The sequence below is a fragment of the Lycium barbarum genome, chromosome 4 (genome assembly GCF_019175385.1).
Source record: "Lycium barbarum isolate Lr01 chromosome 4, ASM1917538v2, whole genome shotgun sequence".
NCBI lineage: Eukaryota > Viridiplantae > Streptophyta > Magnoliopsida > Solanales > Solanaceae > Lycium > Lycium barbarum.
Window position 1 is genome coordinate 94,137,341 of NC_083340.1, and position 72,089 is coordinate 94,209,429.

Genomic DNA, 72,089 nt, shown 5'->3' on the forward strand with positions numbered 1-72,089 from the left:
AGTTGAATTCTCGGGGTTGTTGAATTTACAGGGGAAATGCTGCCGAAATTTCTGTAAATAAAGTCTTGGTTTGGAATTGGACTCCTAAGTGTTTATGGCTAATGTTTGGTATGTACGAACATTGTTGTAGATCTTGCGAGCCAAAGACTCAAATTTGGATTAGCGTAGAAAGCGGGCAAGGTATGTAAGGCTTCCCCTTTCTTTCTTCTGGCATGATCTTTATGAAACAAGTAAATGACGTATATGTATGGTTCCAAAAAGATTCCTATTCTTGAAGCCACTAGGATGGCTAATATTTTTTATCTCCATAAGTCACTTCATATGGTTTCGATACGTATCCATGATTCCGAAGCTCTATTTGATAAGCTTCCGAGTTTGTCTACGATTCTTATTGACCTATTGATATGAGTATACTTAGTATGGTTGAGACTATTGCATAATTAGATAGTGAGCCAAGTATAAGAGTTCATGTTCTTAAAACGATTCTGTAAGTATTAATGTTTCTAATTTTTGCATATAGACTTGGATCGGGCCGAACGTTCCTCGACAGTAAAATATTATATTCATGGATCGGGCTGTACGTTCCGCAGCAACACACATGATGATGTTCTATGAGTATGCATGCTTGAATCTGCTATATGTATATATGATATATGATGTCGGCACTTTGATGTGATCCATAGCGATATTTGAAAGGTACCTAACATGATTGTTGCTTTGATTTTCCAAGAAATGGCTTCTGAAACGTTCGTAGAAGGTTCTGTACTTCGAACGCTCATAACTTTCTTATACTAAATCCGATTGACCCGAAACTTGTCTCTGAGCCTTCAAGTGTCGATAAGTATACTTGTCTATCGGGTCTTGATTTGTGTGCATATGGTTTCGCACTACTCTGTTCGTGCAAGCCTCGGTATGTCCTTCACTGAGCCCGGGCCAGGATATGTTCTCGTGCGTACTTCTCTGCATTGTCCACCGCGTCCCTCTCACTTGCGGGCCGGGGCACGTTATATATATATGAGATGATGATATGATGACGGGGCGGTGGCCAGGATGGCATATGATGATTCTATTCACCGCGTCCCGCAAAAGAGGGCCGGGGCACGTTACATGCATATATGATACATGGCATTGGCATACATGATATATGATTTACCGCGTCCCTCACTAGAGGGCCGGGACACGTTATATGCATACATGATATATGATTTACCGCGTCCCTCACTGGAGGGCCGGGGCACGTTAGATGTATATATGATATATGATTTACCGCGTCCCTCACTGGAGGGTCGGGGCACGTTATATGCATATGTGATATATGATTCTGACATGCATGATCCGTGTTTGAAAAGTAAGCTCTTTTGGCACTCTGGATGATTCACTTATTTTTTGTACTTCTTCTGACATCCGACATCGGTATACATGATCTGTGTCTGGAAGGTAAACATTTTGGTATTCTGGATAGTGTACTCACTCTGGTACTGGTTATTTCGGTTATGGTTCTGCCTTCTGTATTTCATGCTTTACATACTCGGTACATATTCCGTACTGACCCCCTTCCTTCGGGGGCTGCGTTTCATGCCCGCAGGTACAGATGCTCACGCTTGTGATCCGACAACTTAGGTCTTCTATCATGCTGCTTTGGAGCGCTCCTTTGGTCCGGAGCCCACAGTTTTGGTACAGATTTTTCCGTTGTATATATTTATGTGTACATGACTTTTCAGGGGTACGGCGGGGCCCTGTCCCGTCATATGATTCTGTTGTCTTTGTTAGAGGCCTGTAGACATATATGTGGGTCATGGGTCGCTGTTGTTCGGTTATGTCTGTGATTTGCGTCTAAGCGGTCCTATTTTCTATGACAGCCTTAACGGCTTGTACGTATATATATACTTATGTATATGCTTTGGACGATATGTTCTACGACAGCCTTGGCGGCTCCTGTATGATGTGTTTGACATGTGCGACCGCTTAAGATAACATCTACCCTTAATATCTGTCATAATTAATATATTTTGGATGTGGATAAGTCGTGGATAGGATGATTTGGTAAGTAAGTGTGTATGGGTGTCCAGCTCGGGCACTAGTCACGGCCCACGGGGTTGGGTCGTGACAGGGCCAAAGATCCATAGGAACCCTGCAAGGCATCCGCAGCGTCCCTCATCTTGGTCTGGGCATCTATATAACTCTTCATCTGATCAGGAATGAAATAGCCCGCTCCAGCGGCACTACTAGATAACCCGCCCTCCATGGAAGGCCATGCAAACCCCATCATGGACGCCTTCACCGCAGCCATATCTGCCTCCATGCGCTCTAAGGTACCTAGGGCCTGTGACTGACCATCCCGTCGCCGCCCTGTTAGCCATCGCTATCCGCATAATCTTCCGAGTCAACCCTCCTTCTCTTGCCCCTGCCCTATGCTCCCTTGACCTTAAATGGATCAAAAAGGACATCACACTCAACATAGCGATCTCCAGGCTCTAAGGGCACCCTGACATTACGACATAGGTGGGTAATCAGGAAGGGAAGTATCAAGCTCGGGCCAGCCTTGGCCATAAAACTCCGCCACTCCTCGATCACCTGCATCCCCACATTTACGGGCAAGTCATCCAAAATGTAAGCAACCACAAAGTCCCGGGGGTAAGTGATATCAATAGTATTGCTCGAAGGGCGAACCCATCGGGCAATGAGGTTCAGCCACCTCTGAGCCTCTGGATTAAAGTGACGGCTCTTAATGGCAGAACGGGTAACACCCCATGTAGTCTTCTTCCTATTAGACTCCTTCACTAGCATCCTCACTGACCACGGCCCATTTCTCTCGTGGTCCTTGGCCTTGTGCTCAACCTGTGAAAGGTTGGGCAACCCATGAACAGGTTTGATGGCCTCAGTACCAACCTTTATGTTGACCCCTCTAATAACGATCTCCAGCTCTGGGCAGTCCAATCAATAGTAGGGAGCATGGCATAGAATTTCCTTACCCAGTTGCAGTTAATATCCCCTGGCTCCTCTACCAGTGGACCCCAACCCATGTGATGTAGGAGTTGATAGAACTCCGGGGCCAGCTCCTCTACCCGGTCCATAAGGAAGGCCCGCTCATGGAGCAGGCCCTTAGTCTGCTGTTCCATGTAACACCTCCTATAAGCATAGGAGGCGAACCTAAGATATGTGGGAGAAACTAGTGGTTGTTGTTGTTGTTGTTGTTGTTGCTATAGATTCGCCATAGCAAAATAAGAGAGTTAGCCTGAAAAGGGAAGACCGAGTTAGAATAATGTGGCACAAAGATTTAACGGTGATAGGGCATGCATGAATTAGTTGAAAAACCCGGCCTATGAGTTCTGCCTCAGGCAGCTTCGCTGTGGCGAAGCCACCATAGCGACCAAAGGACCGCTACAGTGGACAAGGCTCCGCCATGGCGTCGCCCCATTGCTGTAGCGGGCTCACTATAGCGAGCAGGTGCCCGCTATAGAGGGTAGCTCCCAAATATAAGGTCTGCTCCCAGTGACACACCATCGTCGCAGCGATACTACTGTAGCGATGGGAGGTCCGCCGCAACGGACCCGTCTTCCCCAGTACGAAACTCTCAAAAACCCAACTTTTAGAAAATCCAAATTTTCACCATAGTTTCCACATGTTTGGCAAGGATCAAGTACTATGATAGCATGCATGACTCTTACAACCTATAACACCCTATTCCAACTACAATGAGCACCAAAATTTTAAGCAAGAACATTAAAAATTTGCAACTCTACCAAACACCCCCACCCCAATATAAACTACCTCATTTTAAGCAGATCTTTAGTATAAAGTGATGCTAGATCAGTATGAACCACGAAATAACCTTCCATGATCCAAGAACTTCCCACCCCAAGAAATCAAAACCCCTTGTTCAAAGAACCCAAATTTTTCTCTAATCTAGCAACTTAGGCATGGAAATTTCGAAATAGAAGGCCATAACCAAGTTGTAGGACAATGAGAAAGAGTGCATACGTTGAAATAGTGAGAGATCTGCAAGCTTTGCCATAAAAATAAAGCTTGGGCTACCGGGAGATTCTTCTCTTTTCCTTAGAATGTAAGTAGTGTATTAAGAAATGAAGGGGAGGGGGGGGAGGGTAGAGTGGTTAAAAGGGAGTGGAGAGGGAGATGAGGGGTCTAAGTAGTTGAATAGGGGGAGAAAATTCACGGGAAAGGAGTAGTTTTTCAGTTATGGGGAATGAACATGAAGTGGGGGGTGAACTGAATTCACCCCACTTTTTAAAATTGCCTGAGTACCGCTGCGGTGGTAGATTGCAGCGGTACCACTATAGCGGTCGGCTGACCGCTGTAGTGGGCTATATTTTTTCCAGCTTTGTTGTAATTTTCCTTTTCGTGATGATAGCTTGAAATCCTGCCTCCTATTTTGTAAGGTCTAGGAGCGTGACCATTACCCCACCCCACGCAGTTCGGGGACGAACGGTGGTTTAATTGGTATCTGGTGTAATGACCCGCCCGGTCGTTATTTAATACTTTGCGAACACATGCCCAATCTAGGTCTACGATCTTAAATAGTAAGCCCCATGGGGTGTTTAAATGATTAATAGTGGAAAAAAATCAATTTTGGAAAGAGTTAAAAATCGTGGGCTCGGGGCAGAAGATGGTGCGCTATAGCGGCCAACGTAGTGCTGCAGCGGTCCCGCTATAGCGAAGCGATGTCCGCCGCAGCGGACGTCACAGATCAGTAGACTCGTTTTTCTTGTGCTCAGTTTATATTTCACCCTCCTTTTTAATAAAAGACCCTCCAAGGCTGCTATTAGGTTTCACAAGAATAAAAACCCTTGATACCAAGAAGAAGAGGCTCCTTCAACATTCTCCACATCCTTCCCTACAACTATTATCTCTCACAGATTCGGATAAGGGCTAGGAGGGCGAGTATTTCACAGATATTCAAATGGCTATTCGTCATCGAGGTAGGTTACGGTTTACTTGAGTTAGACTTTGATTAGTGAATCGTATATACATATAAAGTTGATGGGAGATTGCATGATTAGGTCTTCGGACACGAAGTTTGGATGGATATATTCACTATGAAATGGAAGTTTTGTGTAAATAGTAACTAGGGTAACCGTCAGTATATAATTGGGTACTGAATGCTTCTATTGTGATGTTTATGCGTTACGGAATAGGAAGTGGTTATTTGTCGTGGTTAAAAAAGGGTATTCCGTTGTTTAGAGAAATTATTCCTAGGTATATTTGATTTTCGTATTTATTGTCAAGTATATTGAAATAGTCATATGATTGTCCTTCTTGTTAATAAAGAGGATTGCATTGGGTGGATTGAAGGAAGGCATAATAGTGCTACGCCCATTAAGGGCATAACTCATGACATTATTTTCATTCATTGGCATCATTGCATATATTGCATGCGGTTACGAGGTAATACATGGAGCAGAAAGTCTGAGTAAGCATCAGTTGTGCTTTCCGGCCTATGGCCGAGTTGGAACGAATATGTAGTACCGCGTGATAATCGAGCGTTGGAGGTGATGTAAGGTTAAATATATTTACACATATAAAAAGATACATTTGACCGGGGGTCAGGATGTGGCCTTGATTATGACTCAGGTCCGAGGAGTGAGTCCGGAACGAGTGTTACATGGATGCCATGGGTCCCTTGCAGGTCATGATTACTGAGCAATGACATCAGTTAGCATGTATGTACAACCTGATTTATAGCCTTTGCATTGAATTACATTTCATACTTCGATGTCCTCATGATTGTGTGTTATCAGTCTGTCATATTGCATTGTGCATCTCTTATGATTGTGTTTTGTTGTGTGAAGTGGTGATCAATATGAAGGTAAGTGTAAGAACAAATCACTAAGTGATTGACTTCTGCATTAAGTCTAGTGGACTTAGGGAATCCCATGTTTGGTAGATGTGTGGTAAGTATGTTCTGTTGATGCATCATGTCTTAGTAAGTGAACTGGATGGAAAGCTCTAAGGCTAAAAATCAGGAATTAGACGTTAGTGTAAATGAAGAGCTAAGACTTAATTAATTGGCCTAAAGGGCTACAAAATAGGGCTACATTTGACTAGTCGGATAACCGGTAATACTGTGGAAATAAGAGAACCGAATTAACATGAAGTATAGAGGTGAGTTCGTATCGGTGTAATAATCTATATTGGGAGTCTTGCGGGCCCGTTGGCTTATCTTCTTATCCTATTGACTTTATATTGTGTTGCGTGAACTAATCATAGTCGATCTATGATGCTTACCAGTACGTGTGGTGTACTGATACTACTCTTGCTACACCCTTTTGGGTGTTGGTATGTTATAGGTTTAAGTTGAAGTTTCTTCGTGTGGATTACCAGACATTTTCCTACAGTCTCGCTCATCTCATTCCAGGCTGAGGCTGTGTCATTTATTTTGTTTATCCTTGTGTAATAGGAGCTGTTGTACCTGTCTAGACTAGATCTCGGGAAGTTTTCAGTTTTCTTGTATCAATAATAGAGTCTGTATGAGCATTTGCTTTTAAATTTATGATCATTAAGAATTCGTTATAAATAAAACTGGCTGAATATTGGGTTGGTTGGTAAGGGTTCGCCTACTAGTTAGTAATATGGTAGGTGCCCACACGGCCCGTAAGTTGGAGTCATGACATTCAAACACATATTTCAATTGCTCAACATGCTCATCCATGGTTCTACTATACACCAATATATCATCAAAGTAAACAACCACAAATTTGTCAATAAAAGGTTTCATCACATTGTTGACACCCAATTTTTGCCCTCTGAAATCTTTAATTAATTAGTCAAGCTTCTTAAATTTTGAAACAAAATAGAATAATCGTTTGCAAAATCAAAAATAGTTCCTTAGTTATTTTCTATATTTTTTGTCATTTCATTTGGCAAAATACCCTAATATAAATTATTTTATATTGTCTTCTTAATAACAGAATGTATTTGTCAATGTGAAAATCAAGTTAGCCTAAAATAAAAGAAAAAAGAAAAGAAATAACGTATGCATTTTTTAATTTGCCAGTTTAAAGTCATTCACAGTGTAATTAGTATATTTAGTCCATATTTGAAAGTGAATATTTTACTTTGGTAAAGTCAAGAAGCTTAGATGATTGATTAAGATAATTAATTCATCTCAAATTTTATGTCAATTCGGGTCAATTGCTAAACAGTGATTTTTAATTAAAAAAATTATTGATAATAATTTGATAAAAATGAAAACAATTGTAAGAAAAGGTCATGTTTAAATCTAACTTTGGCCATACCTTGAATTGGAGTTCAACTCCTCTTTTAATCCCAAAGTCTGGGCTAATCAAAGACCAAATGCATACAGCCAACCCATTTTATTATTGAGTCCACAAAAACGTATGACCCAGTCCATTCTATTGTAAAAGAGGGTGCTGGTTTTCTCATCTTCATCAACGATACACACCCCCAACCACCAAAAAACCCTAACCCCTTCCCCATTTTCGTCAATTTTTTCAACACAGAACTACACCGAAATCTTCTCCCCTAGCTTAGCCATGTCAGAGGTTCTGTTCATCTCTCTCATCCACGCCCCTTCATCTTCTCTAACACGAAATCAGCCTCAAAAGTCTTCAAGTCAGTAGAAAATGTGACGAATCCCAGAGGATCCGGGGATTTGATGGGCAATATCAAATTTTTCAACCAAAATCATCAATTCTTGTACCCGTTGGTTGTTCCATTTCTTTTTTTTTTTCAATCGAACCCTCACCCCCTCCTTGGATGATTTTCAAATTTCAAATACCCTCTTGTTTTTAGTATAAATACATGGTCTTGGTGACCATCTAAACCAGAGATTGATCTCCCCAACAAATCTGAATACAATTGCTTCTTTTGTTCTCTGATTTCTCAGTTCGGTTTTCTCATCTTTATTCACTCGTGTGCTTTGTTTCTATTTGAATACTAAAACTCGGGTGTTTCGGTGAAAGTAGGATTCGTCATCGACTTAGCCTCAGTCGCTGCACACAAACAAGGTAACCTTCGTTAAATATTTGGTTCTCTTGATTCGATCAAGTTCACATCTGTTTGATTAGTTTGTGTGTGAAAGTGTGATTTGAGATTACTTTCCAGTGTTTTTCTTTCAGTCTTAGAATTCCATGTTTGTGTCTTCAAGTTGTATCATATAATTTGATTTCATTTAAGTCATTAGTTAGTGATGTTTCACGCTCATTTTAGTATTTGCTTGAATATTTTTTAGTTCTGTGCATTACCATTTCATGTAGATTGGTTCAAATCTAATTTCGTTTGAGTTGGACCGTAAAAAAAAAGATCTTTTCTTTTATGCGAAAGTATGAAGTTGCTGTTAGTTCTTCTCCTTAAAAGTCTATTGCTAATGGTTATGCTAAGAACAACTATAGCAGTATAGCTTGAATGATCGATGCTTATCTTAAGGCTTAATCACTAGTCCTCTCCAATCAGAAACAAGACTGAGCATGGTCGACATGTTACTTTCCAGTTCAAAATTAGATTAAATATGAGTCGATACTTTCAAATTTTGTTCATAGTGGTGGCTGTTTGTTTAATAGTCGAGGTTCGACAAGGCGGGGGATTTTTAAGGGTTGAAAGAGCTGCTGCAAATAGGTGTTTACCTTTTTTACAAAATTCATCCCTCTTTGTTTAAAAAAAAAAAAAAGATCTCGCTTAAATCACAAGTCTAGATTAAGTTTTGGTTCTGAACTTATCTTAGAATGATTTTGATGTGCTTCTGAACTTCTGATTCGTTTCATTGAACCAAGGGTTTTTTTAGGAATTAATCTTTAGCAACGTGGATATGGAGTAGTTAGTTTACTGTTTCTTTCTTGTTCGATAGGCTGGTGTGTAAACTCTTTCAAAGGAATCTCTGTCGTAAAAGATTAGTAAATCTGTTATAGCTTAAGATCTATTAGACTACCTTTTTCTTGAAATCTTTTTTTTTTTTTTTTTCCTTTTTCAGAACTATTAGAGATTAGATGGAAAATTTGGGAATCCTTGATATCGAACTAGTTCAATAATGCCTAAGGTTAAACTCTTTCATGAAAAGATAGTTAGCTATCATCATGTAATATCCAAATTCCCATCTTACATGGATTCTGTTTTAAATTTGATTAGGTAGTTATGAGATAATTACCTTAATTGTTTTGGTAAGGACCTGAATGAGTTCTTGACTTTTCTTTAGTAGTTAAGACCATATTTTCAAAATTAGGCCTGTAGTAGCACCGACATAGTTATCTGGTTCGGTTATTTTTCTTAACACACGTAAAAAACTTGTGCGAGCATAGATGACACCATTCTGTCCTGTTTTGTTTGAAAGATGAAAATGGTTGAAAAACCCTGTTGTTATCTTTAAATTTTAGTTTCGTCTTCGTTTATGTTCGTAAAGAGTTCCCAACCTACTAAAGAATCTCCCTCTCCTTCTATATTTAATTTGGTAAGAACTAGAGTATGCCAAAGTGTTAGTTTCACTCAGGCACTTTAATACTCGTTTGGTAATGAAAAGCTCAAATTTTGGATTACGGATAAGAATAAACACTTGAGTTTGTTTTTCGGGTCTCTTTTGTGTTGTTTCCTGCGACGACTAAGTTTCTTCTTTAAAAAGATGTTTCAACAATTTGAGCACGAAACAGTTCAGCTTAGTTCTCAGTCCTTTTTTGTTGTATTTAATAAACTGGTTTGAAAATTCATTTTAAAAATCTTTTCTACTTGAAATGTTGTTTAATGGCAGTTTATTTTCTCTCACCAGTTTCAATTTGACGTTTTCTCTAACTTACCACTTTGTCTTTTCGAATAAGTTGTGTTCAAATATAGAAGATTGTTACCAAGTGTTTAGATGCTCAAGTTTTTCTGTAAAAGTGAACATCAGTGAATTACATATCCTCCTAATGTGTTTCAAGCATGGCCGTTTGTGTTTTATGTCGTATGAGACTCATAAGCTGACCTTTTAACCTTAGGATAATTTATGTAAAGCATGCTATGAGGTTGAAGTTTACAAGAGCCATTACTTGCTTAAAATCTCTGCACATGTTGAGTTATCACCTTAGTTAAAAAAAAAACTCTCTTTTTACTCTTTTAAATAGAATTCAAGGTGTGATGATTTGAACTTTGGCATGCCTAAAACTGACTTAACTTCAGTTTTATTTATTTGTTCCCGAGTGTTTAAATAATTACTAGTTCAAGCTCATACTCTTTTTTGCTTTGACAATAAGTTGAGGATAACAGGTCTTAAAGAGCTAAGTTTTTCACTCAACTCCTTTTTGTTTATCAAGTATTTTTAATAGCCAAGACGCATGTTTTAATTAGCTAAAGAGTCCCAACATATTCAGTTTGTGTGATTTTCAGTTTACTAGTTAATTGCAGTAGTTTATTTGATCAATTTTTGTTTTATGCCTTAGCTTCAAAGTAGTTTGTTGCGTGCTCGTTTAAGTTCTGATTATGGGAGGAGGGTTAGTAATCAGTTTGGCCTTAGCCTAGGTCTAGCTGGGTTGTATTTGCTACTCTCTGCCTTTTTCTTTAGTTTCAAAACAGAAATTTCAATTGGAAATTATTTCTACTCATGAGTATAGAGGTTCTTTTAAGTTTGAATCGTTTAGCTTAAGACTGAATTCCGGATCTTGTTTAGGTTCTATTCGAAAGCTAAGTGTTTGATGCCGATAGATCTTGTCTAAGTAGAAGGGATTAGTAGTATAATTTCTTTTTGTCTTCTCTCTTTGTTTTAAGATTCAAGGTCAGTAATCCCTCTCCTCTCTTTGTTCTCGATTTTGAAAAAATTCTGAATAACAAGCTTATGCGATTATCCCTGTTTAAATCTGAACTTTGGGTTGTTTGATCTTGTTTTACTATAGAAGCATTATTTCAGTCATTGTTAGTATATTTAGCATCAGATTCTTACTAAAATATAGGAAAACCATAAGTACATGGCTATTGTTCTTGTTTCAATATGATTGTCATTCTGAAATCTCTCCATTGCTTACTCCAGTTTTTTTTTTAGGATTAAAATACTACTGCGTTACTAGTAGACATTTAGTCCAGAAAATGGGTTCAGTACTTTCTATGTGTACCTTCACTTTTTTAATTAGACTAGCTCCCATGAAGTTTATTTTCCTTCATGTATTTTTCCTTACAAAGAGCTAGAAACCGTATGCTGCTTTGTTTAAGTCCAGCCATAATGTGACTTTTTCCATCTTTCTTTGAATGAGTATTATGTGCGGAGCCATAATGTGACTTTTTCCATCTTTCTTTGAATGAGTATTATGTGCGGACTCTTTCGTTTCAAGTTTCGGTTCTCTTTAAGTTGAGATCGCTTTGTCCTTGTTTTGCCTTGGTCTATATAATCTCAGAATTTATATTACATTTTGAACATGTCGTCTGTTTTACTCTGAATTAAAAAAAAAAAAAAACATTTACTTCCTTTAGTTTATGAAAAAATATACAAGCATGAAATGCTATTCAAGACATAGCCAAAATATGGCTGTATTTTGGTTCAAAAAGAGGAAAACAATTCTTTTTTTTTAAAATTTTTTATCTCTTCCACTATGTTTTGAGAGGGAAATCTTGAACAAATTGATTTCTATTAAGTTTCTGACTATATTGTTTTTTTCATGTTATTACAGATATCTTTGTTTGTCTTTTAATAAAACCAGATTTTTTTTAAGCTAAGCTTTGATCAAATTCTGAATAGCTTCAAAGTTGTTTCCAGTTAAAATAATTAACTCTCCCATAAGTTATCTTTTTCTAAGTTTTCCATCTAATATCTGTTGTCCGGGTAACAAGGATCTTGCTAAATGTAATGGTACATGTAGTATATTCCAAAACAGTCCGTGGCTTCTTCTTTGTTCAGAATTATTTGATCTAATTGTGTTTGTATGTTCAACATAAGATTAATGCCAATCCATTCTTATGTACACTTGCTAATCCTTTTTCTTCATATTTTTATATGCATATGGCGTATCCTCGGAGTCTAGTGGATTCTATTCACCATCACATAATATGTCGGGCTTTTGACCTAACATAAAATTCATCAAGTCAGCCTCTTTGTTCTGTCCCCTTCGTGCTAAAGCAAGGAAAGAAAATGCGAGCCCAAGTATAAAGGAGCAGCAGCAGTAATAGATCAAGAAAAAAAAAAAGGATTTTTTACTGGTTGTAGCTTCTCTTAAGACATATTTATTAATAATAACTACCCTTTAATTTAATTATAAATAGTAACTAAAATACTTTTCATATTTACCACACATAGCTATATCAGTAACTTTTAGTTACTGAGGCCAAATACACACGTAAAACCCTCCCCCATATCCCCAAATCCCACGTTTAACGGTTAGTCAATTAAATTCGCTAGATTCTCTCTCCAGCAACATTAATCCTTGCCTTTTGTTTCTCCACTACCTTCCTTAACGTTTCATCATCTTCTAACCATTGTTGCGAAAATTGGGGAAGTTGTATTTGGATAGATTTTTACATTCTATTAGTGTATTTTTTTTCGTAATAACTTCCTATTTTCAAAGATTTTAAAGCGTATTCAACTTCCAATCATTTCCTTTTTCTTCTCCAATATCTTCCTTCATGATTCTTCATCTTCAAATCATTGTTGCGGAAATTGGGGAAAGTTGTGTTTGGGTAAGTTTTTTACATTCTATTAGTGTAGTTTGTTCATAATTACTTCATATTTTCCAGATTTTGAAGCGTATTCAACTTCCATTTATTAGGTTTTTGAAGAACATCCATTAATGGCAGATGGAACGACACCTAATAGGGTTACTCGAGGTATACCATTTACGGTTCAAAATATAGATTTTCCTTCTTTTGATTTGGGGATTTCTCAACAATAACATGATGTTGCTGCAGCAAAATATGTATAAAATGGCTGCTGAAAGGCGTTTCAAGAATATTCATAATCCTCGAAGAGTTCAAAATCCCCTAATTGCAAAATCTTCAAAGAAAATAGATTCGGCTACAGTCATGAAGAGGAGAAAAACTACTGATATTGTTCCGGACAGCAAGGAAAAACAAGTTGTAGAGGCTGAACCGGAAGAAAAGCAATTACCTGCGAAGAAACAGGCATTTCTTTGAATATATGTGGTTTTTTATGTTAATAAATGTATGTGTAGCTAAAATGTATTTCAATCTCTACTATTACTGATGTTTAATTCCTGGGACTTTGATCTTTTAACGAATCATGTGTTTTGACACATGTATAGATGTGTTCTTGAACAAGCGAGAACTGCTAATCATGTATTTGAACACATGTGTTATATATATTTTGATTTTTTTGTATGTTCTGTTACACCTAACTGTGTATTTGAACAAATGATTAACTAATTATCATGTATTTGAACATATGAATTATATGTATTTGCACACACTTGTATGTTTCTGTTACAACTAACTGTGTATTTGAACAAATGAAGAATTGATTATCATGTATTTGAACACTTTTTTGTATGTTTTGTTACACCTAACTGTGTATTTTAACAAATGGTTAACTGATTATCATGTATTTGAATATACGAATTATATGTATTTATTTGCACACGCTTGTATTTGCACACGCTTGTATGCTTATGTCCTACATCTGGCTGGATTCTATGTAAATAAAAAAAGCATAGATTTGGTGAAAGACCCAGCATATGCGGATAAGGGACAGATCGATATCCTTGAAGTTGTCTATGTTGAAAATCTGCCGCATCAAACTGCTGGTAGCACGTAAGTAGTAAACATATATTTTTAAAAATATCATAGTGTATCAAATACATGATATATCCTATCAATTTATTATTCTTCTAAAATACATGAGTTGTTTGAACTTGAAATACTTTATTTAGAACTTGAAACATATATTTTCTAATATAAGTTATTATCTTTTTTTTTTTTTTTAGGGACTATGGTGTCTTCGTGGCAGTGTATGCTGAGTATTTGACATCGGGTGAAAGGATTCCAGATGTCATTGAGGCACACATGTAGCGTATGAGATACGGTGCACTCTTATGGGACTACGCTGAACGCAAGGTTGCTGACAAAGCTGAGAGTGATAATGAAGTTCCACCAAGACCGATTAGGCCAGCAATTGATTACGACAATGTAGATGCAATTGATGTTTGATAAATACTATTCGTGCATTCGATATTTTTTGTCCTTTTTTTCATTAGAGCAAACAATCTGATGTTTTTAGATGTATTTTGACTGATGTTAGATAATTATCATTTAACCAAAGAAATCTCAGGGGGTTTATGTTCCATATGTTTGATGTACTTAGTTCCATATATTGTCAAATATATCTGAAGTTTGGAAACAATACAGTAAAATATGACATCATGAATCTACAAATACATTTATTCACCAGGTTCACAAAATATGTATGTTTAATTCACCAGGTTCACAAAATACGTATGTTTTAGTAAAGTTTATTCATTTTTGTTTTAGTTTAATAAACACATCTTGCGTATTTGACATGACCAGCACAACTATATGATTTCAATAAAAAAAATTACAAAAAATAAACCAACTTCATCAGTTTCGGAAACAATACGTACGTTTTTATACCACATATGCAGTGTTATGAGGTTGAATAGACAACACCATTTTCTAACCGGAACATGGGTTGCCTTTTTTTTTTTGTGTGTTAAAAATACATGAACACCAGGCGGTCTCTTGTATGGGTAGGCCTCTTCTTTGGCCTACCAGGCAGTCTTTTGTATCTTGGTGGCAAAACCACATCCTCCAAGATGTTTTTGGGAATGTTCCATTCACACTCGTCAGGTAGAGGATCCACAGGTATATCATATGTCTTCAACACGGTCTCCGGTTTGAACAAATCAGAGCAATAATCATGAGCAACCAAATTTTTCTTTTTATTGACAGCCCATGCATGCGGGCAGGGGATTTCATCTGGTTGAAACATATTACAACTGCAAGTTTTGCTATTCAAATTAAGAATGAATCGCCTTCCTCTATCATGTACTGTGTACACGAATTCGGTTGACGGTTCTACCTGAAAAAATAAATATTACATGTATTTGTTATTGAACCAATCAGAATTTTAAAATAAATGAACAAACCATTAAACAAATACATATCAATTTTCAAAGAATCATATAATTTACATTAATACTAACTGTTCATGGATACCAAATACACATCTATATAATGTGTAGAAACACCAGATTAGTACAAGTACAAGTTTGTCAAATAAATTATAATAAGCATTAAACTAAAACATACCGTCATTCGTAGACATAGATACTCGTTGATTGATAGCATGTCCTGAAACTTTTTACCGAGTGTAGTGAACGTGTAAGTTCCATTTCTCCGGTTATTTTAATTCCATCTCCCTAACATCCTTCTAACTTCTTCGAGAAAGTCATGTATCTGAGATAGCTTATGAAAACACTATCTCAGATACATAAATACACACAGACGTATATCTGAAACATATTTCAAGCAGAAATTGTGTTTATCAAATACGCACATACTTTCAAATATACCAGTACACATGATAATGAACACACGAAACAGTCTACCAAATACATAAATACCTATAGAATTATATATAGAGCAATCCATTCTATACAGTATGCCAAATACATTAACATTTATGTATCTGAGATAGCTTATGAAAACACTATCTCAGATACATAAATACACACAAACATATATGTATATATCTGAAACATATTTCAAGCAGAAAATGTGTTCATCAAATACGCACATACTTTCAAATACACTAGTACATATGATAATGAACACATGAAACAGTCTACCAAATACATAAATATCTACAGAATTATATATACAGCAATCCATTCTATATAGTATGCCAAATACATTAACATTTATGTATCTGAGATAGCTTATGAAAACACTATCTCAGATACATAAATACACACAGACATATATGTATATATCTGAAACATATTTCAAGCAGAAAATGTGTCCTCAAATACGCACATACTTTCAAATACACTAGTACATATGATAATGAACACATGAAACAGTCTACCAAATACATAAATACCTACAGAATTATATATACAACAATCCATTCTATATAGTGTGCCAAATACATTAACACTCGTGACAAACATAAGAGATATGCAATACATTGTCTCAAATACAAAAATACATACAGAGATATCGTATGTATTTATGTATTTGGGATGGGAAAACAACAACACAACAAATAGCATGAGTGATGAGGAAGAAGATGATGAGGAACCAGAGGGTGATGGCGATGCAGAAAAATCCGAAAGTGATGACAGTGATGCTTGATTTACGAGTCAAGTAGAAAGATTTGCTACCGATACAAGCTTGTTAATTGTTCTGATTTGCATGTTGTCCTCTGTATAGACATGTAAGTGAGAAGGTATACTGTTAACTGAAGGTATGCTGATAGTGGCCTCAATAGGATAGTTGTAAGATAGGCATTTCTGTATTAGCTAATATGTAGATGTAACCTTAGGATTTCCTTACTCCCGTTGCTTGCTGATAATTATGGGTTTTGAGCTTCTTGTACTTTTTATTTTTAGAACAATTGCAGATTGCCAGATATTAGATATTGATTCTTACGTTGCATTTGAAAAAGAAGGGTGGAGAGAAGGAGAATCGTGAAGAATATGGAAATGGAAGCTAAATTTGTGGAGCAGATTATGAAAGATATTATTATGAATTATATTTTCCCATTTTTAAGACCAAATTAAATGCCTATTCTTAAGGGATCTGTTTTTAAAGATACAGCTTCTGAGTCTATTTACTACACCGTAAATACACACAATACATATGGTAATTAACTAAAAAGGTAGCTACGAAATGTAATAAATAAAATGATAGTTACTAATGGTAAGACCCTATAATAAGGTAGTCATTCCTGTAAGTTTGCAAAAAAAAAATCTTGGGTAAAGTCCGAGAGAAATTTAGGACAGGGGCATTTTTAGACTCTTTTGGACTCAGCCCAAGTAGCATAGCAGCGGTTGGGCCTAAGGCTCAATCCATTCTCTCTGACTCTTTTATTTCATGCTTTGTATATGTTTTGCACTAACAATTTTAAAGCTTAGATGATCATCCCCACATAGATTATGAACGTGGAGTTGTTTGTTGTGCCTTCTTTTCTTTTTCAAAACTAGCTTTCAAGTTCAAATAAGTTGCGTTTTATTAGATCTGAAATATGTTACTGACTTTTTTTTTTGTGTTTTGTTCCAAAATACCAAATGCTCTAAACAGGTTTCACTTGCAAGTTTTAAAAAGATTTCTTCTTCTTTATTGAGTAAGACTCAGATATTAATAACAATTTTTCAGAAAAAAGAGTAGTAATTTTCAGATTTTAGTTTAGCCTAAAGATTCTTCTAATGATTCAAAGATCTTTTTATATCTTTTTCGTGTTAGAAAACTAAAGTCTATAATAACGGTATTCATCTAGTTTCAAAGTCGAATTTAATTCAAAATTATAATTTGGATTTAAATGATTAAACGTTGGAACCTTATTTGAAATATTTGAATAGTTGAATTATTTCACAAAGTGAAAATAGTACAAATAGTTAAGTATTAAGTTGAGTTTATGATTCGATTTTACTCGTTCTAAAATATACTTTTTTTTAAGTGAATATGAATAACTAGTTAAATTTTTCCTTAATTCTCCTACTTTTAAAATAAGTTACACTCTTTTAGCCAAAAATGTTCAAATCCGTCGGTAACAGCGTTTGCGGATTTCCCGGGATGCTTAATACCTTCCTCAGGAAATCATCAGAACCCTTACCCTTTCTTTGGTACTAAAATAAAGGTTTTCTTAAAATACCTTTTCAAAATGGTTTCCTAATTCCGTAAAATTTAGGTGGCGACTCTGTGTTCATACAAAGAGCCAAGTTATTGGTACGCTTTTATACGCGAGTGTAAAAACGAAGCGTAACAGATGGCGATTCCGCTGGGGACATCATTTAGGTTCTAACCAAAAGGATTTTATTAACATTTTGTGGCTAACCCTTACTTGCTTTATTTGTTAAATTATGCTTTATATGTTTATTTCATACGTATGCGGTCATTGCATTCATGGCATACTTCCGCCAAATGGCACTTCTCATTACTTCTCAAAAGCAGTTATGCGGGGTTGCAGCCGTCTTCCACTATAAAACCCTATTTCTGGGACACCCTGGCGGGTAGTTGGTTGCGGGCCGGCCAACAGTCGTCATTGTTCCGCCTCGAGTTGTCCGCTCGGGTACCAGTCTCTTCAAAGCCCACTCTAGTCAACCTAAGATTAGAACGAAGCCAAAACCTATTTTTTTAGGAGCATTTGCCTAAGTTGGTTTAATACCCTTGGTGTATTAAATCCATTAGAAAACCACATTGTGTCGGAATGGTCTACGACCTAAAGACATTCATCCAACTATGTGTTATTTTGAAAGATGGACATGCCAAGTTATCCGAACCATTGTTCCTAGGGGCGAGTTTACTAACCGTTTTTTTTTTAATTTGGACCATTTCTCGATTTGTGCGTGTCATCTTTGCGCAGGAGCCATGCTAATTTTCTCTGTATCGTTCCAATTTTATCGGATGTCCCCGAAGGGACGGTTTACTAACCGTTTCCTTGTTTTGTAGATGGCTCTAGTACAAAAGACTTTGAAATTTGGTATGGTTACCGAGACGCCCAAGTTTTTGAAACAATGGTGGGCCAACTTAAGCGAAGGTCAACATAGAGAGGTCGTCAGTCATATAGGTCACCTACCATCACTAATGAACATGGTAGCATGGCCCGAGTTGGTAGAAGCCGTTACTAGGCATTGGGATTGTGAAAGGATGGTTTTCCGTTTTGGAGATATAGAATTGACCCCGACAATAGAAGAGCTTAAAGACTGTCTCGAGAGTGTTGGTATGAGTTTGAAACGTAGAAGGAAACCCGATCATAATATTTTAGTTCCACGCAGACCAAGTGTTCGGGAAATGGAAGACAAACTTTCACTTGTCAAAGCAGACTGGCTACAGGGTTCAAATATATCCTTTGACGACTTTTATATCCGTTTTGGTCGTTCCAATGGATTTCTAATGTTTGAAGAAGAGGTCTCTACACTCGAAGTTTGGGAGAAAACACGAGCCTTGGCTTTTCCTATATGTCTGTTGGGAACCATGGTATTTCCTCAAGGCCCGAGCCTCGGAATTGACCCGCACATCGTCATGGTTACTCATGCCATATTTTACAGCATTCGCAATGACCAAACAATCACTTACTTCTCCTTAGCACCTATTATCATTGTTGATATCTACCGATCTTTAGGTAGGTGCAAAAATGGACATAGGTTCTTCCAAGGATGCAATTTGCTTTTGCAATGGTGGATGATTAAACACCTTATTAAAGACGAGGGGGAACAGACTCTCCACACCCAAGTTAAGGGCGATGATATTGGATTCCAGAAATGCGTTTGCATTTGAAGAATTTTCGAAAGAGACGGTCCAAGAAAGAATGGGCCCAAATCTTCACCGATTTGAGAGAAGGAGATGTTCAGTGGATGTTCAACAGTTTTGTTTCCAAAGACGTCGTCATTCGTGAAAAGAGGTTTCTTTTCTTAGCACTCATGGGGATTAGGGGGATCAGACCTTACGTACCTGTGAGAGTGTTAAGACAGTTTGGAAGAATGCAAGAAATACCCCGAGTAGGGGACATGAGCCAGTATATAGTCGACTATGAGGAAGATATAGTTCCTCATGTCAAGAACGTCATCCGCGAGTGGAAGGGTTGTCAACTTTATGGGCCTGGAACTATGGCCCGAAACAAATTCCAAGCGGGATGTGATGAGATATATAAAGCTTGGTTAAAAGCATATTTACAAGGAACCGTCATTCCTGGGCCCAATGTATATATGACCGAGTTCGAGACATCGAGTCTAAAGCCCAAATCCAGTTACTTTTTATTCAGAGAGAGATTTTATAAAAAGAGACGATGTATCGACAAAAGCAGTTAGAAGATAGGCAAGCCATAGCCGACTTATCCCATAAGTTGGAAACTGTTAGAAACGGTTTAATCAGCCTCGACAATGAGATAAAAGAGCAAATGAAGACTCTTCTTCCATTGGGACTTGAGAATAAGGGACGTTTAGCTGATGCTTTCCTACTCGCAAACCAGTATCGCATTCTAGACGTCGTCATAAACGCCAAAAGGGCAAGGACTAGCGAGGGACCATCCACAACGTCATAAGTACTTATTGTCCCTGCGTGGGTTTATGTTTTATGTATTTCTCCCTTTCCCTCACTTATGTATCTCCATTCGGCTCACTTTATTAAATTTCGTTATGTATCTTATTAAATAAAGTGTATTTTGGGGCAATGGAATGGCTTAACAAATGGCATATATATCCTTCAAATCGCTAGGCCTACCTTGACATAAAAGGTCACCTACATAGGGCGCGTTGTATAAATTGTTTTTGTGCTACTTGATATACTTATCTTAACTGCTTATGTGTTTATGCGTTTATGTTTTGCTTGAAAATGATTAATCCAGTATTCAACTCCAACAGTCCGTTAAAGCACCTTAGGCATATAAAATTTCTAAATATATATTATCGAGTTCACCCAAAATCGTTCAAGCCAAAGAGTCTATTGTAAAGTCATGACTTATTCGCGATGATTTTGTCTCTAAAAAATCCCATCGAAAGTTTCTCAGAAAAATTTCCAAGTCATGGCTCATTCATGATGACTTTGTCTCTCAAAAAATCCTCTTAGAGTCTTAAGTTTCTCAGAAAGTTGTCAGATCATGGCTCATTCACGATGACTTTGTCTCTCAAAAATCGCACCCTAGTCTTAAGTTTCTCGTAAAAATTATCAAGTCATTCACGATGACCTTGTCTCTCAAACATTGTCAAGTTATGGCTCATTTAAATATTACGAATAATACACTAACTTGTTTACCTTTTGAGTTTTTCTTTCTCAACAGGGAGAGAGGCTGATTTGTGTTGGAACTCAAACTGGCCGACCATTCATACTTTACGAGATCTAGGGCAACTGCATCATCCCTTCCTAACCAATCTTTAGAAAAGGGAAAAGGAAAAATGACTGGTACTTCAAGCGAAGAGGCGAGGGTCACTGACGTCTCTTTAAGAGACCCCGAAGCTTCAGATCAAGGAAATAACGCCAACAACAATGAACTTCTTGCCCATCTGCTCCAGCAAATGACGGATATGCGAGAGAAGATGAGGCAAACCAATGACTTGGCAAAGTTGGTTGCCGTAGCTAACATACCACTGCTTGACATAAGGAAGCCTCAACCACCTTTCCCGTCACTAAGTTCGCCCATACCAAACCATTTCCCTACCTACACTACAAGGCCAATTACATCCATCCCAAACCCACCCACCATCTATCTCACTGTGTCAAACGCACCTTACGCAGGTGCTTCATACCATACTCCGCCATCATTCAACCAAAGCCAAATACCAAACACTAGTCACTCTCATAATACTGCACCTGCTTACCAAACTCTGCCACATACTCACCAAAATAACCCTGCCTTCCCAAACCAGACTATATACCCATCCATATCTTTCCAAACTCCACCAGCACATATTACCCACACTTCAAACACTCTACCCCAAGGTTTGCCTGAATAGACCCCTACGAAGAAATAGAACGGGAATGGAACGCGAAGGAGGAAAAACGTGATCAGGAGATGAGTGCGATGAAGGATGCCTTTTCTTAGACTATGAAAAACGTCCTATGTTCACAAAAGGTCGTAGGTCTTGAGTACGAGGACTTATGCATGCATTCGTACCTTGACCTTCCAGAAGGATATAAGACGCCTAAATTTGACACCTTCAACGGCACCGAAAATCGCATGGCCCACCTTCGAGCCTACTGTGACAAACTTGTAGGAGTGAAGAATAACGAAGCATTGATAAAGAGGCTATTCAGTCGAAGTTTGAGCAGGGAAGCATTAGAATGGTTTACTTTATAGGATTTGCGCCAATGGTCAACATGGGGAGCTATGGCCAAAGCGTTTATGGACAGGTTCCGATTTAATATGGAAACGGTCTCTGACTGAAACTATCTGGAGAAAATCAAGCAAAAAGTTACGAAAAATTATCGTGAATATGCCTTTCGATGGAGAGCAGAAGCTGCAAGGGTACAACCCCCTATGAGTGAGATTGAGTTGACCTCCGTCTTCATTCGGGCTCAAGAGCCCGAGTACTACGACAGGATGTTGTCTATGATGGGACAAAATTTTTCTGAATTGGTCAAAATGGGAGAAGCCATAGAAGATGGACTTAAGTCTAGGAAGGTCACAAACCTTACCGCCCTACAGGCTGCTAACAAAGTTGTACACGCCAGCACTATGGGATTTAATATAAAGAAGAAGGATGATGTGTTCGTCGTCTCCTACACCCCTGGTCCGAAACCACAAGAGCATGTCATGTCTAGTTCTGCCACCAGTAATCCCTACCCATTCTCTCCAATAGCTACCTACCCGTCAGCTCCATATAGTCCACATCCCATTTTCTACGCCTAACCAAACTACCAAACACCTCCACCAGTGTACTAAAATCCTCAACCCAATTACCAAGCCACTACACCTACCTATCATAACCCTCAGTCAAGCTTCCACGTTGCCGCACCCGTTTATCAAAATCCCCCACAAAACAACCGAGCTCCACAACCCCATAACCAAGCACCTTACCAATATAACAAACTACCTCAACCCAATTTTGAAAGAAAACCTCCCTGAGTATTCACGCCTTTGATGGAGACTCGGACTCAACTCTTTGAACGATTGAAAGCGGTAGGTTCAACCAGTCGATCCCAAGAATATCAATACAACAACAAGATTCTTCCGGGCTGATCAACGTTGTGCTTACCACTCAGGCGGAGCTAGACACACTACTGAGGGATGTATTAACCCGAAACATAAAATTCAGGACTTAATTGATCAAAAAGTAATCATGGTCCAGGTGCTGGCCCCTAATGTGAATAACAATCCATTGCCTAATTATGGAAATACAAATATTCACATGATCGAAAGAGACGAGGATTGGTCCATATGTGATACCATGATCAAGACAAACTCCAAATTGATTGTGTAGGCAGTGGCTTCACTGAGCATAGACACCCATCCGAAATTCATCGTCATGGCCGCACCACCAGTCATCGCTCAAGTCTCCTCCATAGTTCCCCGAAAAGAGTTTGTTGTGGAAGTAGCTGCAACGCATGGTATGACACGCTCTGGGAGATGTTATGTCCCACATAATCTGGACCAAGAGGTGCCGAGAAAAGAAAACAACCAAAAAAGGGCGATCACAGAAGGTGAGGCTGAAGAGTTTTGGCGAAGGATGCAGCCTAAAGAATATTCTATTATCAAGCACTTAGAGAAGACCCCGCTCAGATTTTTGTGCTATCTCTTTTGATGAGCTCTCAACACCACCGACAAACGCTAATGAAAGTGCTTGATGAAGTGCATGTACCGGCATGGACGAGTAGTGAGAACTTGGCCACTATGGTGGGCCATGTTATTGGGAACTATCAAATCTCTGCAAAGATGAGTTGCCGATTGAAGGAGCAATGCATAACAAAGCCATGTATATCACAGTCAAGTGTAGGGATAAATTTGTGGCGAGAGTATTGGTTGATGATGGGTCTGGGCTCAATATTTGCCCAAAATCAACTCTTACTCAACTGGGCTACGATGTTGGAAAGATCCATCAGAGTCGCAAGAACGTAAAAGCGTTCGATGGCGACCAAAAAAGTACCCTCGGAAAGGTTGATCTATGCATCAAATGGGGCCTGCTGAATTCATCACAGAGTTCCAGGTAATGGATATATCTGCAAGTTATAATTTGCTATTGAGAAGACTGTGGATCCACATGGACGGGGTAGTATCATCCACTATGCACCAACTTCTGAAGTTCATCTGGGAGGATCATGAAGTCGTCTTTCGCGGTGAAGGAAGTGGTTTTAGCTATCTCGAATACTCTATCCCGTTTGTTGAGGAAATTCTCGAAGAGACTGATTATCATACTATGGAGGTAGTTAACGTTGCATATGAAGACTTCACACCAAAAGCACCAATGCCTTCGGTATACAAAATGCTTACTACCGCCATGCCGAGGAACGGTTTCGAGCCTGGTCGCGGATTGGGAAAGAATTTGGATGGATTAGTCGAACCTGTCCCAATCCCTCAGAAGAACTTTCGATTTGGCCTGGGTTATGTCCCAACTGGGGAAGAGATCTTTGAAGCCAATTCCAAGAAAACAGACATATCCGATTTACTTCAGCCTATTCCGAGCTTGTACCAGTCATTTCCTATCCGAATCCAAAAGTTTGAAGAAGATGGTCTGATGGAAGGGATAAAAGGGCTATTCAAGGAAGAAAACTGTGTTGTCGTCCGGAAGGAATGTACTGAAGCACCAACCATTCGGGATGTTGGAGCTAAAGAGTCAGTGGGAAATTAGACTTCTACACCATTACTGGTCCACCGAATGTCTCGGTAGATAAATGGAAAAATGCACTTTTGAAAATCGGTGTGGTTTGGATGAGGCCCGAAACCCACAATTTTATGTCTTTTCTTTTATCGTAATATTTCAAAAGGGGACCTGACTCGTATTGATCCGAGTCATGACCCAATTTGTATGCCTTAATTTTCAATAAAAGCCTCAGTTATTTTGAAAACCATTTATGTTTGTCTTTAAACTCTTATTGCCTGATTTCTAATCTGTTTTATTTTTTCAGTAAAAATGAACATAAACCTGCCAATGTCATGACATGTCACGAATCAAATGACATAACGAAATCAACGAGGAAGGGTATGAGCAATATGACGAAAATACTATGCTACCTGAGCAGTTAACGGAAGAGTTGGAACAATTCGAGGATGTGAAAAAACCAAACTTGGATGAAATCGAGACAGTGAATCTTGGGGACGATAATTTAATTAGGGAGACTAGAGTTAGTGTGCACCTGACAATGTCACAAAAAGAAGAATTGGTCAGTCTAATCAAGCAGTATATCGATGTGTTCGCATGGTCCTATGACGACATGCCAGGGTTGAGCACGGACATTGTTTCCCACAAATTGCCGATCAATCCAGAATTCAGCCCAGTGAAGCAGAAAACCAGGAAATTCAAACCAGATTTGAGCTTACAGATCAAGGAAGAAGTCTCAAAGCAGATTGAATCGAATGTCATTGAGGTGACAAAATATCCTACTTGGTTGGCCAACATCGTTCCAGTACCGAAGAAAGATGGCAAGATCAGGATCTGTGTAGATTACCGGGATCTCAACAAAGGGAGTCCCAAGGACAATTTTCCTCTGCCCAACATCCACATACTCATCGATAATTGTGCCAAGCATGAGTTTTAGCCGTTTGTGGATTGTTTTGAGGGATATCATCAGATCCTAATGGACAAGGAAGATGCAGAAAAGACAGCTTTCATCATACCCTGGGGAGTCTACCATTACCGTGTAATGCTCTTTGGTCTCAAAAACGCCGATGCCACGTACATGAGAGCCATGACCACCATCTTTCATGACATGATTCACAAGGAGATTGAGGTCTACGTAGATGATGTCATTATAAAATCCCGTGAGAGTTCGGATCATTTGACACACTTGCAGAGGTTCTTTGACAAGTTATGGAGGTATAACTTGAAATTAAACCCAGCCAAGTTAGCATTCGGAGTGCCGGCAGGAAAGTTATTGGGTTTCATAGTTAGCAGGAGAAGCATAGAACTGGATCCTTCCAAAATTAAGACAATCCAAGACTTACCGCCTCCAAAGACCAAGAAAGAAGTGATGAGTTTCCTAGGAAGACTGAACTACATCAGCCGATTCATAGCATAGTCTACTGTAATCTGTGAGCCCATACTCAAGTTGCTACGAAAGGATGCTCCAGCAGAATGGACGGAAGAGTGTCAAAATGCTTTTGATAGAATCAAGGACTATATTTCTAATACACCGATGCTGGTACCACCCCGACCTGGTAGTCCTTTATTGTTATATTTGTCTGTGTCAAACAATGTATTTGGATGTGTACTAGGACAACATGATGAGATTGGCAAGAAAGAACGAGCAATCTATTACTTGAGTAAGAAGTTTACACCCTATGAGGCTCGTTATACCCTTTTGGAAAGGACATGTTGTGCTTTGACATGGGTGACCCAAAAGTTGAGACATTACCTGTTACACCTTGGGAAAAAGTCCCCATATATGTACAATGAATAGACCAACGAAGGGTATGAGCGTGCGATGTTATACCAAGTAGGGAATGACGATTCATGAATTTTTGGAAATGAGGAAGTCGTAGAATTCCAACTCAGCCAGTGGTCGTAAAGCAGAATACGGCCCGTAAAGTGATTTACGGACCGTATACTGCCATCGTCCTCCAGCTTTACAAAACTTCAATTTTCTGTCCAATATTGAAATGGCTAAAAACGATTTGGAAGATGGCCCGTAAACTGGTTTACGGACAATAAACCTCGATCGTAAACTGCCATGATCCTCAGCCAACCTTTCTGTTTTTGACATGCTTAAATAGGACCTCACTATACGGCCCGTAAAGTGTGGTTTACGACCACTGGTCACCCCGACGATTGTTCATTAAAAATCAGATTTTGGGATTATTAAAAGGGACCCAAGCCTCATATTATTTCATTTCTCACCCACACAATTCAAGAACACCCTAGAATATTTTCCAAAACACTTCATCCAAGAGAATCAAAGGAACATCAAGATCAACAACATTAAATCCATGAAACAAAGTGTATGAAATGCAAGTAAAGGTCATCTACCTCAAGAAAACCCAAGAAAGGTGAAGTAGGGTTTTGGTGCAAAGAAGGTATTACTACTCAAGACTTATTCAACCATCATATAAGGTACGTTTCGTGACTTTATCATGTGGTTTAAGGTATTGGGAAGCTAAGATGCTTGAATTGTAGAAAGACATGGAAAGTGGGTCTTGAATGAGTGAATAGTGTCACAATTGAATGGTAGTTAAATGGAATCATGAATGTTGATGTACTATGATTATGAATACGTTGTAAATGATGTTAGGTCATGAAATAAGTATTATATATAAGGAAATGTGATAACGAGCTATAACCATAAATGTGGAGAAATTGGAGGAAAATGGTGGAACGTGGTGAATATATATAAATAATGGTTGTTGATTGTAACAATGTGGATGTTGTTGAGAACGTTGGAAGTTGATAGGGACTATGAGAAGAGTAGTATAAATAAAGGAAGTTCTTCCCAATTTTCTCTAGAAATAATGACGTATTCCTTAAGTCAATTAACTAATGTTAATACGATTCTCTCGTGAAGGTAACAACGTGACCTCGAAGGAAGACTAGTGATCGATAGTGTAGCTAAGCGACAAGGTATGTGAGGATAGCCCTTTCTTTCTAATGGCATGAATCCTATAGCATAAGTTCCTTTCCTCTTCATGAGTTCCTATATCCATGACTATCCATGCAAGATAAGAGATACGATACGATGGTGCCATATTGATAATGATGTTAATCATTGCTTACACTCACCTTATGTACTAATTCCTTCAAGGTGAGGCTGAATGTCAATAATTGCTCCATAATGACATCGGGGGATCACGACCTTACGTCACCCCGATAGAGTATAGATGATCCTAAGCCTTATGCATGTATTATGATAAGATAAGCAGAATATGATAAGCATATGATTATGAGTATTTTATGATGAGCATGTCATGATTGCATCACACCGCGCCTAGTTGGCCGGGCAGTCACCGCTAAGGCGGGCAGCTAAACGGATACACCATGACCTTTTTGGCATAGGCAGACACCACTAATGGGCAGCATGAGATGGTACCCCGGACGCGGGAGACCTGGACGCGGGCTAATATTATTAATTATCACACCGTTCCGATATGGACGGGCAGCTTGCATGTTATGCATATATGATATGATGATGAGTATGAGTAAGACCGTATGCATCACCTCTCTTATGGTTGTCATTCAGATTCAGATGTTCCTATTGATGTTTTCATTATATTATTGTTGTCCTTATTCATTGTTTATGCCTCTCATACTCAGTACAATATTCGTACTGACGTCCTTTTTCTTTGAACGGTGTGTTCATGCCCACAGGTAGACAGGGAGGCGAGCTTGACCCAGATTCCTAGTAGCTGCCAGCGGATTGGGAGCACTCCATCGTCCGGAGGTGCTTATCATTATTCTTTTGACACATATATATATTCTGGGCATGACGGAGTCTTGTTTCGTCTATATATTTAGTATGTCAGTAGAGACTCGTAGATACGAAGTGTGGGTTAGATGGCATCACAAGATGTTATTATATGTATATATTATTTTGATAGCTGAAAGGCAAATGTATATAAAGCATTTACGTTTCTACTTAAAATATGATTTCCTTGCATTTGTGGACAAAATCGATAAAAGAGCATTAAATGAGTAAGATGAGTATTAGAGCGAGTGGTGCTCGGCAGCTAGGCCCGGGTACCCGTCGCGGCCCCTAGCTGGGTCGTGACAAAAGTGGTATTAGAGCAGTTCGTCCTAGGAAGTGTCTACGAGCCGTGTCTAGTAGAGTCTTGTTTATGGTGTGTGGCGCGCCACATCAATAAACACGAGGCTACAGGGCATTTAGGAAAAATGACCATCTTTCTTCGTAGGAGATCGTGCGATAGAGCCGTGTATAATATTTTTATCCTCCCCTAAAAGTGCGTTGTGATTTCAGAATGCCGCCGAAAGGAAAAGCTACAGCTGCCCAGAAGGGAAAAGCTACAACAAAAAGATGAGCAGAAAGAGAGCTTCCGGCGAATGTAGAGGAAGGTGAATCACAAAATGAGGCCTCGCCCAATGTAGAAGAGCAAGCAGGAGCCTCAGTCCCAATTCCCCCACCAGTTGCTTCGGGTCAACAAGTGACCGAAGCTATCCACTTATTGACGCAATTAGTCGCCGCCCAAACACAGCGGCAGAATGCGGGCCCGAGTGATCGCTCCGCCAGTACGAGAGCCCGTGATTTCCTGACTTTAAATCCTTCGGAATTTTTCGGGTCGAAGCCGGATGAGGACCCACAAGGCTTTATTGATGAGATGTTGAGGACGCTGAAACTTATGCTTGCTTCTGAGACCGAATCGGTAGAGTTGGCTTCTTATAGACTCCGCGATGTGGCGGTACTTTGGTATAACAACTGGATAGCGTCGAGATCAGAAAAATGCGCCCCCTTCTGTTTGGCAAGAGTTTGTTGACGCCTTTATTCGTCATTATTTGCCACCCGAGGTCCGCCGAGCTAGAGCGGACAGGTTCCTGAATTTGAAGCAAGGAGGCATGAGTGCCCGGGAGTATAGCATGCAGTTTAATTCCCTGGCCAAGTATGCCCCGACTATGGTGGCTGACATGGGCGATCGTGTACACAGGTTCGTGAGTGGTTTGGGGCCACACTTGTTTAGAGATTGCCTGACGGCCTCTTTGCAAGACGGGATGGATATCTCCCGAATACAGGCACATGCTCAGAATCTTGAGGAGCGACAACAACAGCAAAGAAGTGAACGTGACAATGACAGAAGGCACAGTAAGAGAGCTAGATCTATGGGAGCGAGCAGTGAATATGGAGGGGGATCGAGACATATGCATTCCAGGCACTCAGGTCAGTCAGCGACTAGTGCGCCTCCCAGATTCTTAGATAGGAGGGTAGATCGTTCTTTTCAGACAGGACAGGGCCAGAGTTCGAGGGCCTCAGATTCTCAGTTCAGAGAAGATTCCAGTCAGAGGAGACCCTCAGTACCGCGGTGCAGCCAGTGCGGTAGATTGCATTCTAGACAGTGTCGTCAAGGTTCAGATGCCTGTTATGCCTGCGGGCAGGTTGGTCATATGATGAGAGATTGCCCTTCAGCAAGAGGTAGAGTGGGGACTCAGCCTACAGGGTCAGCAGCTGGGTCTTCCTCAGTACGCCCGACAGCACAGACTCCCCAGATTCCAGCCGGTAGAGGCAGAGGTAGAGGGGGAGCATCTACTTCAGGTGTTGTTCAGCCCCGCGTGTATGCTTTGGCAGGGTGACAGGATATTGAGTCCTCCCCAGACGTTGTCACAGGTACCTTGACTATATTTTCCCGTGATGTATATGCTTTGATCGATCCGGGTTCTACTTTCTCTTATGTTACCCCATATGTTGCTGATTGTATTGGGGCGAAACCCGAGTCGATTAAACCTTTCGAGGTGTTCACTCTGGTTGGTGATTCGGTAATAGCGAGGAAAGTGTACAAAAATTGTGTCATTGTGATATGTGATCGTCAGCCCAAGGCCGATTTAATTGAGCTGGAAATGGTAGACTTTGGTGTAATAATGGGCATGGATTGGTTGGCTTCATGCAATGCTAATGTCGATTGTCGGACGAAATTGGTTCGATTCGAATTTTCGGGAGAGCCCATACTTGAATGGAAGGGTAATACTACATCCCCAAAGGGTAGGTTTATTTCCTACCTTAAGGCGAGGAAGATGATAGCTAAAGGTTACATTTACCATCTAGTTCGGGTTTATGATATCGAGGCAAAGCCGCCAACTTTTCAATCCGTTCCGGTGGTAAATGAATTTCCAGATGTATTCCCAGATGAACTTCCAGGCCTTCCTCCAGAAAGGGAGATTGATTTTGCTATCGATGTATTACCAGACACCGAGCCTATTTCTATTCCTCCATATCGAATGGCTCCGGCGGAATTGAAAGAGCTAAAAGCACAGTTAAAAGATTTATTGGAGAAGGGGTTTATAAGGCCTAGTTCTTCGCCGTGGGGAGCACCAGTCTTGTTCGTGAGGAAGAAAGACAGATCTCTACGAATGTGTATCGACTACAGGCAGTTGAATAAGGTGACGATAAAGAATAAATATCCCCTTCCGAGGATTGACGATTTGTTTGATCAGCTGCAGGGTGCCAAATGGTTTTCAAAAATAGATTTGCGATCGGGCTATCATCAGGTGAGAATTAGAGAAGCGGATATACCCAAGACTGCCTTCAGGATAAGATATGGTCACTACGAGTTCCGAGTAATGTCGTTTGGGTTGACAAATGCCCCGGCGGTGTTTATGAATTTAATGAATAATGTGTTTAGGCCATTCTTGGATCTCTTCGTGATAGTATTTATCGACGATATCCTGGTGTATTCTCGCATAGAATCAGGACATGCAGATCATTTAAGAATTGTCCTTGGCGTTATCCGAGCTCGAGAATTATATGCAAAGTTCTCAAAGTGCGAGTTTTGGCAGAATTCGGTAACATTTCTAGGCCATGTTATATCAGATGATGGCGTCCGAGTCGACACTCAGAAAATTGAAGCTGTGAAGACTTGGCCAAGGCCTACAACGCCCACAGAAGTTCGTAGTTTCCTGGGTTTGGCAGGATATTATAGGAGGTTCGTGGAGGGCTTTTCTTCTATCTCGGCCCCATTAACGAAGCTAACTCAGAAGTTCGCTAAATTTCAATGGAACGATGCGTGTGAGCATAGTTTTCAGGAGTTGAAAGGAAGGTTGACCTCAACTCCAGTTTTAACACTTCCAGAAGGGTCAGAAGGCTATGTGATATATTGTGATGCTTCCGGTGTGGGACTAGGATGTGTATTAATGCAGCATGGGAAAGTTATTGCATATGCTTCAAGACAGTTGCGGAAACATGAGAAGAATTATCCAACTCACGATCTCGAATTGGCCGCAGTTGTTCATGCGTTGAAGATATGGAGACATTATTTGTACGGTGTGCACGTCGATATCGATACGGATCACAAAAGTCTCCAATATATTTTTAAACAAAAGGAGTTAAACCTACGGCAGAGGCGGTGGTTAGAGTTATTAAAAGATTATGATGTGAATATTTTGTACCACCCCGGAAAAGCAAATGTGGTAGTTGACGCGCTTAGCCGACGCTCAATGGGTAGTCTATGTGGAGTTCCTTCAGAAAAGAGAGAAATGATTTGTGAGCTCCATCGACTAGCTAACCTTGGAGTGCGTGCAACCAAATTGGGTAATACAGGTATCAGCATTAATGACCCCACAGTCTCATCCTTGAATGTGGAAGTGAAGGAACGACAGTATGAAGATTCTCAATTCAGCCGACACCGAGACCTGTCTCGTGAAAAGGAAAAGTCTCCATTTGAAGTTTCCACAGATGGAGTTCTTAGATATCAAGGCAGGTTATGTTACCGGATGTGACAAATTTGCGCCAACGGATTTTAGAGGAAGCCCACTATTCTCGGTATTCTATCCACCCAGGAGCAACCAAGATGTATCATGATCTCAAATTGCTATATTGGTGGGATGGCATGAAACGATACATAGCAAAATTTGTAGTGCAGTGTCCAAATTGTCAACAAGTAAAAGCCGAACATCAAAAGCCAGGAGGATTATTACAAGCGATGGAAATTCCTACATGGAAATGGGAAGAAATTAATATGGATTTCATTGTAGGATTACCCCGTTCTTGAGGGAAGTATGATTCTATATGGGTGATCGTGGATAGACTCACGAAAGCAGCTCATTTCCTTCCAGTTAACACCACGTATTCGGCGGGAGATTATGCTAAGTTGTATTTGAAAGAAATTGTGCGATTTCATAGAATTCCTTTGGCCATTATTACAGACAGAGGGGCACAGTTTACAGCTAAGTTTTGGAAGTCCTTTCAAGAGGGTTTAGGTACTCAAGTCAGGTTCAGCACGGCATTTCACCCACAGACTGATGGACAAGCTGAGCGTACTATTCAGACCCTGGAAGATATGCTACGAGCATGTGTGCTGGATTTTGGTGGTAGCTGGGATGAGCATTTACCCCTTATTGAATTTGCTTACAACAATAGCTACCATTCCGGTATTCAAATGGCCCCGTATGAAGCATTATACGGAAGGAAATGTAGATCTCCAATTGGATGGTTTGAAACCGGAGGAGCACAATTGATAGGCCTCGACTTGATTCAACAAGCAGTCGAAAAAGTCAAGGTAATTCGAGATCGGTTGTTGACAAACCAAAGTAGCCAAAAGTCTTATGCCGACAACCGCCGACGAGACTTGGAATTTTAGGTAAATGATTGGGTATTCCTGAAAGTATCGCCGATGAAAGGGGTGATGAGATTTGGCAAGAAAGGGAAGTTAAGTCCTAGATACATTGGACCCTATAAAATTGTCCGTAAGGTGGGTCAGGTAGCATATGAACTGGACTTGCCTTCGGAACTTGAAGCAGTTCACCCAGTTTTTCATGTTTCGATGCTCCGCAAGTGTATTGGAGACCCAACAAGAATAGTTCCAGTCGACGATGTGCAGATGACAGAGAAGCTGACATATGAAGAAGTACCTATTGCTGTTTTAGATAGACAGGTGCGAAGACTTCGAAATAAAGAAGTCGCTTCAGTCAAAGTTCGATGGCGAAACAACAACAGGGAAGAAATGACTTGGGAAGCGGAAGAGAAGATGAAAGCCAAATACCCGCATTTATTCCAATCTCCAGAAGAGGTCCATAATGACACGCCGAGGTTATAAGGTATGTATGCTTTATCTTTATGTTTTGGTCGTGTGTGGCCGTAGAGATGTTGCTATGGTAATGTAGCCCTGTGAGGCGAAGATATTATGAGTTGTTGTGGCAGGTGGGTAGTGTCAAATTACAAAGGAGACTCTGGCGAAATTTTTCTAGGATTCCCGAGTATTTTAACATTCGAGGACGAATGTTCCAAAAGGGGGGAAGAATGTTACACCTCAAGAAAAAGTCCCCGTACATGTACAATAAATAGACCAACGAAGGGTATGAGCGTGCGATGTTATACCAAGTAGGGAATGACGGTTCATGAATTTTTGGAAATGAGGAAGTCGTAGAATTCCAACTCAGCCAGTGGTCTTAAAGCAGAAGACGACCCATAAAGTGATTTACGGACCGTATACTGCCATCGTCCTCCAGCTTTACAAAACTTCAACTTTCTGTCCAATATTGAAATGGCTAAAAACGATTTGGAAGACGACTCGTAAACTGGTTTACGGACCGTAAACCTCGATCGTAAACTGCTATGATCCTCAGCCAACCTTTTTGTTTTTGACATGCTTAAATACGACCACACTATACGGTCCGTAAACTGGTATACGACCCGTAAAGTGTGGTTTACGACCACTGTTCACCCCGACGATTGTTCATTAAAAATCAGATTTTGGGATTATTAAAAGGGACCCAAGCCTCATATTATTTCATTTCTCACCCACACAATTCAAGAACACCCTAGAATATTCTCCAAAACACTTCATCCAAGAGAATCAAAGGAACATCAAGATCAACAACATTAAATCCATGAAACAAAGTGTATGAAATGCAAGTAAAGGTCATCTACCTCAAGAAAACCTAAGAAAGGTGAAGTAGGGTTTTGGTGCAAAGAAGGTATTACTACTCAAGACTTATTCAACCATCATCTAAGGTAAGTTTCGTGACTTTATCACGTGGTTTAAGGTATTGGGAAGCTAAGATGCTTGAATTGTAGAAAGACATGGAAAATGGGTCTTGAATGAGTGAATAGTGTCACAATTGAATGGTAGTTAAATGGAATCATGAATGTTGATGTACTATGATTATGAATACGTTGTAAATGATGTTAGGTCATGAAATAAGTATTATATATAAGGAAATGTGATAACGAGCTATAACCATAAATGTGGAGAAATTGGAGGAAAATGGTGGAACGTGGTGAATATATATAAATGATGGTTGTTGATTGTAACAATGTGGATGTTGTTGAGAACGTTGGAAGTTGATAGGGACTATGGGAAGAGTAGTATAAATAAAGGAAGTTCTTCCCAATTTTCTCTAGAAATAATGACGTATTCCTTAAGTCAATTAACTAATGTTAATACGATTCTGTCGTGAAGGTAACGACGTGACCTCGAAGGAAGACGAGTGATCGATAGTGTAGCTAAGCGACAAGGTATGTGAGGATAGCCCTTTCTTTCTAATGGCATGAATCCTATAGCATAAGTTCCTTTCCTTTTCATGAGTTCCTATATCCATGACTATCCATACAAGATAAGAGATATGATACGATGGTGCCATATTGATAATGATGTTAATCATTGCTTACACTCACCTTATGTACTAATTCCTTCAAGGTGAGGCAGAATGTCAATAATTTCTCCATAATGACATCGGGGGATCACGACCTTACGTCACCCCGATAGAGTATAGATGATCCTAAGCCTTATGCATGTATTATGATAAGATAAGCAGAATATGATAAGCATATGATTATGAGTATTTTATGATGAGCATGTCATGATTGCATCACACCGCGCCTAGTTGGCCGGGCAGTCACCGCTAAGGCGGGCAACTATACGGATACACCATGACCTTTTTGGCATGGGCAGACACCACTAATGGGCAGCATGAGATGGTACCCCGGACGCGGGAGGCCTGGACGTTGGCTAATATTATTTATTATCACACCGTTCCGATATGGACGGGCAGCTTGCATGTTATGCATATATGATATGATGATGAGTATGAGTAAGACTGTATGCATCACCTCTCTTATGGTTGTCATTCAGATTCAGATGTTCCTATTGATGTTTTCATTATATTATTGTTGTCCTTATTCATTCTTTATGCCTCTCATACTCAGTACAATATTCGTACTGACGTCCTTTTTCTTTGGACGTTGTGTTCATGCCCACAGGTAGACAGGGAGGCGAGCTTGACCCAGATTCCTAGTAGCTGCCAGCGGATTGGGAGCACTCCATCGTCCGGAGGTGCTTATCATTATTCTTTTGACACATATATATATTCTGGGCATGACGGAGTCTTGTTTCGTCTATATGTTTAGTATGTCAGTAGAGGCTCGTAGATACGAAGTGTGGGTTAGATAGCATCACAAGATGTTATTATATGTATATATTATTTTGATAGCCGAAAGGCAAATGTATATAAAGCATTTACGTTTCTACTTAAAATATGATTTCCCTGCATTTGTGGACAAAATCGATAAAAGAGCATTAAATGAGTAAGATGAGTATTAGAGCGAGTGGTGCTCGGCGGCTAGCCCCGGGTACCCGTCGCGGCCCCTAGCTGGGTCGTGACATTACCTATCAGCTTATACCACTCACTTGATTTCAAGAATGGACCTTCTGAAATACATATTTCAGAAACCGATGCCAACAGGGAAGCTGGCTAAATGGCAGATGCTGTTAAGTGAGTTTGATATTGTGTACGTGACCCAGAAAGCAGTCAAGGGGCAAGCCTTGGCCGATTATCTTGCAGAGAACCCCGTCGATGAAGAGTATGAGCCACTAAGAACATATTTCCCTGATGAAGAAGTACTTTTCGTAGGGGAAGACATTGCAGAATCATACCCAGGTTGGAGGATGTTCTTTGATGGAGTGGTAAATTTTAAAAGATCTGGAATTGGAGCTGTGTTGGTGTCAAACTCTAGACAACACTATCCAGTGGCAGCAAAGCTAAGATTCAAGTGCACCAATAACATGGCGGAATATGAAACGTGCATCCTTGGCCTCAGATTGGCCCTCGATATGAACATTCGGGAACTTTTGGTGATTGGTGACTCAGATTTGCTGATTCATCAGGTCCAAGGGGAATGTGCCACAAAGAATGCCAAAATTCTGCCATATTTACATCTCATGCAAAGGTTATGCAAAAGGTTCAGAATGATCGAGTTTAAACACACCCCAAGGGTACAAAATGAGTTCGCTGATGCCCTCACTACCATATCCTCCATGATAAAACACCCAGAAAGGAATTATATCGGTCCACTTGAGATAAGTTTGAAGGAGCAACACACTTATTGTTCACATGTGGAGGCAGAACCAGATGGGAAGCCATAGTACGCAGATGTGAAGAAGTACTTAGAAATCGGAGAATATCCAAAAAATGCGACGAGCAATCAGAAGAAAACAATCCAAAGAATGGCCAATAACTTTTTCTTAAACAGGGAAATCCTTTATAAGAGAACCTCTGATTTAGGGTTACTGAGGTGTGTGGATGCCGGAGAGGCCACAAAATTGCTCGAAGAAGTACATGCTGGAGTGTGTGGACCGCACATGAATGGATTCACTCTAGCAAGAAAGATCCTACGAGCAGGATACTTCTGGATGACCATGGAAAGTGACTGTAGTCGGTTTGTGCAGAAATGTCACCAGTGCCAAATACATGGAGATTTGATCCGAGTCCCACCAAGCGAGCTCAACGTGATGAGTTCCCCTTGGCCATTCGCAGCATGGGGCATGGATGTTATTGGTCCCATCCAGCAACCACCTCAAATGGACATAAATTCATTTTGGTTGCCATCGACTATTTTACCAAATGGGTAGAAGCTACCTTGTATAAATTTGTGACAAAGAAAGTAGTGGCATACTTTGTTCGAAATAACATAATATGTCGATTCGGGGTTCCAAAATCCATCATAACGGACAATGGAGCAAATTTGAATAGTCACTTGATGAAGGAGATATGTGAGCAATTCAAGATCACTCATCGCAAATCAACTGCTTATCGACCTCAGATGAATGGAGCAGTGGAGGTCGCCAATAAAAATATCAAGAGGATATTTTGGAAGATGATTGATAACTACAGCTGTTGGCATGAGAATTTGCCTTACTCTTTGTTGGGTTACCGCACAACGGCCCGAACTTCAACTGGGGAAACTCCCTACCTATTGGTATATGGAACAGAAGATACCATCATTAAGAATCATACAGGAAGCTGAATTGAGCGATGCCAATTGGGTTCGCAGTCGATGTGAGCAATTGGCATTAATTGATGAGAAGAGAATGAGTACGGTCTGCCACAGTCAATTTTATCAGAAAAGAATGATGCGAGCTTTCAACAAGAAAGTAAGGGCTCGACTTTTTGAAATAGGGCAACTGGTGTTAAAACGTATATTCCCACATCAAGATGAGTACAAAGGAAAGTTCGCGCCGAATTGGTAAGGGCCTTATGTTATTCAAAAAGTTCAATCGGGAGGCATACTAGTTCTGGCAGAAATGGACAGCCAAGAACGGCCAAAAGCAATCAAATCAGACGCCGTCAAGAGCTACTATGTCTAAATTTTTTTTCCATTTCCCTTGTAATCGTATCGTTTTCTTGTAAGTTTGACTACAATTGACCTATCCCTTACAGCGGGATACGTAGAAAACCCACATCGGGTATGGTCTCTTTATGTAATAGAAATCCAAAGATATTCCTTGCACTATGAACTACGTGATGACCTGATTTCTTGCAGGGCAAGATATGTAGGCAGTCCACATCGGACACGGTCTCTTTATCAAAATTTCCATATTTATTCCTGAACTACGTACGACCTGATTCCTGTCTTTACAGGATACGTAGGCGCCTTATAGGCTCGGTCATATCTTTAAAAACTTGCCATTATCCCTTAGCGTAGAAACTGGGGCAGAATTTTTGAGGAGGTATCAAAAAATTCCACATAGCCGACGTTATTCTACAAACGAATACTAGATTTTATTTTGGAATAGAAACTGGGGCAGAATTTTTGAGGAGGGACCTCAAAAAATTCCACAACGACATCATCACAATTTTCCAAAGAAATTCTAGAGTTATGCTGATATTCTGACTGGGGCAGAATTTTGAGGGGGTCCTAAAAAATTCCAACAAGTATTGCACATCGAGAGCAAGACCTAAGACAAGATGTTCATTCATGCAGTGCGTGTCATGATATTAATTGGCAGAGATCTTTTAGCTATTTTCTTTAAATTACGACTAACGCCTACGAAACGTTTTTTTCAAACAAATTGGTTTTGCTTTTGTCTTCTATCGATGGTGACTCGGAGGACCGGACGAATCATTGAACTAGATAGGGCAAGAAGAACAAGATCAGCAAGGCCAAGCAGACACAAATCAGTCTCACAAACTAAAAAAAAATTCTTTAGATGCAGGTCCTTAAAGTCACCAAGCACTTATCAACCAATCTGCTTGTTTTGAGGTGAGGCTTAAACACAAGATAACATTCATCTAAAGACTTGCATGGCGATATTAAGAAAACGACCATAGATAAATCATCCAAGAGGATGATATATACAACCGATAGAGGTCTTCTTTATTTTCAACCATCCAAGAGGATGATGTATGCAGCGGAGAAGGTCATTGTTTATTTTAAACCATCCAGAGGGGTAATACTTATAGGCGAGAGGGTCATTTCTTTAGTTTCAACTATTTGAAGGATGATAAGAGCGCCATTTTTTCATTTAGACCATCCAAAGGATGATACTCACAGCTGAGAGGGCCATCTTTTAATTTAGACCATCCAAGAGGGTGACATCTACATGCCGAGAGGGCCACTCATCATTTGTGAACCATCCAAGAGGATGAAATTTTTGAACCACCAAGAGGTGAATTTTCAAAAAAAACCCGTCGAGATGACGGCGCCAAAGTATCAAGATGATGCTTACCTTTTTGAACCACCAAGGAGGTGATATTGTGAACCACCCAAGAGGGTGAATTTTCAAACCGCTCAAGAGGGTGACATCTGCATGCCGAGAAGGCCATTCATCATTTGTGAATCATCCAAGAGGATGAAATTTTTGTACCACCAAGAGGTGAATTTTCCAAAACCTATCGAGATTACGGCGCCAGAGTATCAAGATGATGCTTAACTTTTCGAACCACCAAGGAGGTGATATTGTGAACCACTGAAGAGGGTGAATTTTCAAACCGCTCAAGAGGGTGACATTTGCATGCCGAGAGGGCCATTCATCATTTGTGAATCATCCAAGAGGATGAAATTTTTGAACCACCAAGAGGTGAGTTTTCCAAAACCCGTCGAGATGACGGCGCCGGAGTATCAAGATGATGCTTACCTTTTTGAACCACCAAGGAGGTGATATTGTGAACCACCCAAGAGGGTGAATTTTCAAATCGCTCAAGAGGGTGACATCCGAATGCCGAGAGGGCCATTCATCATTTGCGAACCATCCAAGGGGATGAATTTTTTTGAACCATCAAGAGGTGAATTTTTCAAAACCCGTCAAGATGACTACCCCAAAGCATCAAGATGATGTTGCTTTTGAACCACCAAGAGGTGACATTTTGAACCATCCAAGAGGGTGAATTTGTAAACCATCTAGGAGTATGACACATACATGCCAAGAGGGCCACTTATTTTAAACCGTCCAAGAGGGTGCCATCAGTTGCCGTGAGGGCCATCATATTTATTTTCACATAATCCAATCGAGGATGTCACATGTCGACGTGAGGGCCATCACCCATTCACAAACAAAAGGACCTTATTTATGTTTTAGATCATCCAGACGAAAATGACATTATTCGCAGTCGTGATGGCCATCCAGTCATAGAAAACTATCTAAGAGGATGACAATTGCAACCAAGAAGGTCGTTATATGATTACCAAACCATCTAAGAGGATGACATATGTAGCTCACTCAGAAGTGCTAGGTGACACCATTATCAGAATCGACAGGTATAATTTATTTCAGATGAGGATCCAGATGCATGCAGAGCAATGTGGAACTTCCTCTTAGCAGCGTACTGGGGCATATTGCCTAAGAGGTGCCCAAACTCGTCGAGCAAGAGTCGAGGATCATCTTTTACCACGTTCAAACTACACCCCTGTTAGAAGGCATGTAGGAATTCTTTAGTGTCAAAGTCTCTCTACCGAGGGAATAGGGTTGACTGTCTTTAGTTTCGCGTATAGTGTGAAATTCGAATCCACACTGGAGCACCTCCACTTTCACCCAAAATCTAGATGACGACACACTTAAGATCTATGGAAATTATGTCCATGTAAGTTCTTATTTGTGGGTGTGAAGTGCACCGCATTCATGACTAAGAGAATACAAGCCTCCTTTTCGTACTCAAATTATACTCGTGATCTACCTTAAACAAAAGGTTACTTCCACATAAGGAATACCTTTTTCTACAGATCGAGTCGAACTACATACGCTTGATTCCCGAGACTGGGGATATGTAGGCGAACTCAATACCAGAGCTTGGCCGTGATCCAAACTCCCCCGATCATGTCTCGGCCTCCCAGTCTCTCATAAATTCGACAAGGCCAGTTTTGAAAGTTTTTAATGAATCGAGTCGAACTACACGTCGCCTGAATTCTCATATAACCTGAGAAATGTAGGAAACCCAATGCCACGGTCCATCCATAATTTTCAAAATCACATGCATTTTCATTTAAGAGATGAGTTGAGTTGGTCGGAAAAAATTAGATTTGTCAATATTCGTTGCCCAGGGACGACTCCGCTATCCCTGAACAACGAAGGGGCAGTTGTTGACACTCAATTTTTGCCCTCCGAAATCTTTAATTAATTAGGCAAGCTTCTTAAATTTTGAAACAAAATAGAATAATCGTTTGCAAATCAAAAATAGTTCGCTAGTTATTTTCTATATTTTTTGCCATTTCATTTGGCAAAATACCCTAATATAAATTATTTTATATTGTCTTCTTAATAACAGAATGTATTTGCCAATGTGAAAATCAAGTTAGTCTAAAATAAAAAAAAATAGAAAAGAAATAACGTATACATTTTTTAATTTGTCAGTTTAAAGTCATTCACAGTGTAATTAGTATATTTAGTCCATATTTGAAAGTGAATATTTTACTTTGGTAAAGTCAAGAAGCTTAGATGATTGATTAAGATAATTAATTCATCTCAAATTTTATGTCAATTCGAGTCAATTGCTAAACAGTGATTTTTAATTAAAAAAATTATTGATAATAATTTGATAAAAATGAAAACAATTGTAAGAAAAGGTCATGTTTTAAATCTAACTTTGGCCATACCTTGAATTGGAGTTCAACTCCTCTTTTAATCCCAAAGTCTGGGCTAATCAAGACCAAATGCATACAGCCAACCCATTTTATTATGGGCATTTTACATAAATAGCAAACATTTGGGGTTTAATCAAATTGCATAGCTAATGTTTCAATATTTACGTTCTGTAGCAAATCAGCCTAGTTTCCACATGTGTATTGAATTATTTTTTTTGTTGTATTCATGAATACAACAATTTTTTTTCCACTGTATTCATGAAATAACTATCTGTATTCATAAATTGGCTTGTTGTATTCATGAATACAACGAGTAAAAACTGAATACATATACACTAATAATTACATAAATACATCATATTTTCCGGTATGTATACAACAGATATAGGCAAAAATACAGTATAAAACATTCATACACCAAAAAATTAACAAAGATGTCATATTTTCTGATATGTATACAACAAATACAAGCGAAAAACATTGTATACACGGTAAATATACAACAAAATAAAGCGAAAATCTGGAATTTTTCCAGATCTGACCGAAAAAAATTCCGGCGAATCCAAATCTGACCGGAAAAAAATCCGGCGAATACAGAGCCGACAAAACTATGTTGTCTTCGGTTAGATCAGAAAAAACCTCCGTCCTAAATGCTTATCCCCTTTGTCTTAGAACTTATGATATTTGCTGATTTTCAGATTAAGAAAAACATAAATACAAAGCAGCTGATTGATGCAAAGGACGACAAAAGCTGACCTGTCTGTTGGAAAGGCTCCACACCTTTCAAATCCCTTAATGATTCCAAGAGCTACTTCAAGCCATCTGACCGGATCTAACTGGAGCAATGGTGAAAAAAGGGCACGGCATTTTGGCATTTTCGCCGGAGAAGATGCACGGCATTTTCGCCGGAGCAGTGGAAAAAAGGGCACGACACTTTCACCGGAGCTCCGGCGGCGGTGGTGGCCAGCGGCGGAGCAGTGGGGAGAAGAGGGGGGAGAGAAATGAAAGGGATGGATTGGAAGTGAATAGTGGGATGAGTATTCTATTTTATATATATATATATATATATATATATAGTTACTAAATGGTATTAATACATAAATATTTGCTATGAAAAGTAATTAAGTTAAACTATAGCTACTAAATGTCAATAACCACTATGTTTGTTATATCACGTAGTTATTCCTTTTATTATTGAGTCCACAAAAACGTATGACCCAGTCCATTCTATGAGGGTGCTGGTTTTCTCATCTTCATCAATCATACACTCCCCCAACCACCAAAAAACCCTAACCCCTTCCCCATTTTCGTCAATTTTTTCATCACAGATCTACACCGAAGTCTTCTCCCCTAGTTTAGCCATGTCGGAGGTGCTGTTCACCTCTCTCATCCACGCCCCTTCATCTTCTCTTACACGAAATCAGCCTTAAAAGTCTTCAAGTCAGTAGAAAATGTGACGAATCCCAGAGGATCCGGGGATTTGATGGGAAATATCAATTTTTTCAACCAAATGCATCAATTCTTGTACCCGTTGGTTGTTCCATTTCTTTTTTCTTTTTTCAATCGAACCCTCACCCCCTCCTTGGATGATTTTCAAATTTCAAATACCCTCTTGTTTTTAGTATAAATACATGGTCTTGGTGACCATCTAAACCAGAGATTGATCTCCCCAACAAATCTGAATACAATTGCTTCTTTTGTTCTCTGATTTCTCAGTTCGGTTTTCTCATCTTTATTCACTCGTGTGCTTTGTTTCTATTTGAATACTAAAACTCGGGTGTTTCGGTGAAAGTAGGATTCGTCATCGACTTAGCCTCAGTCGCTGCACACAAACAAGGTAACCTTCGTTAAATATTTGGTTCTCTTGATTCGATCAAGTTCACATCTGTTTGATTAGTTTGTGTGTGAAAGTGTGATTTGAGATTACTTTCCAGTGTTTTTCTTTCAGTCTTAGAATTCCATGTTTGTGTCTTCAAGTTGTATCATATAATTTGATTTCATTTAAGTCATTAGTTAGTGATGTTTCACGCTCATTTTAGTATTTGCTTGAATATTTTTTAGTTCTGTGCATTACCATTTCATGTAGATTGGTTCAAATCTAATTTCGTTTGAGTTGGACCGTAAAAAAAAAGATCTTTTCTTTTATGCGAAAGTATGAAGTTGCTGTTAGTTCTTCTCCTTAAAAGTCTATTGCTAATGGTTATGCTAAGAACAACTATAGCAGTATAGCTTGAATGATCGATGCTTATCTTAAGGCTTAATCACTAGTCCTCTCCAATCAGAAACAAGACTGAGCATGGTCGACATGTTACTTTCCAGTTCAAAATTAGATTAAATATGAGTCGATACTTTCAAATTTTGTTCATAGTGGTGGCTGTTTGTTTAATAGTTGAAGTTCGACAAGGCGGGGGATTTTTAAGGGTTGAAAGAGCTGCTGCAAATAGGTGTTTACCTTTTTTACAAAATTCATCCCTCTTTGTTTTTTTTTTTAAAAAAAGATCTCGCTTAAATCACAAGTCTAGATTAAGTTTTGGTTCTGAACTTATTTTAGAAAGATTTTGACGTGCTTCCAAACATCTGATTCGTTTAATTGAACCAAGTTTTTTTTAGGAATTTATCTTTCGCAACTTGGATATGGAGTAGTTAGTTTACTGTTTATTTCTTGTTCGATAGGCTGGTGTGTAAACTCTTTCAAAGGAATCTCCGTCGTAAAAGATTAGTAAATCTGTTATAGCTTAAGATCTATTAGACTGCCTTTTTCTTGAAATCTTTTTTTTTCCTTTTTCAGAACTATTAGAGATTAGATGGCAAATTCGGAAATACTTGATATCGAACTAGTTCAATTATGCCTAAGGTTAAACTCTTCCATGAAAAGATAGTTAGTTATCATCATGTAATATCCAAATTCCCGTCCTACATAGATTCTGTTTTAATTTTGATTAGGTAGTTATTAGGTAGAGTGTACGCAGACCTTGGTAGGAGTAAGGTCTGCGTACACTCTACCCTCCCCAGACCCCACGATGTGGGATTTCACTGGGTTGTTGTTATGTTAGGTAGTTATGAGATAATTACCTTAATTGTTTTGGTAAGGACCTGAATGAGTTCTTGAGTTTTCTTTAGTAGTTAAGACCATATTTTCAAAATTAGGCCTGTAGTAGCACCGACATAGTTATCTGGTTTGGTTATTTTTCTTAACACACGTAAAAAACTTGTGCAGGCATAGATGACCCCATTCTGTCCTGTTTTGTTTGAAAGATGAAAATGGTTGAAAAACCCTGTTGTTATCTTTAAATTTCAGTTTCGTCTTCGTTTATGTTCGTAAAGAGTTCCCAACCTGCTAAAGAATCTCCCTCTCCTTCTATATTTAATTTGGTAAGAACTAGAGTATGCCAAAGTGTTAGTTTCACTCAGGCACTTTAATACTCGTTTGGTAATGAAAAGCTCGAATTTTGGATTACGGATAAGAATAAACACTCGAGTTTGTTTTTCGGGTCTCTTTTGTGTTGTTTCTTGCGATGACTAAGTTTCTTCTTTAAAAAGATGTTTCCACAATTTGAGCACGAAACAGTTCAGCTTAGTTCTCAGTCTTTTTTTTGTTTTATTTAATAAACTGGTTTGAAAATTCATTTTAAAAATCTTTTCTACTTGAAATGTTGTTTAATGGAAGTTTATTTTCTCTCACCAGTTTCTATTTGACGTTTTCTCTAACTTACCACTTTGTCTTTTCGAATAAGTTGTGTTCAAATATAGAAGATTGTTACCAAGTGTTTAGATGCTCAAGTTTTTCTGTAAAAGTTAACATCAGTGAATTACATATCCTCCTAATGTGTTTCAAGCATGGCTGTTTGTGTTTTATGTCGTATGAGACTCATAAGCTGACCTTTTAACCTTAGGATAATTTATGTAAAGCATGCTATGAGGTTGAAGTTTACAAGAGCCATTACTTGCTTAAAATCTCTGCACATGTTGAGTTATCACCTTAGTTAAAAAAAAAACTCTCTTTTTACTCTTTTAAATAGAATTCATGGTATGATGATTTGAACTTTGGCATGCCTAAAACTAACTTAACTTCAGTTTTATTTATTTGTTCCCGAGTGTTTAAATAATTACCAGTTCAAGCTCATACTCTTTTTTGCTTTGACAATAAGTTGAGGATAACAGGTCTTAAAGAGCTAAGTTTTTCACTCAACTCCTTTTTGTTTATCAAGTATTTTTAATAGCCAAGACGCAAGTTTTAATTAGCTAAAGAGTCCCAATATATTCAGTTTGTGTGATTTTCAGTTTACTAGTTAATTGCAGTAGTTTATTTGATCAATTTTTGTTTTCTGCCTTAGCTTCAAAGTAGTTTGTTGCGTGCTCGTTTATGTTCTGATTATGGGAGGAGGGTTAGTAATCGGTTTGGCCTTAGCCTAGGTCCAGCTGGGTTGCATTTGCTAGTCTCTGCCTTTTTCTTTAGATTCAAAACAGAAATTTCAATTGGAAATTATTTCTACTCATGAGTATAGAAGTTCTTTTAAGTTTGAATCGTTTAGCTTAAGACTGAAATTCCGGATCTTGTTTAGGTTCTATTCGAAAGCTAAGTGTTTGATGCCGATAGATCTTGTCTAAGTAGAAGGGATTAGTAGTATAATTTCTTTTTGTCTTCTCTCTTTGTTTTAAGATTCAAGGTCAGTAATCCCTCTCCTCTCTTTGTTCTCGATTTTGAAAAAATTCTGAATAACAAACTTATGCGATTATCCATGTTTAAATCTGAACTTTGGGTTGTTTGATCTTGTTTTACTATAGAAGCATTATTTCAGTCACTGTTAGTATATTTAGCATCAGATCCTTACTAAAATATAGGAAAACCATAAGTACATGGCTATTGTTCTTGTTTCAATATGATTGTCATTCTGAAATCTCTCCATTGCTTACTCGTGTTTTTTTTTTAGGATTAAAATACTACTGCGTTACTAGTAGACATTTAGTCCAGAAAATGGGTTCAGTACTTTCTATGTGTTCCTTCACTTTTTTAATTAGACTAGCTCCCATGAAGTTTATTTTCCTTCATGTATTTTTCCTTACAAAGAGCTAGAAACCGTATGCTGCTTTGTTTAAGTCCAGCAATAGTGTGATTTTTTCCATCTTTCTTTGAATGAGTATTATGTGCTCTTTCGTTTCAAGTTTCAGTTCTCTTTAAGTTGAGATCGCTTTGTCCTTGTTTTGCCTTGGTCTATATAATCTCAGAATTTATATTACATTTTGAACCAGTCGTCTGTTTTACTCCGAATAAAAAAAAACATTTACATCCTTTAGTTTATGAAAAATATACAAGCATGAAATGCTATTCAAGACAGCCAAAATATGGCTGTATTTTGGTTCAAAAAGAGGAAAACAATTCTTTTTTTTTTTTTAAAATTTTTATCTCTTCCACTATGTTTTGAGAGGGAAATCTTGAACAACTTGATTTCTATTAAGTTTCTGACTATATTGTTTTTTTCATGTTATTACAGATATCTTTGTTTGTCTTTTAATAAAACCAGATTTTTTTTTAAGCTAAGCTTTGATCAAATTCTGAATAGCTTCAAAGTTGTTTCCAGTTAAAATAATTAACTCTCCCATAAGTTATCTTTTTTTAAGTTTTCCATCTAATAGCTGTTGTCCGGGTAAAAAGGATCTTGCTAAATGTAATGGTACATGTCGTATATTCCAAAACATTCCGTGGCTTCTTCTTTGTTCAGAATTATTTAATCTAATTGTGTTTGTATGCTCAACATAAGATTAATGCCAATCCATTCTTATGTACAGTTGCTAATCATTTTTCTTCATATTTTTATATGCATATGGCGTATCCTCGGAGTCTACTGGACTCTATTCACCATCACATAATAGGTCCGGTTTTTGACCCAACATAAAATTCATCGAGTCAGCCTCTTTGTTCTGTCACCTTCGAGCTGAAGCAAGGAAAGAAAATGCGAGCCCAAGTATAAAGGAGCAGCAGCAGTAACAGATCAAGAAAAAAAAAAATCTTGGGTGAAGTCCGAGAGAAATTTAGGACAGGGGCATTTTTAGACTCTTTTGGCCTCAGCCCAAGTACCATAACAGCGGTTGGGCCTGAGGCTCAATCCATTCTCTCTGACTCTTTTATTTCATGCTTTGTATATGTTTTGCACTAACAATTTTAAAGCTTAGATGATCATCCCCACAGAGATTATGAACGTGGAGTTGTTTGTTGTGCCTTCTTTTCTTTTTCAAAACTAGCTTTCAAGTTCGAATAAGTTGCGTTTTACTAAAATACCAAATGCTCTAAATAGGTTTCACTTGCAAGTTTTAAAAAGATTTCTTCTTCTTCATTGAGTAAGACTCAGATATTAATAACAATTTTTCAGAAAAAAGAGTAGTAATTTTCAGATTTTAGTTTAGCCTAAAGATTCTTCTAATGATTCAAAGATCTTTTTATATCTTTTTCGTGTTAGAAAACTAAAGTCTATAATAACGGTTCAAAGTCGAATTTAATTCAAAATTATAATTTGGATTTAAATGATTAAACGTTGGAACCTTACTTGAAATATTTGAATATTTGAATTATTTCACAAAGTGAAAATAGTACAAATAGTTAAGTATTAAGTTGAGTTTATGATTCGATTTTACTCGTTCTAAAATATACGTTTTTTTTAAGTGAATATGAATAACTAGTTAAATTTTTCCTTAATTCTGCTACTTTTAAAATAAGTTTCACTCTTTTAGCAAAAAATGTTCAAATCTGTCGGTAATTGTGTTTGCGGATTTCTGAGATGCTTAATACCTTACTCGGGAAATCATCAGAACCCTTACCCTTTCTTTGGTACTAAAATAAAGGTTTTCTTAAAATACTTTCTAATTCCATAAAAATTAGGTGGCGACTCTGTGTTCATACAAAGAGCCAAGTTATTGGTACGCTTTTATACGCGAGTGTAAGAGCGGATCGTAACATACATGATTCATTAGGAGCATGAAAGTACTAGGAGCGTTAGTGAGACTGAAAGGCATAACCAACCATTCATATAGACCAAATTTGGTCTTGAATGTCGTTTCCCACTTATCTCCGGGTTTCATCTGGATTGGATGGTATCCGCTCTGAAGATCTATCTTAGAGAATATGTGTAACGACCCTTTCGATCATTATGAAAAATTTAGGATCATGTCACGACCCAAACCGATGGGCCATGATTAGTGCCCGAGCTGGGCACCCGTATATGACCCGCTAGATATAATCAGACTGAAACTGAAAACAATATGACACTCTGTAAAAGCATGTTGTGAACTCATCATATCATACATCAGAAAGAACTTGTCTGCTGAGAAGTCACAGTTAACCAAAACATAACAAATATGCAAGCCGACAAGGCTGCCGCTATACACGGGGACGTCCAACGAACTACATCGATATAGCTGACCAAACCGTATATACACAACCCACATATGTCTACAGACCTCTAAGAGTGTAACAAAGTTTACGTCAAAAGGGTCTGTACCAAAATAACTCAAGCTCCGGAACAATGGAGCTCTCTAAGCAGCTAGGCAAGAGTCCTAAGCCGGAGCATCACCAAACTGAGTTTCTGTACCTGCGGGCATGAAACGCAGCTCCCGAAGAAAGGGGGTCAGTACGGAAAATGTACTGAGTATGTAAAGCATGAAGTACAATAATGAAGATCATGTCTGAGTAGAAGATGACAGGAGACAAGTATGATAATCAAGGATACCAATGCATCTGTGCCTTATGAGATGAGAGTCATGCATATATATAATATACCGTACCCGGCCCTCTAGTGAGGGACTCGGTGAAATCATCATTTATATACCGTACCTGGCCCTCTAGTGAGGGACCCGGTGAAATCATCATATATATACCGTACCCGGCCCTCTAGTGAGGGACTCAGTGAAATCATCATCTGTACCCGGCCCTCTAGTGAGGGACTCGGTGAAATAATCATATGTATACTGTACCCGGCCCTCTAGTGAGGGACTCCGTGAACAATGCAATGAAACTGTGCACGAATACGTACCCAGCCCGGGACTCGGTGAATGATATATTAACGTTATGCACGAGTAGAATATCATGAGCAACCATATGCAAACTAAATCATCATCTGAGACTCAACAGAATAATCAGAATGAACCAACACTTGAGAATCAAAGACAACTATCATGTCAAGTACCACTGAGAATTAGAGTTCATTGGAGTCATGTATATTCATCGTTCGCTCACTTTATGTAGTTCATGCCATAAAGAAAGAAGGGATAGTTTTACATACACTTTGGAGCCTTTAGAAGTAGAGTCGTCATCAATGAGTAAAATTGAGAAAATCTAGAAGTAGCTCCACATTCTCATATTCGCTTTGAAATCACAAACTTGAGTTCTTAAAACACGAAATCATCATTATCATTGTGTCACACCCTAATCTCACTAGGGTGTGATGGGCACTCGACCCCATATCCGGAGCCGAGCGAACCCACAGACTTTCATTTCGTACATAATCTTTCCGGACTTTTAATCAAATAGAATGTGATACATAGTAAAACTTGCTGAAACATATATATATTTTGTAGCTTTCAAGTCAAACAAATCTGTAATCATACGGACTTTATAACGTGATACGAAACGACATATCGGCTGGTGGAGCCGCTTACTAAACCGACACACCATACCCACGACTCTGTCTGCAAAGTCTCTAACATTAACAGAACCTTTAACACATATATTCTGACTCGGCAGTTCTCCGGGAGCAAATGGAGCTTGCCCTCCTCGCTGGAACATCTTCCATAATATCTTCAACTCATCTGGGAGTACCTGCGCGGCATGAAACGCAGCTCCCGAAGAACGGGGGTCAGTACGGAATATGTACCTAGCATGTAAGGCATGAAACACAGAAAAGAAGTCACAACCGAAGTAAGATGTACAGAAGGTGAGCACAATAACCAGAATACCAAAGTGTTGCATCTGACGTACAAATCATACATAAGAGGTTCCGGAAGGCAAATACGGCAATCCAAATGCCGAAATGCTTTGCTTTCTTTTGAAAAACATTTCCGTCTCATACACACAGACAATCAAACACACAATTACCGCGGCCAAAAGTCCAGCGGTCACTATCACACATACCACGACCAAGTGTCCAGCGGTTAGCATCCCAAACCCGACATACCGCGGTCAGGGGTCCAGCGGTCAATGTCGCAGATACCGCGGTCAGGGGTCCAGCGGTCAACATCACAAATGCGGCATACCGCGGTCAGGAGTCCAGCGGTCAATGTCGCACATACCGCGGTCAGGGGTCCAGCGGTCAATATCACATAGTGCGACATACCGCGGTCAGGGGTCCAGCGGTCAATGTCGCACACACCGCGGTCAGGGGTCCAGCGGTCAATATCACATAGTGCGCACAATAATATAACCGGCCCGGGACTTGGCGAAAGAGGTAATAACAGAATGCCAAATTTATTACTTTCCAAACATAAATCACACATGCCAGGATCATGCATCACACAAGATTCATGTATGCCAAAATCGTATATCAGAAAAATACAGAAGGTAAGTAGCTTATCCAGAATATCAGAATACTTACTTTTCAATCACAAATGATGCATATCAAAGTCATGCAAAGGGCACAGGAACATGGTCGCCACTCCCGTCTCTGGCGCCATAACACACCATACTCCAGAAGATTTCATAACATGTACACGGTATCTCGGGAACCGGACATATACCACGAGAACCCGGGGACCAGTCACATCATAATCCATATACACAGTAACTGGGGACGGACATATACCAAAGTACCCCAGAACCGTACACGGTAACCGGAGACGGACATATACCACAGTACTCCGGAACCGAACACATCATACTCCATATACACGGCAACCGGGGACAGACATATAACACAGTACCCCAGAGCCGGACACATCATACTTTGAAATTACATACATGGAACCCGACCCCTAGACAAGGGACTCGGCGAACCATACGCACGATACATACCGGCCCGTAACTCGGTGAAAGGGATCATAGCATATATACGAGCGGATTAGTAAGAAACTAGGTGCACATAAATTAAAACCCGATGAAAGAATCGAATGTATTATCAGGATATTCGTAACAAATTATTTATAACCGAATACTTATTTCGGATACTTATATCAGATTACTTGTGTCAGGATATTTCTATCAACATACTTATATCAGATTACTCATAGCAGACTCCTTATATCGAATTACATGCTCACATCAGGATATTCACATTAAGGAGCTTTCCAGTGACTTATGGAACGAATCAAACGGAGTCTTAGATTCATAGACGAAAGTCTTACTTTTATATCATACAAAAATAGCTCAAGTGAGACAAACGAAGGAAGTTTCGGAACTTGTGGGCCCACCTCGGGTCAAGTCGAGGTGGCGGATATAAATTACAAACATTGGACTCTATGGAGTCATCCATGAAGGTTTCAGAGCGAGCCTATCACGTCTGTACGGGTTATGGATGTTTGAACAGTTTTCCAACAAAACTTAAGGGCTATAATTCAATTGTGCTGAATGAATAGTACCAAAATTCAGACTCACATTTCTATGAGTAGAATAACCCACGAGGCTCAAATCCGCATCTAGTACACCTAGGACATGCCAAGAGAAGAAAAGGGGTAGCTTTACATACCTTTTCCGCTTTTTATGCTACTCCAAATTCAAGTTCCAAATTCTCCAAAATCTACAATTGGTCACAAATACCAAACATTAACCATAAGCCCTTAGGAGTTCAATCTTGAATTAACATTTGCCTACAGAAATTTCGGCAGCACCTCCCCTGTTTATATGCCTAGCCCAGAATTACAATTCAGCAACCAACACATCAACAACAATACCAAATATATTAACATCATTTCCAACACCAACATATGCCGTAAAACAGCCTGCACATTATTTTCCAAATTTTCCCAACCAACCAATTCGCGATATAACTATTTAATAATTTTATTTCCGCAAAGAGGTCAAAATTAACACTAACAACATCAATAACAACATCCTCCACATTCTACAAGTTAAATACATTTGTTTTCATCCAAAATTTTCTTCAAACCCCATTCTACAATTCAACCATACCAACAAACAAATTTATCACGCTATTTTTTTCGTTCTAATCCGTTAAAACTCTAAATAAACTTGTTAACAATGAAAAAGAGCCTTATTCATACCTTAAGTGCACATCCACCACGTCCACCCTCTTATTTTTAGTTGATTTTTAGCTCAAATCGAAGGCAACGCGACGTAGAACACTTTTCTCTTCATGGGCTTCGGGATTCGGGGCTCCGATTTTGGTCAAAAACTGGTTTTCTCTCTAGGCTCTCCTCTCTCTTTTTCTCTAGAGTTTTCCAGGTCCTCTTGGTCTGAAATGAGGGAGAGAAACCGATTTTTTCTATTAAAAAGTGTGGGTAATGGGCCTGACCCGAATTGGATTCGGGTTGGGCCGGATTTACTGTTCAACTCGACCCTCCTGCCTTAAAATGTTTATATCTCCTTATCCCGATGTCATCTATAGGCCCACGACCTACCGTTGGAAAGCTATTTCAATTATCTACAACTTTTATTTCTGGGCGTTTTCCCAAATTCCAAACGTATAATACCGTCTTTGCCCCTCAAAGTAAGGTCATCCGAAAACGTTTTCTTAAATTGTCCTTTTGGAGGGCTTACACTCATTTTTGGCTTATGGATCCTTCTTATGACATGCTCAACTTCAAATGTACTACTGATATATCTATTCATATGTCTTTTACAAGGTCCCGACGTGTGGGCCCCACCTTAACTTACTGTAACGAGGGTTTTTCGTTAAATAACTTATGAACCAATTCACACCATATTGTCTCCAAATGTCGTATGTGTATATATTCTTAGACTTAGATCACCCAATATTCATCCTTAATCCTTGTTTGACTTAACTCCTTTTCGAGCTCGTACCACGCCGTCTATGATTTTGTAGCGCGAAATATTTCGGGGGTGTAACATTGACATATCCGAATGTACAAAATACGGGATATAACACATTGTCACCATCATAAAATCATTCTTATCCTCCATATCATGAGAAGCTTTAAGAACCATGGAACTTTTAGTTTTTGAAAACAAGAAGGTTACGAAAACATTTACGAAATCATACCATAGGAATCATGCCTTTGAAAGAAAGGGACGAGCCTTATCATACCTGTTCAGCCTCCAATTATCTACACTTATTCGTCTGAGCTTGCAAGTCTACATTTAAGAGGATTCACACAATCGTTAGACTCATCGTAGTATATTGGTGCTAAGCTCTCAAGTCAAACTATTTTATATCCTGCTGAAAATCGGGCAGCATTTCCCCTGTTTATATGCCTAGCTCGGAATCTCAATTCAGCAACCAACAACAACAACAACAATACCAACATCAATAACATCATTTCCAACACCAATATGTACCATAAAACAGCCCACACGCTGTTTTCCAACTTCCATAACTAACCAACTTATTACACAATTATTTAATGACTTTATCTCCGTAATTAAGTCTTAAATAATACCAAAAGAGAAAGATTCATACCTTCTTTCTTGTTAAGACCGCAATATCCTCAGTATCCACGCTAAAATCCACTGCAAAACAACACTAGAATCACAACCGTGCGTTACCCGGACCTAAACTACTACTCCGCTACTTGAAAATTGCTCACTTTTTTGTTTTTCTCTCTCTCTCTCTTCAAATTCTGGAAATTTCTGGGCTAAATCTGGTGAAAAAGGGGGTTCTTACCTGTCACGACCCAACTAGGGGCCGTGACGAGTACCCGATACTTGTACCGAGCACCCCTATCTCGTATCGTATTCTTGTTACTAAGTGGGCCGTATGAACTGCACCATATATATATTTTTTCTGTTCTACTTACCATTAACACTAGTAGCCTAGTTATAAACATAGGCTAACCAACTCGGTTTGCACTTTATACAACAACGAGGACCAGCAAAAGTACAAGACATCTAACTGTACATATCTGTCTACGAGCCTCTAAACATAGTATACATATACATAGGAAGGGCCGAGTACTGCCGTGCCCGAACATATATACACAAAATAGTACCAAGAACTGAGGCTCCGGGACAACTGGAGCGCTGCCGATAACTGCTGATAGAACTTCTAGAGATCAGGTCCGTCTACCTGCTGACCTGCGCGGCATGAAACGCAGCGTCCACAAGAAGGGACATCAGTACGAATAGTGTACCGAGTATGTAAGGCATGAATGATAACATAGTAATTGCATATAGAGTGTAAATAATAACAGAATAGACATACAGAGCTCATCCTGGAGTAGAAGTAACCTGTACATATGTATGCCTAGTAGGTGGATACCATGCAAGCTTAGCTCATTTTTCAGAACACGATGTTTCTTATTTTCGTACACAGAAAACAATACATTTTAGGAAACGGTATCTTTTGCCCACATTTACAGACGCCGAATACATCGGTTCTCCCACCCCCTCCCCAACGGTGTCCCCACATATCATATCGTATATATATCACGCATCACATATACAGACGCCGCGTACGGCTCTCCCATATCCCGCGTCCGGGACGGAATCCAGCTGAATCAGGTGGTGGTAAAACAGTTGCCCTTTCCCTTTTCCCGTATACATTTACATATACATATACATATCCATACACACATACATGTATCATATAAACAGCATGCATGGGAGCCCAAGGAAAGATACATATCCATCGGAGTGACGTAAGGTCGGTAACCTCCGATTACATTATGGAACGGCTATAGTCGCTTCGTCTCACCTTGAAGGGACGAGTGTTATAAGGCGAGACTACCAATGAAAAGTGTCATTATGAGAAAAATATCAAATAGGGTCATAAGGTATAGTTTCATCTACTTAGAACCTTTAGTGCAGTCGTTATCGGTAATAGAGTTGAGATATCAAGAAATAGTTTAACATTTCCATATTTCCATTTTTATAGCAGAACATATCGTCAACATATCTATCGTAGGCATTTTCTCATCTTTGACTCCATAGTTATCACGGTCATCATAGACATATTTACATTAGGATGGTGCTGTACTTATCGTTTGATGATCGGAACAAGGATCAAAAGTTTCCTTAGGATTCTACTCCAAAACAAGTCAAACGAAGCGATAGGAAAAATCCGGGAACAATGGGCCCACCTCGGGCCGAATGAGATAGCGTACACCATCTACATATGTTACGTGTCATGGCGTTACTTATGAGGGTTTTAAGGATAGTCGGGTCCTATTTATGCGAGTTCTAGAGGGTTAGAAAGGTTTTTCAACATTTTGCACAATTTAAAGTTCAATTCTACTGAAGGAAAAAAGGGAGAACTTTAGGTGCGGATTCCGGAGAATAGGGTTGTCCCCGAGGCTCGTACCCGACTTATTACGTCTAAGACATGCCATAGAAGGAAGGATAAAGCCTTACATACCTCTTGCCGCTCCGTATGCTATCCTGAATTCACGTAGCAAATCCGCCAAAATCTGCAATTTGGTCACATTTACCCAAACTTTCATTAGGGTACTTAAAGTTGGAATCTTAAGGTAACACTTGGCTACCGAAATTTCGGCAGCAGTTCCTCTGTAAATATACCATCCTCAACATTCAACTTAGTCAAATTCCAATCAATCACAATCCGGGAATTCAAACCCGGCCAAACTATCAACATAAACTCAACAACCACACTAGCGATTCACATATTCAATTCAAGATATATCCCTACACTTCAAAGTAGCATTCTACTTCCTTCAAGACTTTCTAATTCCAATAAAACAACAACAACCTTATAATATATATATTCCAACAACATCAATACCAAAAATCTTGACCACAAAATCAATAAGCCATTTTTTCATTTCAAGGCAACTCAATTCAATGCAACTCAATTAAATTCATATGATACTCCAACAACTTAAGCAACATACTTCTTACCCAAAACCTTTTAACTTCAATGAAACAACAATAACACATACACTTAGCAATATTATCTCCACAATACAAAGACCATGCTAGCATTATACCAACTCTTCCCATAATCCACAACCAAAACAATTTCACTCCTTAACCATTGAATCCTTATTTTACATCATGGAACTTACCATAACAACAATTACAATGCTAAGTAAAATTAATTCACCACACCCTTCCATAACCTACACCATTCGGCCAACACACCCTATATGCATGTTTTTATGAATTTCCATATTATCTATACTTCACAACAATAACCAACACACAACATAACACAACACATACACACACACACGACTTGACTATGCAAGTCACGGCCACACACACCTACACTCTTCCATCACATGAATTTCATCCATTTTCATGCACCACATCATACACAAACATCCAAAACATATAAAGGATGATAAATTCTTACCTTTTCTTCTAATCTTCCTTCTTGAATACAACTTGCAACTCACAAGAACATGTGATTTCTTGCTCCCATGAACACTCCAACTTGCTAGGGACCCTTTAATTGGTAGAAAATTATTTTTGGAGAAATTTTTGTAAATTTCCTTGGAATTTCTTCACTTGGCCGAATGGCCTTTGAAGTTTTCTCCTTATTTCTCTTGTTCTTATCTTCTTGAAATCTCTAGAGGATTTTGGTGAATATAATATGACTCTCTACATAAATACATACAAGTCCTTCACCAATTTTTTCCATTTTACAAATAGGTCCCTCAACATAAAAAAAAATGGCTGCATGATCCCTTTCTTTCCTTCTCTAGAAAATTCTACCATTTTCTTGGATTTTCTTAAAAATAAATAAAGAAGACTAGGTGTCTTCCTTTGTAAGATTTGGTCCACATGTCCTTATAATTTGTAATTAGCCCCCACTAATTAATAGAAATGTGGACATATGCCACACATGCCACACGACCAATCTTGGAATTTTCCAAGAATTTTTCTTGAACACTTGTGAAATTACCATTTTACCCTTAGACTTTCTTAGTATTTTCGCTTCCAACTTCTTCATACGCAACTCATGTACTTAGAAAAATAAAAGTAAGGCCTTGTTTGTCATCTTCCCGCAATTGTCTTAAATTATCCGACTGTACAAAAGCGCGGGATATAACATTACCCTTTTTATAAGGGTCAAATCACTATAGCATTTTACTGTAGCAGTACTGTAGCAAGTCGGTTACTGTAGCACGCGTTTCTGCCCTGTCAGCTGAACTTGTAACGTCCATAATTCTCTACTCCGAAGTCCAATCGATGAGCGGTTTGTTAGTTGGAAACTAGACTCGACGAACTTCGTTTTAGGCTTTTATTTCACCTTAAAACACTTCATATGCTAAGAGATATTCGTCCACCAAGTTGGACCAAAATTTTCACACAAAACATTACCCATCCTTTTTCCAAAGTCGTACTACTCCATTTCTTCCACTCATTTCCTTATAAAACCTTCTGGTATACCTTATATACATCCTTCCCCATTAAATATACTTAATAATGCTTGTTCCTTATATTCCAAAGTGGTTTTACTTAACCATAACTCAACGTACTTACGTTTCAGATTTGATAAATGCTTCTTCAGAGATACGGGGTGTAACATCCTTCCCCTCTTAAAAACATTCGTCCTAAAATGTTGTAGTGAGCCAATCCTCAATATCCTCATTGAATTTTTGTTCGATTACCATAGACTTATACTATAATTTGGTCAGTTTCGTCCTGCTCTTTCTTAGCTCCTTATCAAATTCATTTGTGAGTCGTACAGTCTTCAATCCTCATGTATACAAGTTAGCTAGTATTCCATTCTCATTCTATCTTCCTTCCTGTGGTTTAACTAGCCACGCCACGGTTACTCGCCGTCCTGCGAGCGTCCTGCCTCTTCGTTCCTCATTTCTTTACTAACGGATAACTCCCTTGCTCGAATATAGCACTTTCTTCTTTCTCGTGTTGACTCCTCCTGTTACACCTCGAAAAGTTTTCCATTGATGCACAAGCAAATAGGCTGGTGAAGAGTTCTAGCATACGATATTTCCATAAGTAAGAAATGACATTCGATGACCCTAGTTAAGATTTCAAAGATGTTAGAGATAGGGGAAGAAAGTTGGCCAAGAGAAGGCAAGGCATACGATAGGTATCGGAAATGAATCACGAGTAACGAGTTAATGAGGACCTAATGATGTCTTGGAGAAGAGTGATAACGTCCCTTAGATTGGTATTGAAGTGTTAAGCAAGTGCTAAGAAGGTCCAACAAGGATTGGAGATCAACGAGTCGATGAAAACGAGCTTCGGAATCACTGGGGATTATACGGCCAAACATACTGGCCGTATAAATTATACGGTCCGTATGTTAGGACCATATAATCAGCCCAAAATGGCATACTTATCTGGACCAAACATACGGCCAAACATACGACCCGTAGAATATGTACGGACCGTATGTTGGTCCGTATACCTGGTCGGGATCAGTTTTGGATCATTAAATAAGGGACCAAGTTGTTATATCCCGTGTTTTCACACGTTTGGAGAAACTTGAATTATATTGGATTTTTGAGATATAAGGTCAAATTTGATATTTTTTTGAACATAGGAGTTATGCATGAAAGAATAGAATCATGAAAGTGTGGGACAAGGCTAAGGGTAATTTTGGAATTTTGGAAATTAGTTTCGGGAATTACAAAATGTGATCCATAAGTATTGGGCTCAAAAAAAAATTGAAGCAAAGTGAGGCCCAAAATGGGGTGCTTGGCCGGCCACTTTGGCTTGGTCCAAGCCCATTTTATAGGTCATGTGCTTGGTCATGTGACCAAGCACTTCAATACTTATATAATTGAAGACTATGATAAGTATGAAAGGAGATAACCAAGAACAAAAAAATAGAAGAGGAGAAAGAAGAGGGTTTCGGGTTTGCTAGGAAAAAATAGGTACCAAAAATCTTGTTCCAAAAATTCATGTCTTGTGGTTTTCCTACTAAGATAAGGTTCCTTTGTAACTTGGTATAGTTGGATTGGAGTGGGGAGCATTAGAATCATCAAAGTGACTACATCTCCAAGTGAAGAAGACTTGAAGAAAAGGTAAGAATTTCTACCTTTTTATTGTGTTATGAAGTCTTGTTTGTGTTGTAGTATATAGAAATGTGTTGAGTGTATGGAAAAATGGAAGTTTGCAATGTGGGTTTGGTATATGGCTTGTAGCCGTGTGTATATACATGTTGTATAGCCAAAAATGTATAGAATTCATGTTGTATTCTAGTTGTGAATGTGATGGAATTTATGTTGAGAATGAAAGTGGAATAAATTTGATTGAATGGAGAAAAATAGCATATGGCCGTGTGGTGTGTTTGACTTGGGAATGAAATGGATTAAGTTTGTTTAGAGTATTGGAGTGTTGTTGTAATGTTTGTAATGTAAATGAAGTTAGAATGATATAAGTTTGTATTGAATTGGAATGTAGAAGCTTATGTCGTTTTAGTATGATTTTCCGACATTAAGGAAATGAAGTTGTTTGGTTGTGAATTATGGTGATCATTGATGAATTTGGAAGTTGGAAACTTGTTATGAAGTTGGATGCCAAAGATTTGATGTTTTGCATAAGTTATGATTTTGGCGGAAAGTTGTATATTATGTATATCGAGTGTATATCTTAAGGCAAACGATATGAAATGTATCTAGAACTATATGGTGATGATCTTGATTGTTGATGAATGTGAAATTATTGATATTAGTGGAAGTTTGGATTGAAATGAAGGTTATGTCAACTTGTGAGAAAAATGTCTAGTTGAAGGATATTTGTGTTCTTAATGTTCTTTGTTGATGTTAATGTTGTCGTTTGGGTTGTTGTTGATGATTTCTAGCCGAGTTGAATTCTCGGGGTGCCATATGTATAGGGGAAGTGCTGCCGAAATTTCGGTAGCCAAATATGCTTAAAGTTGTAATAATGGCATTAATAACTCACAATTGGTAAACTTGACCAATTGCAGTTTTTCGACGAAACGGGAAGTGAGTTTGGAAAGGCTTAAGGGGCGTGAAAGGTATGTAAAGCAAACCCAATTCTTCCCTTGGCATGCCCTTAGTGTATTAGGGTCGGATCCGGGCCTCGAAGGACCTCTTGGCCCTCGGAATCCGCAAGACAAAATTTCAGTTTTTCCTTCAGTAGAATTGAGCCATTTTGATACGCTTTTTCTGAAATTATGCAATTGTGCTCTAAATTACTCAGAAAGTCATAGAATGTCTGTATAACCTTCGTAGATGATATTATATGTTTGGAGGGCACAATTTGAGCCCGCCGCCTTATTTGTTCTGAGGTGGGCCCACTATTTCCGGTTTTGCCCCTAATGTGTTAAAGCTTCATTTTTAAGCGATTTTTGAAAGAAATGTTTTAATTACCCTACTAATCGCTTAACGAATATTATTTTAAATATTCTGTTAAATATTATAAATTATTTTGACACACGGAATGACTTCGGGAAAGTTATACTTCTGTAATTTATTATGATATCCGAAATACATTTAATATGATTCCGTCCGACCCCATTGGATTTGTTTGTCTTTGATACGCTTCATCGAGTCTTTGAAAACATTTATTATATTTTTAAATTGCATTAGTCTCTCACTACTCCATTCGTGGATGTCCCAATGTTTCCCACACTGAGCCCGGGCCAGGATATGTTGTCAAGTGTAATTCTCTGCATTGTTCGCCGCGTCCCGATGTGAGGGGGCAGGTATACGCGTACATGGGTTTGTGGAGTATGATGTGCCATGTCCGCCTATTCTGATCTGATCTGTTATGGCCATTTTGATATGACATATTATGATACGGGGCCACGCCCCTTTTTCTGATTCCTCTGTATAGTGGCACCAGCGTCGGGAGGGTGGCCACATTCTGTCTGCCGAGTCCCGTGGCAGGGACCGGATATGATATGATATGACATATGTTTCTGTACACATTCTGTCGGTTTTGGAAATATGCATTTGACACTCTGGATTTTGTACTCATTTTCTGTAATCATTATGATTAGACTTCTGTGATTCCGCTTTGCATATTCAGTACATATTTCGTACTGACCCCCTTTCTTCGGGGGCTGCGTTTTCATGCCGCGCAGGTACAGACGACAGGTTCGCTGATTCATCTGTTTAGGATCCCACTTCTGCTATTTTGAAGCGCTCTCTTCTTCAGAGCCCATCTTTTGGTACAGTCTGTCACTGCTATCTGGATATGTGCTTTGTTCTGGGTATGACGGGGCCCTGTCCCGTCTTATGATTATGATATGTTCTGTAGAGGTCTGTGGATACACCTGTGTGGGTTCTGTACATATGTTTGGGATACTTTGTTCTATGATGGCCTTATCGGCCTATGTGTGCCAAGTCTGCTTTTTCTGATAAATTCTGTAGCATCCACTAATATTATTATATTATTATTCTGATAATATGCTAATTTGGATATCGGGTACGTATAGGTGCCCAGCTAGGGCAATGGTCGCGGCCCACGGGGTTGGGTCGTGACACAAGTCTTATTTCATTTCACTTCCATATCACACCTCTTCTCTCTAAGACATCTCTGTACATTTATTCCACAAGAATTCAAGAGGTATTAGTGATCAACAACATAAATTAAGTGCATCAAGTGTAAGAAAACCCATTAAAGATCATTCAAGTCAAGAAATCTCATTGGAGATGAACTGGGGTTTTTGCTCAAGTGGAGTGTTACCAACCAAGGCTTGTTCCTACAACATCTAAGGTAGGATTTATATTATTTCTATGTTGTTTAAGGTATTTGAGAGTTGAAATACTTGGATTATAGAAGGATATAGAAAAATGGGTCATGAAAGTGGAATAGTGCAATTTTGAGTAATAGCTTGAATTGAGTCATGATTCTTAATGTGTTGTGATATAAATGTGTTATAAATGATGTTGAGAACACGGGATAGGCAATGTATGTGAATGAACGTAGTCGTGTGTTATGACCATGGATATGAGTGATTGAGAGTGAATTGAGAAATGTGGATAATAAGAATGAATAAGGACTATTGTTATGATATTGTAAATGTATTATTGACATTTGGGAGATGATATACGCTATGGAGGAATGTCATACAAATAAAGGAGATGCTGTTCGATTTTCTCTAGTTTAGTCATGTATGCTAGCTATCGATTTCTAATGATAGTATGACTTTAATGAAGGTAGAGACGCGAGCGTTGAAGGAGAATGTGCAAGTGGTAAATAGTTGAACGGAAAGGTATGTAAGGCTAACCCTTCTTTCATAAGGCATGGTTCTTTAGCCAAACATCTAAATCTGCTATAAGTCTATGATGTCCTTCAAATGATTCGATCTTCCGAGCTAGTAAGCTTACGATTCTTGATATGCTACGATTGTACTAAGTTCCTCCTATGACGAGTAAGCCTATAAAGATATATGTAATGAATGATGATAATAGTGATAATAATGTCGATGACGACTATAATGGTAATAGCGATGACGGTAACGATGACGATGATGATAGTGATGATAATAGTAAAGATGCTTATGAGCTATTATGTATATGTATCGATATATGACTATTATGGGACCCCGAGCTTATAAGGTCGGGTAGAATATGTATGTATGTTTATGTAACGCGCGCGCACCACTGCAGTTGGGTACGGACAACACTGAGCCTTGGTAGGGCCAGGTATGTGTAACATTGACCCTTGGTTGGCCAGGTATGTATGATCACCGAGCCTAGCTATGGTCGGGTACGTGAAACACCGAACCTTCGTGGTCGGATATGCTATGTAAATGATATGTGTAGGACATGAATATGTGTATGCTATGGGTAGGTATATGATATAGGTATGAGTATGAATACGAAAATGATACGATTACGAATAAGAATCTGTACATGATATGAATGTGAATAAGGATATGTAAATGAGTACGGATATGAATATGGATGTGGATACGGATGTATGTTGTTATATCCCGCATTTTGTACATTCAGATAATTCAAGACAATTGCAAGAAGTTAAGGACAAGGCTATATTTTGATCTTGTTTAATACACAAGTTTTTTATGAAAATTTTTGAAGTGGAAATATTGAGGAAGGCTTGGGGTAAAAAGGGAAATTCACAAGGTGGCTCATGGAAACATTAAGGAAAGTTTGGGGTTAAGAGTGATTTATGGAAACTTGAAATTCTTGAAATAATAGGCCAAGTGGGTCGTGTAAATGGAGTGGGCTTAGGCCCACATGGAAGCTTAATAAATAAGACAAAAGATGACTAATTCATCATTTTTTATCATCTTCACTTAGAAATTTCAAGAAGCTTGGAGAAAACAAAAGGGAGGCTATTCGGCCAAGGGCCTAGCCGAGCAAAACCTTGGAAAAAAATGGATCAAAAATTATTTTCTTCTAGCTAAACAACCAATTGGAAGGTCCCTAGCAAAGTGAAGTAGTCATTGGAGCAAGTAAAACATCTATTCTTGCAAGCTACAAATCCTAGCCAAGTGAGAAGTTAAGGGAAAAAGGTAAGGTTTAATCCTCTTTTCATGTGTTATGGATGGTTTGTACATGTTGTAGTGTGTGGAAATGGATGAAAACCATGAAAGTTGGTGTGTTGGGGAGGTGGCCGAATATGGGTTGTTTGGTATGACAAAGAATGAACTAATTTTATTTAGTATTTTTAGTTGTTGTTGTTGTGGATTCTATGATGCAAATGAAGGTTTAATGGTTCAAGTTGGCATTGTAATTGGTTGTGGGTTGTTGTAGAATTCAATGTGATTTGAATGTAGTTTCTTGTATTTATGGAAAATAATGTTGTTAGTGTGTGAATTGTTGGTGTAGTTCATGAATTTGAAAGAAGGAAATGTGTTGTTATTGCTCTTGTTGCATTATGGAGGTTTCGGGTGGAGGGACATATTGATTAGGCCATCTTGAATATTATGTGGATTGTTTGAAGTGTTCTTGAATATTATTTGAATGGTTTCGGATTAGTACTTGAATATGTGGGCAATTATGAATTGAACATAAATGAAACACCGTCGAAGTTTGTAGAAAGAAGTTGCTAACGTTAGTATGCGTTTTGAATTGATTGTGGATATTGTTAGAATAACTGTTGGTATTGTTGTTGATAATTTGGCCGAGTTAAATTCTCGGATTTGTTGTTGATGATTTTGCCGAGTTGGATTCTCGGGGATAGTTGTATTTACAGGGGAAATGCTGCCGAAATTTCTGTAAATAAAGTGTTGGTTGAGGATTGGACTTCTAAGTATCTATAGCTAATGTTTGGTATATACTAATATTGTTGTAGATCTTGCGAAGCCAAGGATTTAAATTCAGATTAGCCTAGGAAGCGGGCAAGGTATGTAAGGCTTACCCTTTCTTTTGGCATGATCCTTATGAAACAAACTTTCAAAGGAACTCCTATTCTTAGAGCCACTAGGATGGCTAACATTCTTGATTTCCATAAGCTACTTCATATGGTTTTGACACGTATCTATGATTTCCGAAGCTCTATTTGATATGTTTCCAAGTTTGCCTATGATTCTTATTCACTTCTTGATATGTGTACGCTCGGTATAGTTGAGCTTATTGTATGGTTGGATAACGAGTAGAGTATAAAGAGTTCATGTCTTTAAAAGAATTCTGTAAGTATTAATGTCTCTAACTTTTGCATACAGTCTTGAATTGCTTTGGAAACGTTCGTAGAGGTTCTGTAGTAAAAGTGTCCATAAGTTTCTCATACTAAACCGGATTGACTTGAAACGTGTTTACGATCCTCAAGCGTCGATTTGTGTACTTACCTATCGAGTCATGATTTATGTGCATATAGTTTCTCACTACTCTGCTCGTGGATGCCTCAATATGTCCTTCACTGAGCCCGGGCCAGGATATGTTATCGTGCGTATTCCACTGCATTGTTCACCGCGTCCCTCACTAGAGGGCCGGGATCTGTTATATGTATATGTATATGATGATATGATGCTATGATGATACGGGGATGGCGGCCAGGACGGCATATGATGACTCCATTCACCGCGTCCCTCACTAGAGGGCCGGGATCTGTTATATGTATACGTATATGATGACATATGATGTCGGCACGCATGATCTGTGTTTGAAAAGTAAGCATTTTGGCACTCTGGATGGTTTACTTATTTTCTGTACTTCTTCTGACATATGACATCGGTATGCATGATTTGCATTCGGAAAATAAGCACCTTGGTATTCTGGCTAATGCACTTACTCTTTGTACCGTTGTTTAAATTATGGTTCTGTTTTTTGTATTTCATGCCTTACATACTCAGTACATATTCCGTACTGACCCCCTTTCTTCGGGGGGCTGCGTTTCATGCCCGCAGGTACAGACGCTCGTTACAGTGATCCGTCAGCCTAGGACATCCGTTCTGCTGTTTTGAAGTGCTCCCTTGATCCGGAGCCCATACTTTTGGTACAGATCCTTCTGTTGTACACATTTATGTATATGTGGCTAATTAGGGGTACGGCGGGGCCCTGTCCCGTCATATGATTCTGTTGTCTTTGTTAGAGGCCTGTAGACATGTATGTGGGTCGTGGGTCGTATTTGCTCTGTAATGTTTATATGGTTTGTGTTCGGCGTTCCCCTACACTACGATAACCTGATCGGTTTATGTGATATATTATAAGTAACGATTTAAACGATATATTGTCTTGTATGCACGAAGTCCTTAATATGTTAAACGCAAGTAAATTTTGGCTAGTAGGTATGTATGAGTGTCCACCTCGAGCACTAGTCGCGGCCTACGGGGTTGGGTCGTGACATATGTACACAATCACGCACTCGAAATGGAAAGTTCCTATGTAAGGCAAGTAAGTGCTTATGACGATGATTCCACTATCTCCCATCTTATGCTATTTCTTATGTTGCTTATTATGCTTCTATATTGATATTGATCATGCTTTACATACTCAGTACATTCTTCGTACTGACGTCCTTTTGTTTGTGGACGCTGCGTCATGCCCGCAGGTGGCCAGGGAGACAGACTTGATCCATAGCTACATTCTCAGGGGCTGCATAGCGGAGCTCCATTTCATTCGGAGCTATAGCTTTTAGGTACTTATTCTTTTGTGTACATAATTATGGGCATAGCGGGGTCCTGTCCCGCTTATGTGACATGACATGCTCTCCTTAGAGGCTCATAGACATGTGTATATGGTTAGATATGTTTGTCCTTGTAGGCCTATATTTTGGATTTCATTTTGTTAGCCTCGTCGGCTTATGTACATTGATATGGGCATAAATGTCAATGGAGATATAAAGGTATTGTTGTTCAATGGGACTAGTATGATTGATGAATAGAAATATATGTTTTATTATGTGGCTCACCTAGATGTAAGTAAGTGTAAGCTAAGGGGGTGCCCGGGTGGGCTAGCACCGGGTGCCCATCGCGGCCCTCCGGTTGGGTCGTGACACCTCCGATGCTATCTTGGCTATCCCTACTTGTACTTGCTGAGCTTAGATACGTGCTAGATTATCCCCTCGTAATTCATCAGCCAAGCTTTTCGATTCATCATAGATTTTCTTATACTAATGTCCCGTTGCTTGTTCAACGTTACTCTGCTACTGACAAATCCTTACTTTTAACAGTTACGTTTCTTCAACCATCCGTCTTAATTCCTTTCCATGATAGTTTATAGCCATATCCTCAATACTATTTCTTAAATACGTACATTCTTAATGTTCCATCACCATCTCTATTATTCCTCGTAGCAGGATTATATATTGCGATGAACCAATAATCATAGTTCGAACTGGTCTATAGCTCACAATATCTTCGAGTTCTTTTCAAACTCTCCCTTTAATTCCTTTGCCTCAAATCTTGCAATATAACTTATAATTATAAGGTTAGGGCAATTCTCACTTTACCACAACTTCTTTCCAACATCGGTATGGTATACTTACCCTTGACTTCCTTATTCCAGTGATCACTTAGTTAGCTGTCATTCCTTGTTGGCTTTCCGGTGTGTCCATTCCCATCTGTGGGGCATAACCTTACGCTGATGGTTCATATAATTCTATAATACATACCCTTATGCTCAGTATAGTTAGTGACCCGTGATATACTTTCTAATTTCTATTGATGCTGCTGCCTTTCTATCTGCACCCACATCGTTCTTCCTCTCTTTAGAGATCGCCACACCGCTTATCGTTACTCCCTTTGTTAAGATTCTTACATTTTTCCTTTAATATCAATATTTTCTTCCGTTGTAACCTAAAGTGTCCTTTGTACTCATCATCCATTTCATCATTCTCTTTGTAGTTGGCTTGCAGAGCTTTCTTACTCTCTTTATTACTCTTTAGGATACGCCGCTGCCTATTTAGGTGTCACGACCCAACTAGGGGCCGCGACGGGTACCCGGAGCTAGATACCGAGCACCGCTCACTCTACTACTCATTTTACTCATTTAATGATCTTTTGCCAGTTTTACGCATGAAAGTATAGGAAACACAATTTGTATCAAAACGTAAGTACTTTATATACATATGTCTCTCGGCCATCAAAATAATATATACATAATAATAGCATCTTTTGAGACCACCTGACCCACACTACGTATCTACGAGCCTTTGCTGTCATAATGAATACATAGACGGAACAAGACTCCGTCGTGCCCAAAAAATATATACATATATACCAAAGAGAAATCATAAGCACCTCCGAACAATGGAGTGCTCCCAACAGCTGACAGCTCCTAAGTATCTGGATCAAGCTCGCCTCCCTGTATACCTGTGGGCATGAACACAGCGTCCAAAGAAGGGACGTCAGTACGAGTATTGTACTGAGTATGAGAGGCATGAACAATGAAGAAAGGCATCAATAATATAATGAGAGCATCAATATAAAGCATATGGATCTGACCGATAATCATAAATGGAATAATGCATGCTGTCTTACTCATACTTATCATCGTAACATGTATGCATCATATGCAAGCTGCCCGCCCATGTCGGAACGGTGTGATAATCAATAATATAAGCCCGCGTCCAGGCCTCCCGCGTCCGGGGTACCATCTCATGCCGCCCACTAGTGGTGTCTGCCCACGCCCGAAGGTCATGGTGTATCTGTATCGCCGCCCGCCGAAGCGGTGTCTGCCCGACCAACTAGGCCCGGTATGCAATGCTCATGCCATGCTTATCATAAAATAATCATAATATTGTACTCATTGTAAAATACTTATCTTATCATAGCACATGCGTAAGGTTTGAGAACAACTTTACTCTATCGGGGTGACGTAAGGTCGTGACCCCCCGATTACTTTATGGAGCAATTACGGACATTCTGCCTCACCTTGAAAGGACTAGTACATAAGGTGACTGTAGGCAAGGACTAACATCATCATCATCCTAGCATCATCATATCGTATAACTTATCTCATATAGGCATTTAACTTTTTGGAATGTAGAAGCTCATGGAAAGATGGAAATTAGGGCTATAAGATTCATGCCATTGGAAAGAAAGGACTAGCCTCACATACCTTGCCGTTTAGCTAAGTTGTTGTCCACTTATTCTCCTTCGATACCACGTCGTCACCTTCATGAGAGAATTCGTATTACATTAGTTAATTAACTACAAGAACGGATCGCTAGTTCTAGGAAAATTTGGGCAGTACTTCCTTCGTTTATACTACTTTTCCCATGTTCTATATCTACCCCCAACATTCGCAATGCTATTCGCAATCAAAATCATCATTTATGCACCATTAGCAAAATCCACCATTTTCCTCCAATTTTCCCATATTTCTCCCTATAGCTCACCTTAGTGCTTTCGTGCATTTACTACTTGTTTCACGTTATAAACATAATTTATATTGTATTTGTACTCACAACACTTCAACATTTATGATTCAATTCCACTATCATTCATTTATGTCACTATTCACTCAATAATGACCCATTCGTATGTTCTTCTACATTTTAAGTATCTAAGCCTTCCAATACCTTGAATCACGTGGTATAGTCATGAAACATACCTTAAATGATGATTGAACAGGCCTTGAGTTGAAATACTTCACTTAGCCAAAACCCTAGTTCCACCCTTTTAAGGATTTCTTGACTTAGATGATCCTTTGATGTGTTCTTACACTTGTTTTCATGAATTTAGTGGTGTTGATCTTGGTGTTCCCTTTGATTCTCTTGAATTCTTATGGAAGAAATATTTGGAATGTTCTAGAGGTCTCTTGAGGTGTATGGATGAAAAATGAAGTGAAATGAGGCTTAAGTCCCTTTTAATGATCACAAAATCTGATTTTTAATGAACTTTCGTCGGGGTGAACAGTGGTCGTAAACCACAGTTTACGGACCGTATTGTGGTTTACGGTCCGTCCTCCGCGTTCGTTTTTAATCATCCCAAAAACAGAAAGTTTGGCTAAGGGACATGGCAGTTTACGACCGAGGTTTACGGTCCGTAAACCAGTTTACGGGCCGTTCTCCAAGTCGTTTTTAGCCATTTCAACACTTTGACAGAACTTGAAATTTTTGGACAGTTGGAGGACGATTGCACTATACGGTCCGTAAATCACTTTACGGGCCGTATAGTGCCCTTTACGACCACTAAGCTGAAAATTCTCCGCCACTTCCTTATTTCCAAAAATTCATAATTTGCCATTCCTGACTTAGTAAAACATCATACACTCAAGCCCTTCATTGTTCTACTCATCACACAAGTACGGAAAAATTTCCGAGGTGTAACATTAGGTGCAGCACAAATTTCCCTGGTCTAGAAATATCATATCTCACGTCTGCATAAAGTATTCTCTTGATCCATTTTAATTCCTTTTCATACCTGCTTTGTGGTATGCTTATCTTTAATTCGTTCCTACTCCCTCTTAATGCATTCTTTGTATGCCACTACGTCCCGAATTTTGGCCTCCTTAAGCTAACCTCTTTCTTTCCTTGGACTTTTGACAATGCCATACCTCGTTTCAGGACTAGATCTGCCCTTCCCCCCTTTTTAAGGGTGTTCTTATACACTAGTAACTCCCGAGTATCAGTAGTCATCGGCCTACCCTAACGATCCTTCGACTCTTTTGGTCTCTTATAATATCGGAATTCTCTCATCGTATAGCTTGACTTATTTTCCTTTCTGCTAATCGAGGGCCTTGCATTTGAATGAAACGCTTATGCATTACAGATCCATTCTCGCTGCCTTTTTTAAGGCCTTTCTACTTCTACCTTTTATAACTTAACATTTCTTGAATCAACGGGTTAATGGAAACATTGGAATCCATCAAAACATTTTACGAAACGTTTGGTCACACTTTGCTCTTTTTATCCTTCGTCTTCCTCCACAACTATTATCACTAAAATTCTTCTTACTCTGAGTTTTCGGTTTCACTTTACGTCTACAATATATCATGAGAGTTAATATACTACACTCTCACTTCCACTTCCACTATCAATCCTTTTATGCACTTAGCTCATTTATCCAAAATTTTCCTTAACTACTTATTTGCGTCCCACCTATGTGTTGTAGTTCTTCCAGTGTTTTGCCACTTCTTGTTCGTATCATGAAATCCTTGTAAATATACTCTCTTCTTTCTTCTCCTTCCTGCCATCAAGGCTAGTCCATACTCACGAATATTTCCAATACATCCTTCTATTTCCTTTATAATTAAACCTCGGTATTCCTTATCCTCATCCCATGTCATTGATGTACTACCTCCCGGTTAGCTTTGTTAGTTCATTAACCTCTCGCTTGTCCTTGGTGATTGCTCAATTTTTCTTTTCTTCCTTTATTCTTCTTTTGACCAGCCCATTAGTGTACCTTTCCTGCTTTCATCCTCAAACCTTCCTTGAGTTCCTTTTTCCCCGAGCGCCCTTCTCCACTTGTTATCTTATAGTATCGACCCTAACGTTCGTAAAATATTCCTTTAAACGTGAAAATCCGTTCTATTCTTAAATCATCTTTTAGGAAAGCTTCTCCGTTTTCGAGGCAACCGTGTCAGTATGACTACACATTTATCCCTTTAGACACCTCTCGAGGGCTGGAAATCTCTTAGTATCGTTGCAAGGCCTGATCATTCTCTCTCTCTTACTTCACATCCCTATTTGTGATTACTATCCTTTAGTCCCACTTATCGAAGTCTGTTTTCTGACCCCACACATTCATCTTTTGTTTCACACTACCATACTTTATCCCTTCTGCATGCCTACCTTCTAATTTTATCCAAATAGTCCGTTGCCTTACCCATCGTCCCTCCTGGAAGCTTCACTTACCCTCGTTTCTTACACTTTTTTTTTCTCAAGGCATTCTAATCTCTTTACATTCTATATATTCACTTTCTTCCTTTCCCTGATGTTGTTGCATTAGGACTTTCCAACTCTAGCCTGTGGTGACAATATCATCAACTTACCTTGTAACATCTATCACTTG

General features: G+C 39.0%; 1 protein-coding gene, 2 long non-coding RNA genes and 1 other non-coding gene across 5 annotated transcripts; 2 read left to right on the forward strand and 2 right to left on the reverse strand.

Annotated features, from left to right (window-relative positions):
* Window positions 1-7,301: 7,301 nt before the first annotated feature.
* Window positions 7,302-14,218, forward strand: LOC132636145 (uncharacterized). 2 transcript variants are annotated; one of them, XR_009581056.1, is made up of 5 exons: window positions 7,302-7,985; window positions 11,949-12,600; window positions 12,690-12,747; window positions 12,829-13,686; window positions 13,860-14,218. It is a non-coding gene; the product is annotated as an uncharacterized LOC132636145 (long non-coding RNA). The 2 variants fall into 2 exon arrangements; XR_009581057.1 differs by lacking the exon at window positions 11,949-12,600.
* Window positions 14,219-14,602: 384 nt separating this feature from the next.
* LOC132637605 (uncharacterized) lies at window positions 14,603-15,207 on the reverse strand. The gene is made up of 2 exons (XM_060354671.1): window positions 15,202-15,207; window positions 14,603-14,971 (listed from the first exon to the last, which is right to left on the reverse strand). Exons 1-2 carry the CDS (start codon window positions 15,205-15,207, stop codon window positions 14,603-14,605), a joined length of 375 nt encoding a protein of 124 aa, XP_060210654.1.
* A 3,225-nt stretch (window positions 15,208-18,432) lies between these two features.
* Window positions 18,433-18,535, reverse strand: LOC132638862 (U6 spliceosomal RNA). The gene has a single exon (XR_009581927.1). It is a non-coding gene; the product is annotated as a U6 spliceosomal RNA (small nuclear RNA).
* A 24,290-nt stretch (window positions 18,536-42,825) lies between these two features.
* LOC132636146 (uncharacterized) lies at window positions 42,826-47,922 on the forward strand. Its single transcript, XR_009581058.1, has 2 exons — window positions 42,826-44,646; window positions 44,757-47,922. It is a non-coding gene; the product is annotated as an uncharacterized LOC132636146 (long non-coding RNA).
* The last annotated feature ends 24,167 nt before the right edge of the window (window positions 47,923-72,089 follow it).